The sequence below is a fragment of the Quercus lobata genome, chromosome 5 (assembly GCF_001633185.2).
Source record: "Quercus lobata isolate SW786 chromosome 5, ValleyOak3.0 Primary Assembly, whole genome shotgun sequence".
Classification (NCBI taxonomy): domain Eukaryota; kingdom Viridiplantae; phylum Streptophyta; class Magnoliopsida; order Fagales; family Fagaceae; genus Quercus; species Quercus lobata.
In genome coordinates this window covers 1176194-1237141 of record NC_044908.1, presented here as the reverse complement: position 1 = coordinate 1237141, position 60948 = coordinate 1176194, and the positions used below count along the sequence as shown (strand labels likewise).

The 60948-nt window shown below is 35.9% G+C and overlaps 4 protein-coding genes and 1 pseudogene across 4 annotated transcripts; all 5 read right to left on the bottom strand.

Moving 5' to 3' along the window:
* Positions 1–1530: 1530 nt before the first annotated feature.
* LOC115988985 (pectinesterase 3-like) lies at positions 1531–2223 on the bottom strand. Its single transcript, XM_031112628.1, has one exon. It carries the CDS (start codon positions 2221–2223, stop codon positions 1531–1533), a length of 693 nt encoding a protein of 230 aa, XP_030968488.1.
* A 1883-nt stretch (positions 2224–4106) lies between these two features.
* On the bottom strand, positions 4107–5263 carry LOC115988983. The gene is made up of 3 exons (XM_031112627.1): positions 4644–5263; positions 4464–4543; positions 4107–4336 (listed from the first exon to the last, which is right to left on the bottom strand). Exons 1-3 carry the CDS (start codon positions 5261–5263, stop codon positions 4107–4109), a joined length of 930 nt encoding a protein of 309 aa, XP_030968487.1.
* Positions 5264–15018: 9755 nt separating this feature from the next.
* Positions 15019–19597, bottom strand: LOC115992710 (pectinesterase 3-like). The gene is made up of 2 exons (XM_031116935.1): positions 18222–19597; positions 15019–15876 (listed from the first exon to the last, which is right to left on the bottom strand). The coding sequence occupies exons 1-2, from the start codon at positions 19303–19305 to the stop codon at positions 15197–15199; spliced, it is 1764 nt and encodes a 587-aa protein (XP_030972795.1). The 5' UTR covers positions 19306–19597; the 3' UTR covers positions 15019–15196.
* A 4672-nt stretch (positions 19598–24269) lies between these two features.
* LOC115992709 (pectinesterase-like) lies at positions 24270–31901 on the bottom strand. Its single transcript, XM_031116934.1, has 3 exons — positions 31114–31901; positions 30500–30944; positions 24270–25255 (listed from the first exon to the last, which is right to left on the bottom strand). Exons 1-3 carry the CDS (start codon positions 31741–31743, stop codon positions 24564–24566), a joined length of 1767 nt encoding a protein of 588 aa, XP_030972794.1. The 5' UTR covers positions 31744–31901; the 3' UTR covers positions 24270–24563.
* Positions 31902–42260: 10359 nt separating this feature from the next.
* On the bottom strand, positions 42261–43326 carry LOC115988982 (annotated as a pseudogene).
* Positions 43327–60948: the final 17622 nt, after the last annotated feature.

Here is a 60948-nt window from a genome sequence, read left to right as displayed (position 1 = left end):
ACGCTATGTTCATTTCGGTGATAATTTTTTTAAGAAAATGAATCATTTTCAAAAAAAAAAAAAAAAATTCTATAAAACTATCATATTTTTAATGTTTTGTAACAACCTTAAATGAGTTGAAAAATAATCTCCTAACTTCTCTTATTTAGCTTATTATGAGATATAATTGTTTTCTTAAAAAAAAATTAGCGAAAAACAATCTCTAAAAATAAGCTACATTTTTTGTGTTGACCAAAAATAGTTTTCTTTAATTCATTTTTTAGATATTATCAAATACTAGAAAACACGAAAACTATCTTTACACAAGATTTTCCATCAAAACAAATAGAACAAAAATCATAAAACCATCAACATGTACTTTAAGTCACATGATCAATTTTGAAAAATAAATAAATACAATTATGAATATTTTACTGAAACATGTCTCAATACATATGTACATGCGAATGAATTATGGATAAATATAACTTGTGCTTGATATTTACTTACAAGAATCTTTTGAAAAAATAGAATAATAATTAAAAAAATTAATCAAGTAGGAAAATACAAGAAGAAAATGTGATTCAATAGTAAATTTATTAAAATCTGCTCATCTAATAATAAGTTATTAAATAATGTAACATTAATTCAATAAATGAAACTTAATTTATCCTAAGATCAATAATGATAATTATAAATGCACACTAACTTGTGCCAGCACTAAATCCTTTTCATATTAAGGTTTGTGAATATTATTATTCACTCATATTCATCAAAAAAAGAATATTATTCACTCTTCTTTATCCATATTCTTCACGCTGATGACTTAGTTTCACCTTAAAAGAAAATGCATGAATTTAAAAAGTATCACACTTTATCAGATAAAACTTTACTTTTCTACAAGGCGCACACAGATAAGAAATAAGAATTAAGAATCACAGCCTAGCCCAAACCACTATGGTAATTATATGAGACTGTAAAATTTACTATGTTTCTGGGTATATAGTTAGCGTTGGATATTGAAGCCAACCTAGATTGAGATTCCCTCTTTGTCTGCAGGTTTGGAGATTTCAAAGCAACAGGTAATGATTTTTAATCCTTTTCTTTTACTTCAGTAAAAATAAATAAATTTTTAATTACCACTATTACACTAACAAAACAGGAGCATATTATTATCTTGCGACGTGGTTTACTGACTCATGATGCATTATCGTAAAAGACTGTCTCACTCCATTTTTTTAATAATTCAAACTATTATTATAATAAAAGCAGTCTTTGTTATTTCAGTCTTAATCATAATCGAGGACTTTCAACTATAATTTAAAAAAGAATGTTACAAAGAGATCATTCAAAGAAGATAAACTATAGAAAAAAATAATAATTAAAAATACAAACTCAGTATAAGACATCTGACTCATAGATAGTTACATGCTACCAACCCAATTTTTAATGCGTCAAAAAAGAAAAGTCTAATTCATTCTTTACTAAACAAACTGTAACCTTTCCAAATTTTAATATTGGAATTTGATGCAAGCTGACTCATTGTTCAGATCATAAGGATTCATCATATTTCACCTCGGTGTTTGGTAACCATTCACTGCCCTGTATAAAAGATTCCACAGTAAACTTGGTAGAATCATCTGCTGTTAGAGTGGGCTTATACCCAGCCCATTTAACCCTTTTGTCTACAGTTGATCCTGGGCCAGTGTTTTGGTACTCAGCATAGAAAATAGTGCTAGGTGGGTCAACATTGGTGACCCAAGATATCCAGCCCAATGGGTTTAAGAATGACCCAATTTCAGACTGCATTATAACTGTGGTGGAGTAGGCTTTCCAAGGCCTACCAAGGTATGTTGAGGCTGTGACATTATCAAATGGAGAGAGGGTACATTTTTGGATTGAAATGCCAGTGTTTTGATTTGGGTCTTTCTTGCCTTGGGCAGTGATGGTGTTGAATTGGTTAGCTAGAGGTTGCCTAGGCATAATATTGCAGCTTTGGAAGACCATAGCTGCGTTGCCAAAGATGAAGTCAGTGGCGCCTGTAATGTCACATTCACGGTAGAACTGACGGTTTGAGTGAGCATAGAGGGTGTCCAGAAAGGCATCAAATTTGCACCTGTAGAACACAGAAAGATCTAAGCCAGACCGCATTGCTACTGCTTGGTGCTTTGCTGCACCTGCATCGTTAAAGAACCCCATGTCTGTTGCAATGAGGCCTTTCCCTGCAACAGCTGCCCATTGCATACATATACATTTTTGTAGTTAGTACACAATACTTGCTCATTTCCTAGCAAAAACAAGTATTTTACTCAATAGTAATTTCATTCTTTAAGCCCAAATAAAGAAAAGATCAAATGCATATAGTATTATTATTATTGGTCATTTTTATGAAGAAATTTTGAGTTTGATATGAAAATGTTATATTGTTGTTTGGGAACAGGAACAACTGTTTGTGAGTGTAAATATAGGACATAAGGATAATGAACAAAATTTATTTACGATTAAGTGCTACATCTTAGTGTTTTTTCAATTAATTATATGACCACATTAACCACTATAACAAAATTATTTGGAGAAAGATAATCATATGATTGAATTTAATTGAAAATTTTAAGACATAAAAGCATATGAAATTGTAGCTATATTTTGAAACAAGTGTGATGATTCACATTATGCATCCAAAAGAAAATAAGGAAGTTTAATTAAGAATGATGACACCAACAAATTACTACATTGCTGCATTTTAAAGGAAGTGATTAAATTAAATTAGTTGCACACGTACTGTAGCCATTTCAACTAATTAATTAGTTTAGATGTCTGTGTCTGTATAAACATATGGAGTTATGAGTATGTGACACCTTTTCCTAAAGTAGGCAGATTCCTTTCCACCCAATCGTTCTTACTGTGATATCATACGTGACATTTACTTTTGTTGTGACATTTACTTTAGTTGAGATGAGCGCGGACAAAGCGCAACAAATGGTGGGGATGGGGGATCCATGTTCTACTGCCAATGTTGCGGGCCAACAAAGAACCCAATAGATCAGATCTATCTATCGGCCTAACTATTTGACACATCTCGATCTGCTACACCAAATCAAATGTCCATTTTGCAGGCCATAAATCTTATCAATTATCCTTTATATATAATAACAAATGGGACCCCACCCTATGGCCATACAATATGGATTATAAACCAGGCAAGGCAAGCACATGGTGGGGTATCCAAACACCCAATAGTACCCGCACAATACAGCGTCAAACTTTTTTTTTTTTTTTTGGATAGGAAACTGCAGAAAGTTTTTATAGCAAATTGAAAGCAAGTGATACATCATGGAGAAGCGCTTACTCAATAAAGCAAGAAATCTCTTCGATCCATACAAAGGAATCTTCAATGAGAAATCTCGGCAAACTCTCCTTTAGAGCATTTACCAAGGTCATGGAGTCTGATTACAATATAAAGTCTTGCATGAGTAAGTCTTTCGCAAATTGCAATGCAAGCTCAATAGCATTAGCTTCAGCCTCACCCTAATCACGCTTCCACTCGCGAATGAGGACCCCCACACCCGCTACTCTCTGAGCTGCGAAGACCGCCCCATCTACATTGGTTTTATACAAGTTTGTGGGGGGGGGGGGGGGGGGGGTGGTGGAGACCATATAGCAAGACCCTTCTCTTCTTGCCTCGTCGTAACAGCCACACAAGATTGGTATTCCCCCAAGTAGTCCAAGGCCCCTGTGATGATTGCCCTCTCATTTTTCCTCACTCCACCATTCCTGACCTCGTTCCTATATGTCCAAAGCTTCCAAGAGATCACAATTATTTTCTCAAGAGTCTCTTGATCCCATTTTGCCACCATCATCGAATGCCACAATAGGTCAATGAATGAGTGAAATTGGAGCTCCTTCTTTACAGGGAATAAATTTGACAATGCCTAAATCTCTAGTGCCCTTGGGCATTCCCAAAACAAGTGTCCCGAGGACTCCACATCCTCCTGACATTCCTCGCAATAGCTATCCAACACAATCTTGCATTTCATCAGATTGTCCTTTGTGGGCAAAATATTTCTACATGCTCTCTAAGTGAAATGACGAACTTTGTGTGGAACATTCACCTGTCAAATGTACTTTCAGAATTTCCTTGAATTGCTATCATCAAATACAGTCCCTAAGGCAGCCCCCAAGTGCATTTCCATTGCAATCTTGTATGCGCTTCTCATCGTGAACATCCCATTTGCTGTAGAAGCCCATACCAGCCTATCATCTAGCAGTTTGGAGCTCAGTGAAATTCCTTGTATTATGTCCACTTCATGGGGTAGAAATAAGTGTTGGATAAGCTCTGTTTTCCATGTCCCCTCCTCTGCATTTATTAGTGTATCTGCCGTAGCATTTGAAGGTAAGATTGAGGGCGAAGATGCTACCTTATAAGTAGATGGAGAAGGCAGCCATTTGTCTTTCCAAATCCTTATGCGTTAACCATTACCCACCTGCCATCTTACCCCCTTTTGCACCACTTCTTGCGCTGCCATCAAGCTTCTCCAAGCAAAGGAAGGATTGCACCCCATACCTGCATGAACGAAGTCATAATTTGGAAAGTATCTCACTTTGAAGACCCGTACAGTAGAGATTCTCGACTTGATTGCAACCTTCATCCTTGTTTGACCAACAATGCCAAGTTGAACTGTTTAAGTTGTATGAATCCCATACCACCACAAGCCTTTGGCACGCACAGTTTTTCCCAACTGATCCAAGCCGTCTTACACTCCTCTTTGCGTTTCCCCCACCAAAAGTTTTTGATTAGACTGGTCATCTCATCACAAAGGGAATCAAGGACCTTGAAGCAACTCATGGCATATGTAGATATAGCTTGTGTTGTTGCCTTAATCAACACTTCCTTCCTAGCTTTTGAGAGTAACTTTTCTTTCCATCCTGCCAACTTTCTTGACAACTTATCCTTTATTTCTCTGAAGGACTTCTTTTTATTTTGCCCTATTAAGGAGGGAAGGCCCAAGTACTTTTCGTGTTGTTTTATCTCTTGAGCCCCAAACCTAGACTTGATTTCATTTTTAGTACTTTTTGAAGTATTTGGGCTAAAGAACAATGAGGTCTTGGATTGGTTCAATTGTTGGCCCGATGAGTTCTCATACACATTCAGAATCTGTTGTAAGGCATCACATTCCTCAATGATCGCCTTGTAGAAAATGATACTATCGTCTGCGAAAAAGAGGTGGGAGACACTAGGACCCTCCCGACATATGGAAATGCCTTTCATTCTACCTAAATCCATAGTTTTTTTAATCATTGCCGATAAACCTTCAACACACAATAGAAAAAGATACGAAGAAAGGGGGTCACCTTAACGGAGGCTGCGGGTAAGGGTAATTTGACCACACTACTTGCCATTAATTCTAATAGAGTAGGTGACCATAGAAATACATTGTGACATAAGGCTTCGCCATCTCGGGTGAAAGCGCAATTTCTCCATGATCTTGTCCAAACACTTCCCTTCCACCCTGCCGTAAACTTTGCTCATATCGAGCTTTAAAGCCATCTCACCATCTCACAATAGTGATCCAGGGTTGTGCTTTCCATTGGGAGGGAGTGAGGATCTGTTTTATGACTACTTTAGAGTAGCCAATTCTGTTTGGGTCTTGAGAGCAAGGCATATGTGTTACCAGGATTGAGTCTGTATCAACTAAAATAAACTCATAAAATTTCTGTGTCTTTAAAGTTTCTGTCTTAGGGTGTTCCCATCCTGAGGGTATGAGCTATTTGACTAGAGAGAGGGTATCTATTATGTGCCAGTATTCTGGTTCAATCCATAGAATAAAATTCTAGGAATTTTTTGGAAGTTCAATATTGTGGTCTTCTTTTGGGGCTTGGGCTTCCTAAGAGTAAAGAATCTGTACTTTGGTTGGTTAGAGGGAGAGGCTAAAGGGAGAAAAGAGGATGCAACTATATTAAATGGTTTTTCTAAGAAAGGAGTTGAGGGCGAAGCATATGTCTGTTTGGTTGTTGGAGAGGGGCTTGGGGAGAGTGGGTCAAAATGGTTTGGACTGCATGTCAATGGGGATATTTCTTGAGGTCTATTTGAAGAGAAAGTAAGTGAGGTGAAAGAAGGGCAAGGGAGAAATCTACTAGGGGGAATCAGAGTAGCAACATAAGACTGTTTGGTTCTGGGTTTTAGGAAATTGCTCTTATTTGAAGGGAAACTCATCCTCCCTGTAGGAATTCAAGGGTTAGGAAATCAGGAATTGAATTAGTTTCTCCTTTAATATATTCAATATCAAAGTCAAAAATACTTAAAATAGCTTGCCATCTAGCAAAACTCTATTTAGAGACAAGATTTTGAACATCTTTCTGTAAGACTTCTTTAGCACTTTTACAATCAACTCGAATTAAAAACTTTTAATTAAAAAGATCATTTTGAAATTTTTGAAACACATAATATAATAGATAAAATTTCTTTCTTAATAGTGTTGTAATTCTGCTAGGTAACTGACCAGAAGCTAGAATGGAATCTAACAATTTGTTCTTTGGCATCATTTTTTGCTACCTGTTTTAGAATTCCACCATAACTTATGTCAGAAGCATCTATCTCAACAATTTTAAAAGTATTGGGGGAAGGAATAACAATAAAAGAGAGTTGCTTAACATATTTTTTTATTTGTCTGATTACCATAGTGTCCATGGAGGAGGATTCTTTTCTGGCATTTTATACAAGGGTTTGCATATCTTTCTTAATCCTTGAAAGTAATCCGAAACATAATTTAGGCTGCCAAGAAATCTCTGTAACTAGGTGCATTTTTTAAACTAAAAGGCATGACATTCCACTCATAATGACCAAAAGGAACTGTAAAGGCAGTTTTATATCTGTCTTTTTCATTTATCTGTATCTGCCAAAATCCACTTTTCATATCAAATTTGGAAAATATGGTTGCTTTATGAAGTCTTTCTAGTAAATCTTTCTTATTGGGAGTAAGATATCTTATCCATTGTAATGTTTTATTTAAAGGTTTATAATTTATAACTAATCTTGGAACTCCTCGTTCCAATTCTGCTTGCTTATTAACATAAAAAGCAATACAACTCCAAGGAGACTTGCTTTTTCTGATTAAACATTTAATTAAAAGATCTTTAAATTCTTTTTTACAGTGTTCTAATAATTCATTGTTCATTTGTATTGGTTTAACTTTAGTAGGTATCTGTCTTTCATTAAAGTCTTTTTCATAAGGTAATTGTACTATATGTCGGTGTCCATGCCAAAAAGAAGTAGGGAGATTAGAAAAAATTTATGTCTCAATCTGTTGTCTGAATACTTTTATTTTGTGATTTAATATAGGATCTGTCAATTGATCAGCAATTCTTTCATATATTATTTATGACTTTAAAGATAACAAATGTCTGTTTTTCTTGTAAATTCTTTCTTTATCAATTTCTTTGTATTATTTAGTGAATAGATTTCTTTCGGGATTGGTGGTAAAATGAATTTAAAAAGTATGTCTTTTCCTAACACATTAGTTTTAATTCCTTCGTCTGTTGTTAAGAAGGGATAAAGTAAGACCATAAAGATTAGAACAAATTTATGTCTCAATCTGTTGTCTGAATACTTTTATTTTGTGATTTAATATGGGATCTGTCAATTAATCAACAATTCTTTCATATATTATTTCTGACTTTAAAGATAACAAATGCTTGTTTTTCTTGTAAATTCTTTCTTTATCAATTTCTTTTATTATGGAAGTATTATTTAGTGAATAGATTTCTTTTGGGATTGGTGGTAAAATGAATTTAAAAAGTATGTCTTTTCCTAACACTTTAGTTTTAATTCCTTCGTCTGTTGTTAAGAAGGGATAAAGTAAGACCATAAAGGGATTTCCTAAAATAATTTTAGAAGAAAGGTCTTTAATTAAAACAAAAACAATTTCAAACATATTTCATCGTTACATATGTGAACATTAGGTATTTTGTAATTGATTATGAGCTTTTCTCTATTAGCCTGAGTTAATCTTTCAGATGATTTTTCATAATACTTTAAAGGTATTAGTCCTTCTTGTATACAATTCATATTAACACCTGAGTTTATTAAAGCAATTTTTGTTAAAGAAAACTCTTTATTAATTACTAGAGTGATTTATGTATGTCATTTTTGAAAAATTACTCGGTCAATTAAACTCAAGAAATTCTGTCTATTGTGAGCATCTTTTCCTAATGAAGGGTAGTCTATCATGGGTTTAGAAAATTCTTTCAAATTTATTATTTTTGCAATATTTTGTTCATCCATGTCTGTCAAATTATCTTCTTTAATTTCTTGTTTTACTATTTTTGCTTTTGTCATTAAATCTTGTAAGGTTACTGGTTTTATGTTTGTTCCATCTTGTTTCATTTTTGTCTTTTCTTTCTTATCTTTTTCTTTCTTAGCTTTTTCTCTTTTTCTACATTCTGTAACATGGTGTCCATATTTCCTACACTTAATATAAGTAATAGGTATGTCTATAGATTCTTTCAATTTTAGTAAATAGTCTTTTTTATCTTTTAGGGGTTTGGGTAGATTATCTATCAATTTCATTATTATTTCTTTTTGTTTCCTTTTTCTTTTATTGACTTTGAGTGGGTTGGTTGATTTTAGTTCTTCCTTTTTCTTTACTTGGTCTATCTCTTTCTATTTAACATCAAACATTTCCATTAATTCATTTATTACATCTTTCTCAAACTTTAATTTACTGGTTTGTTTAATAATTTTATTATGTCTATCACATTGTTTCTTAGTATGTCCAAATTGTTTACATTTATGACAAATAGTATTTCCAGTGTATCTATTATTTTTCTCATTATCTGATGACTCAGTAGTAGTTAAAACTATTATGTCTCTTTCTCTGTCTATATCCAAAGGTGAATTTAAAATTTCTATCTTTTTAGTTAATTCTGCTAAACTATTATTTTGGGTATATATCATGAATATTTCAATTGATTTTAGTCTTTCATCAATTTTCTCTTTTAAACTATCATTATTTCTAGGACTATTATTTGTCCATCCTTTGTTGACTAGTTCTACTAAAGTACTCATTTATCTTTCTTTTTCGATCTTTTTTATCATATCTAACTTCTTACGTATAGCTTCTATCTTTACATCATTTGGTCTTTCAATTTTTTCTAACATCTCTTTTACAATACCTTTTCTTATCATTCATTCTTTTTTTCTTTTTCTTTTATTCATTTATTTATTTATTTTTGTCTTTATCAATTATGTCTAGGTTCTTCTTTTGCATTATTTCTATAGTACTAGGATTCTTTCCTTTGGCTTCTATATGTGTTGTTCTTTCCATTATTATTATTCTCTTGTCTTCCTATGTCAGCTTCTTATTGCATTATTTCTATAGGACTTCTTTATTTCTCTACTTCTATTGTTCTTGATTTTTTTTGCACTATGTGACTATCTTGTTTACTATCTGTCAGAGTTGTTTTTAGTGTCTTTACGTCATTTCTTCTATCAATTGTCTCTATTAGGCTATCTTTTTTACTATTTTTAATATCTATCATGTTTATAGATATGTCAATACTTACTAAGTTATTCTTTTGCCTATTATGCCAATTATCTATCACAGTTTTTGCTAAAAGTGATCTATAATGAGGTTCAAATTCTCTTTCTTTTACTAATTCTGAATTTAAAGTTTTTATTCTTTCAAGTAGGTCCAAAAAACTATCATTTTTCCTTTCTATTTTAGTGTTCATTATGGATCTTTCCACAGTTTCTAAAGATTCTAATTTTTTATTAATCCTGTCTAACAAACTGTTATTGTGTCTATCAGTCTGTCGGTTGATTTTATCTCCTGTTATTGTATTCCAATTATTTGTGCTATTATTATAGTTATAATAATCTATATCACTGTCAGAATCATAATCTGTTTCATCATTATCCATGTTACTATTTAACCAATTATTGTTTATATCTCTTATGTTATAACCTTCATCATAATCTATATCATCATAGTCCATGTTTCTAATTAGTGTGTGCCTAGCCTAAGTGTGAGCCTAGCCTAAGTGTGAACAAGCAAACAAATGATGAACTGATAAACGTATTTATTCTATTTCCAAGCAATTAATAATTATTGGCGGAACTATTACTAATCACTGGTATCCTTGCTATCGGGACCACCTCCTTGGGAAACTCCATTGTGGGACCACCCAAACAACGCCTGTCCATTGGCTAACAAAAAACGAGCTGACCAACGTGAAATTATGGTTTGCCAATGAGTCTTGTGGTTGACCAACGCTATCAAAAAGCAAGTAGTGGCTATATTGTAATATCAGTCTCAAGTTCAAATTTAGAGGTCCAATTCCTAGGTTCAAAATCCAAAAAGAATATAGCCTTCTCCCTCTCTTAGAAAGACTCTTGTAATCCTTCCTATCTTGTAATCCTACAACCCTTCCCTTTAGACAGAGTCTTGTAGCCTTTTAGTTTCAAAGACAGATTTTACTTTGTAATCTTGTAACTCTTCAGATAGAATTTTATTTTCAAGCTTGTAACAAAGATAGAAGTTTGGTTTCAAGTTTTTTCAAAGACAAAAGTTTTTATTCAATTAAGATTTTACTAGTTTCTATTTTCATATTTCATATTCTGTTTTAACTTATTTTGAATATATCTATTTTGCTATTCTCTTCTTTATCATCTATTTTATCATTGTTTATGCTTCCGTTTCCATTTATATATATTATATTTAGATCCTCGGTTAGAATTTTAGTATATTATATTTGTCTTTATATGGTAGATGTGGGGTTGGAGAGTTTGTGGTCCTGGCCCACTTTATAATAGGGCCCAAGACCCAAGCCGAGGAGAATAATTTCCGAGGACACGAAGTAAAAGTCCAAAAAAGGCCTAAGTATATGGCTGAGGACGATCTTATGCTCGGCACCTCACAGAATGCCTGAAGAAAAGGACAAACTCAGTACAGGGGCAGGACAAGAGAGAAAGCTGCCAACACCGTAGTATAGAACCCTGCATCTGACAGGCCCATACTCCAGACCATGCTATTTAGCTTTTCCAACCACCCTCAACTACTCTAGGTATGGATTGATAGGACAGGTCTATACCCCAGAAAGTGAAACTTACATGTGGACACTGAAAGGGAAGTAAACACTAGTATAAAAGGGAAAGAGAGCCAAGGGGGAAAGGGATCCCCAGAAAAAAGAAATCCTACAAAAGGGAAAAGGGGAAGGGTACTACGCTCCTCGAACGTGGTCTGAGGACTTAAACCCTACAAGCCGCACCGACGGAAGGCTTAGCTAGTCAAGCCAAGTCCACCCTCATATAAGCTTCCATGAAAGCCACGATTAAACTGCTGTCCGGTAACCAAAGTCTAGCTTTTCAACCCCACGCTCTACAAATTTTATTGTTTGGACCCCTTACGTATGAGCCCACTATCATGTGTGGGTCATTACAAATTGTGTCCTTACAGTAGAATATATAATTCAATATACATACACAATCATAATAAACATTTAATGCTTTCTTAAAAAAATTTACATCGTCTCCAACTGCCGCTAGTAGTTTTGTGAGATGGCGTGTTCTGTTATAAAAAAAAATTAAAAAAAAAAAAAAAAAAACCCTTGGGTTTGTGTCCTACATCGGGTGCGTGAGTTTAGTTCTTCCTATATATATAGAGCTCCGCGTCTCCAACTGCCACTAGCAGTTTTGTGAGATGGTGTGTTCTGTTATCAAAAAAAAAAAAAAAAAAAAAATTACATTTAATGTTAGAATATAAAGTTCTAAATACAAATATAATTATAATAAATGTCTATTAATAACTACTATAATTATCATATTTTATATTTAGAAGAATATTAATAAAGAAAAAATTATATATTTGTTAAATGCATGTGTTATTGACTAGTTATTTAAAATTTATAACATTTTTTGGTTCTATGATGATTGTTCTCTATTATCTATAACTAGAAATATATTATCTTATTTTATGTAGACAAATCTCGAAACTTATTCCATTATTAAATAATAAGAGACTTTACAAGTTGAACTAACTAAAGCGTATTATATTTTACTTTCTCTTCGTTTTATTTTTAGTAATTGGAAAAAGTTTTTCTTCAAAAAAATTTCAAGGAAAATTCCTACTACTTGGCAATTGATTAACGCTTTGTTTGTTTCGGCGATAATATTTTTTAGCAAATGAGTCATTTTCCAAAAAATAATTTATATATAACTATCTTCTTATTCTTCTTCTTCTTCTTTTTTAAAAGATAGAATTTATACTCTAACCTAATCTAAGTGTATATGTGTATGAAGTTTTTTCCTGGAGACTTGAACCCCGGCCCTTGCCCCTCACACCCCACAATCTTATTTTCCTATGTTTTGTAACAACCTTAAATGAGTTGAGAAACAATCTCTTAACTTCCCTTATTCAGAGTGCTGTGAGATAAAATTGTTTTCCAAAAACAAAAAAAAATTAATGGAAAATAATTTCTAAAAATAAGCCACACTTTTTCTGTTGATCAAAGATAATTTTTCTTTAATTCATTTTTTCAGGTGCTACTAAATAGGGGTGTCAATGTTCGACCCAACCCGCGAACACGACACGAACCCAACACGGTTTTTTTGGGGTTAGGGTTGGGCCTTAATGGGTTTGGGTCATTAACGGGTCAACCCGAAAGCGACACGATAAGAAATGTGTCATAAGCGGGTCAACCCGCGTAACCCGCAATAGACACGTTTGACACGTCAATTTATTTGTGTCAAACCCGAAATGACCCACTTAACACAACCCGTTTAACTCGTATAACATATAAATAATTATTTTATTTTACATTTGTCAAATACCTTTTATATACATAATATATTTTAAATTAAAAAAGAAAAGTAAGTAATTACAAAAATTTACAAGGGATATAACTGAAAATTAAAACTTCACAAACCATAAATCTCTAAACCCTACAAACCCTAAACCTCTAAACCTTCTTATAAATATCTTTTTTTTTTTTTATTCCAACCGTATTATTCTTCTCACGCCAATTCTCAACAGTCAAACTCAAGTGTAAACTCTCAAGCCGGTTATCTCTCTCTCTCTCTCTCTCTAATATGTTTTTTTTTTTTTTTTTTTTTTTTTTTTTTTTTTTTTTTTTTTTCTGCATGATGCTTTTCAGCTTTTGTACAGTAAACTTTGAACCCATGCGCCTTGTGTTTTTCTTGATTGCATGATATGGTCCACTTGTTTTAGTTTCTTTGAATGATAATAAGACAACTTGATATTATATTATTATGCTTGTTGGCCATCTTATAAACATGTGTTAAGATGCAAAAGCTGAAAAGCAACAAAAAGTGTATTTCATATGTTGCGGATTATAGAATTCATAACCCTTGGATCCATAACATCCGTATATCCATCAGTGAAAAACAACAAAAATTCATAACCCTTGGATGTTATATTTAATATTATACAGGTTGAAATGGGTTGTGTTATATTCATGTCAACCCAATACGACTCGTTTATTAAACGTGTCAAATGGGTTGGGTTAGGTCAACCCGCCTTATTAACAGGTCGGGTTAGGGTTGAAGGATTCTGACACGATTATTAAATAGGTCGGGTTAGGGTTGAGCCATTTAGTCTAATACCCCTACCTCGACACGACACAAACCCGACACGCTAACCCGAATTGACACCCCTACTACTAAACACTGGAGAACATAAAAAAACTATCTTTACACTAAATTTTACACAAATAAAGCAAAAATCATAAAACCATCCACATGTACTTTAACTTACATGATCAATTTTGAAAAGTAAATAAATAAAATTATGGATATTTGACCGAACAGGTTTCAATACATATGTACATCGGAATGAATTATCGATAAATATAACTTGTGCTTTAGGATATTTACTTACAAGACTCTTTTGAAAATATAGAAAAAAAAATTAATCAAGTAGGAAAATACAAGGAAAAAATGTAATTCAATAATAAATTAATCAAAATATACTCATCTAATAAAAAATTATTAAGTAATGTAACATTAATTCAATGAACGTAACTTAATTTATTCTAAAATCAATAATGATAATTATAAATGCACACTAACTTGTGCCAGCACTAAAATCCTTTTCATATTAATGTTTGTGAATATTATTATTCACTCTTCTTTATCTATATTCTTCACACTGATGACTTAGTTTCACCTTAAAAGAAAATGCATGAATTTAAAAAGTATCACACTTTATCAGATAAAACTTTACTTTTCTACGAGGCGCACACAGATAAGAAATAAGAATTAAGAATCATACCCTAGCCGAAACCACTATGGTAAAATGAGACTGTAAAATTTACTACGTTTCTGGGTATATATAGTTAGCGTTAAATATTGAAGCCAACCTTAGATTGAGATTCCATCTTTGTCTGCTGGCTTGGAGATTTCAAAGCAACAGGTAATGGTTTTTAATCCTTTTCTTTTACTTCATTAAAAATAAATAAATTTTTAATTACCACTATTACACTAACAAAGCAGGAGCATATTATTATCTTGCGACGTGGTTTACTGATTCATGATGCATTATCGTAAAAGACTGTCTCACTCCATTTTTTTAATAATTCAAACTATTATTATAATAAAAGCGGTCTTTGTTATTTCAGTCTTAAGCTACATTTGGATTGGACTGATTGCGTCTGTGTCTGCGCTTTGTTTTTTTTTTTTTTTTTTTTTTTTTTTTTTTTTTTTTTTATGCGTTTTTGAGATTACGGTTACTGTTTATTTACTGTTCAATAAATAGTAGCCGCAAAATTTGACTTTTCAAATTTTTTGGGTCAATCAGTGCACATCATATACTGTTCACAGACCCACAAATTTCACTTTTTAACAATTTTTTCATTAAAAATAGATCTCACGGTACTATTTATACATTTAAAAATTATTTTACTACAGTATTTTTCAGTTTTCAGTTTTAATTTTCAGTTGTATCCAATCGAGGACTTTCAACTCTAATTTAAAAAAAGTTACAAAGAGATCATTCAAAGAAGAGAAACTTTAGAAAAAAATAATAATTAAAAATACAAACTCAGAATAACACATCTGACTCATACATAGTTACATACTTACATACTACAAACCCAATTTTTAATGTGTCAAAAATGAAAAATCTAATTCATTATTTACTAAACAAACTGTAACCTTGCCAAATTTTAATATTGGAATTTGATGCAAGCTGACTCATTGTTCAGATCATAAGGATTCATCATATTTCACATCAGTGTCTGGTAACCATTCACTGCCCTGTATAAAAGATTCCACTGTAAACTTGGTAGCATCATCTACTGTTAGAGTGGGCTTATACCCAGCCCATTTTACCCTTTTGTCTATGGTTGATCCTGGGCCAGTGTTTTGGTACTCAGCATAGAAAATAGTGCTAGGTGGGTCAACATTGGTGACCCAAGATATCCAGCCCAATGGGTTTAAGAATGACCCAATTTCAGACTGCATGAAAACTGTGGTGGAGTAGGCTTTCCAAGGCCTACCAAGGTATGTTGAGGCTGTGACATTATCAAATGGAGAGAGGGTACATTTTTGGATTGAAATGCCAGTATTTTGATTTGGGTCTTTCTTGCCTTGGGCAGTGATGGTGTTGAATTGGTTAGGAAGAGGCTGCCTAGGCATAATATTGCAGCTTTGGAAGACCACAGCTGCGTTGCCAAAGATGAAGTCAATGGTGCCTGTAATGTCACATTCACGGTAGAACTGACGGTTTGAGTGAGCATAGAGGGTGTCCTGAAATGCATCAAATTTGCACCTGTAGAACACAGAAAGATCTGAGCCAGACCGCATTGCTACTGCTTGGTGCTTTGCAGCACCTGCATCGTTAACGAACCCTATGTCTCTTGCAATGAAGCCTTTCCCTACAACAGCTGCTCATTGCATACATATTTTTGTAGTTAGTACACAATACTTGCTCATTTTCTAGCAGAAACAATTATTCTACTCAATAGTAATTTCATTCTTTAAGCCCAAATAAGGAAAAGACTAAATGCAATTATTTGAAAAAATATAATCATTTGAAAAATATAATCATATGATTGAATTTAATTTGAGAAATCTAAGACATAAAAAGCATATGAAATTGTAGCTATATTTTAATATAAGCGTGATGCTTTCACATTATTCATCCAAAAAAACAGAGAAGTTTAATTAAGAATGATGACACCAACAAAATACTACACCGCTGCATTTTGAAGGAAGTAAAAGTAAATTAAATTAGTTGCACACTGTAGCCATTTCAACTAATTATTTAATTATTTTGTTTAGATGTCTGTGTCTGTCCAAACATATGGAGTTATGAGTATGTGACACCTTTTCCCAAAGTAGGCAGATTCCTTTCCACCCAATCCTACTTATTGTGATCTGTGACATTTTTACTTTGTTGAGATGAGCGGACACGCGCAACCAATGGGGGGATCCATCATCCATGGTCTACTGCGAATGTTGTGGCCAACAAAGAACCCAATAGATCAGATCTATCTATTGGCCTAACTGTTTGATACATCTCGATCTGCTATTTGCATGCCTTAAATCCTATCAATCATCCTTTTATAAGGGGACCCCATACGTACATACAATATGATTATAAACCAGGCAAGCACATGGTGGGGTATCAAAACACCCAATAGTACCCGCACAACTCAACGTCAAACATTTTAATCCATATTTAAAGCATCATTGTCTTTGATTTTTAAGCCTGAGAAAAAAGAGGTGGGTATCGAATTTCTAGGTAAGAGTGGCGCAGGCAGCATCCAAATCCAATTCACATGGTGACACATAAACCATGTGCTTATCTTCACCATGTAGTCAGATTTAGAAACCCACTCTGCTATCTACACTACACTACTACGTGTCTAAGTTCCCTTTCTAAATTAATTACCTGAATAATCCACATGCCACGTGCACTTCCTATCAAATCTGTCTAGATCTACTTTCGTATCTAAATAAAATTTGATTTCTCATCCCAATATCGAACCCACTAGAAACTAAAACATTCAATGGCAGCTTTAACACTACGTACGCGGATGCCTTGTAGATGAAACTCAACCAGATGCTTCATTTCCATTTATTATAACCAACACTCACCCACCATAACAATGACACGCATGTAATTCTTTTATCCTAATCTTTTTTTAACTTGTTAATCAAGTTTTATAATTATTCTCTTGAAATATTACACTTTTCCTAAACTCTCATTGCATTTACAATATTCCCCCAAATTATTAATTGCTCGATTGTCCTCTTAGTTTTGAAAGAATTGTATCATTGTAGTCTCTATCATCTAAATTGAGTGTAATTACAAAATTACTCATATTAGTTGAGATGACCGAATGACAATATTTTATCTAATTTAACTTTCAATTTAGAGACCACTTGGTCAAATTGGGTCAATCAAACAAATTGACAATTTGGAGAACTGGTAAATGGGCAAAAGTTTAGGTTGAAAAAAATATAAGTTACTCTTAAATGTATCCTTACATATGTCAATTAATCTACAAATACAACATTTTTTTATATAATTTTTTAAGTTGGTGAGTTTCAATTAGGGAAATAAGTGAATTTTTTTTTTTTTTTTTTTTAAAACGTTAAAACCTTATTTTCTCTCATTTATGTTTGTGTGCATGTGCGTGTTTCTAAAAATTAAAAAAATAATAAAAATTAAAAGTTCTCAATGGTAAGTCACTACGTCTATTAAGTCAGATTTAAATCATTTCCAATTTAAGTAAAAAAATATCTAGTAAAGGGTCAATGATTTAAAATTGAGTAAATATAAAGATAGATTGTGACATCTTATTTAAAAATTTATAACTTTATTTTAGTTTAACTATAGTTAAATTTAACTGCAATTAAATTTTAAATAAGATGACACAATTTATACTCTAAATTTACTTCACTTTAATCATTACTCTTAAATTGAGACTCTCCATTTGATTAGAAACGGAAATGGCGCTTTTTTTCTTTTTTTTCTTTTTTCTTCTACTTCTAAATTTTATCAATAGTGGTTAAAAAAAAAAAAAAAAAACCACTTTTTGTAACTGTAGTGAGTAGCATATGAAGAAGATTCAAAGTTTGTAAGATCAATTAAGAAAAAGCATGAAAGTACTGAATAAGAAATGAACTAATGGATGAATTAATTAGTGAATTGGTGGACAAAAATCTAACTAAACCAAGAATGAATTAAGGGACAAATTAAGACTTGAGAGTTAAGACATACCGAAGGTGGCAGTGGAGAAGGTTGGAGTACCATCCACGAAGTTCAAGCTGCCGGAGACAATGGTCTTGTCCTTACCATCCCCATACATCATCACATTCCACTTGCTCTTGTCCATTACCACATTCTCCACATACTTCCCTTCCTTCACATGTATCACAAACCTCGTTTCACTCTTTTTAGGCACAGCCTCCACTGCCTTGCTGATACTCGTATAGTCCCCACTTCCATCCTTAGCCACAGTCACATGAGCAGTCACGTTAATCTCCTGGAGTAGCCTACGGTCTCTGTGGCTAACCCAAGTGGGAAATTCATCTGAACCTTCAGATTCTTCGAACCCAAGTAGCCTACGATGGATGGGAAGGTTAAAGTCAGCAAGTAAGCCCAGTATCTTTGCAACAATGGCTAAACTATTGCTTGTAAACTCAGTTGAGTTTTTCGTGGCTATCTTCATATAATCAAGAACCGTGGAATTGAGGTCTTGGAGAGAGTCCAAGCAGGTCTCTTGGTCAGTGATTGTAGTGCTTAGCCATGTCTTTATATCATTGATTTTAGCAGAGGACAACAGCTTATCATCTGATCCAACTTCCATGGAAGATATAGAGTCATTGAGTCTATCCACTGCGTCTTCGAAAAGGCCTTGGCAAATGATTAGAGCTTCTTTCACTTTGGGGTCATTGGTGATAGCAGTGAGCTTGGAGGGTATGTTGTTGGCGAGCTTGGAGAGCTCGTTGATGGCTACGTGTAAAGAGAGCTTGAAAAGGACTTTTGGGTCGGTGGTGTTTGCGGTTTCTAAGGAGGAGATGCTAGAGAAGCATGAGTTTGGGTACTGAGTCACACTGCACACGGCTTTGAGTGAAGCTGCTGGGGTTACTTCGGTTGCTGGGACTGGGTTAGATGAGGGTGATGATGAACTGTTTCGTTTGTGTATAATGGTTCCAGCAACTACACCAATGACAAGAGCTAATAGAACGATGGAGGAGATGATGACGATAATCAAACGCTTGCGTGTCTTTTTCTTGAATGCTTGCTCTTCAATCTCATCTACCTTGCCATAGCCCTTGAAGGACTTGATTGATGAGTCCATTTAGATCGATGATATAAGCTTCCTTTGTTTATTGAGAGCAGTATGAGAGTATCCCTTTTAGTTTTTGTAGCTGAGGATGTGTGTATTCTTTTGGTAAAGAAAGTGTGATTGAAAAAGAAAAGGATTGGGAGGATTGGGCCGGGTGGGTGTGTCTTTTTATACGAGTGAGTGAGAGGCAAAGAAAGAAATAGAATCCCTTTTCTTCGATGCTTCTTGTTTAAGAATTGGTATCATCATTAATCAAATCAACTAGTAAACGTCATCATTTTCGTCTAAATTAATCTCTCTCTCTTTTTCTGTTTTATTAACTTTGAATACCAAACATTTTCCCCCGTTACTATTTCATATAATTTTGTTGTTTATGCAATAATAAAATCTAGTTAAAATTTTTTTTTTTTTTTTTTTTCACAATTTCTAAGGTGTTAGGTTATAATTAGTATACAATATATAAAAACAATGTCAGTAGTATGGTTATATAAAAGGTATATAAAAAATAACTACAATATTCAATATGAAAAGCACATGCATTTCATTTTAACTTTTATGTCTGTCTTTATCAAATTATGCTACGTCAATTTTTGGTTTGGCTCCACACGATATTTCCTTCTTTCTCTTTCTCTCTTTTCCGCTAACAGGTTTTGATTTTCACATTCAAATTATTACCCACCTTAGACTAGTGAGTGTCGTGTCAATTATTGGTTTGGTTTCGATATTTTAATGTTCATTAATTAGCTAGCATAACGATATATTACAATAATGCGAGCTAATATACAGTTATAGACAGACCGCGCGCGGTTTCGTGGACTATTAAACTTATTTTATAATGGATCGAGCTGGATATTACTCCATAGCTTAGGCTTTAGAGTGATAAATTAGTATTTAAAGAAAAACTATAGGCGTCAGCCACCGCTATTTCGGCAATTTATTGATGGCGATGCCAGATTTTTGGAGAGGAAATGGGGCAGACACGGCTACTAATTTCTATAGGAAATGTTTCTCAAAAAAAAAAAAAAAATTTCTATAGGAAACACCAATGACACTGAACCACCATATGTCAAGTCCTCTATCCACATAATTTTTATGACCCACTTGTTAAATAAAAAAAAAAAAATTGGAACCTAGTTTTGCCCAACACACTTGCTGCCAGGGCCATAGAGGAACAAGTAAAACCTAAGCCTGGGATCCCATATGCTTGACCTTATAAAATAATATATATATATTTGTGTCCAGATCAATGTGGCCAATTTTTTTAATTAATTAGTATATCCCTATACACCGTTGCAGCTAGCATACACCAGCATATTTTATGGTCTTCCACAATCACTCCAATACCTTACATTCTTGAACTACGTTACCATGCTAACTGTCTTGCCCGTTTACTTTACTTCTCGAAGGATTTCATTCATCCCAAAAAATAAATTAGGACCGTAAAGCCTAACTGAATATAAAATGTTCATACTTATTAATTTAGTGAATTACATATTTACACGATTCAATTTCAAGTTTATATGTTTACCATTCTCAAAACAAAAAAAAAAGTTTATATGTTTACTCAAAAAAAAAAAAGAAAAAAAAAAGAAAGAATATAAATTATGATATCATATATAGTTAAATTGACCGATCATGTTTACAAATACATTATTATGTTTAAGATTGACACGTTTAATAATTAAGCCTAAACTTAGATTTGAGCTAGACTTATTTACTAAACAAATGAATATAAACAAGTATTTTTCGAGCCAAACTCAAGTTGTTTATAGAGAACTTAGTTCATTTATAACCCCAATAAGAGATAATTTTTTTTTTTTTTTTTGGGATGAAAAGACTAGTAACTTTATTAAGATGAAGATAAATTCAATACCTCGTGAGCCAAAGTTGACTCAATGAGAACTGGATTTTCTCCTACCCAAGTTATATAACTATCTAACCCTTTAACATATTAAGCTAAAATATGCATTGGTCTATTCCCTTCTCGTTTAACATGCGAAATCTGCTAAAAGCAAAAAACTTTCAAGCGATAACAAATCTCATAAATAATATTGCCAATAGAAACTTGGGGAATAGACAATCCTCTCATAACAAAAATTATCAATACAACCACAAATTGACAAAATTTCAATTGGTGACACATTATAAATAACGTAATAAATACTTTTTACCGATTTTTTTTAATGTATCTTGTATGTAAAAATTGAGATTAATAGGTCAAAAGTTTTGTAACTCAATTAAAACTATTTACTATTTCCAACGGAGATATCCAATATTCAAATCTCCCACACCCCAACTATAGATTTATAATAAATAATATTTTTTTTTAAAGAAAGGTTTAATGTAAATAAAGTTTGTAAGAGTAAGAGCACAATTTTTTAGGTACATCCGTACAGGAACTTGAAAAAAAAAATGTACATAAATTTTGTCTAATAATTTGTAGCTTTGTCCTATAACTATCTAGGGCATCAATATTTTTGTACCCCAAAACAAAAAGAAAAATCACCATTTTCGGTTAGGGATACCGATAATTTCATAACCCTTGACAATAGAAGCGCCAATCTTGTGAGAGATATTTCTCTTAATAATTTTTTTATATGAGTGATTGCCTGATTAGCTAATTGTGTCTCTACCATGCACTAGCAGCAACGATTATGGCACGAATTGCGAAAACTAATTATTTTAGTGGGAATTGGGAAACTTCTTTTTCCTCCCTTTCTTGACATGCTTGAGACTATAATTACATATGTTCAATCTTGCGCTATAACGTAATTGATTTTTCTCAAGAGTGGGAAAGTCTTTAACAAAATATTTATTTGAAATTGAAAAGGATTGAATTGAAAGATCCATGCATATATTAATATTAATATGGGTGGATTTGTTTGCACTTGATCGATAGAGAACGGTCAATACGCGGAACCGATAATTACGCCAATATATAATTTTAATGATTTTGCATTTTGATTCTTGAATTTTATTATTATTATTATTATTTTTAATGATTACTTCTCATTCTCAAATGAGGAAAAAAAAAAAACAATAGAAAGAGTTGGGTCCCACAGGTTTGGCAATTTCTTATTAGTGAAATATCTCTTTCTATACAGAAAGAATACAAGAAAGTAAAATGGGCAGGAAGCTGCAAACAAAGTACAACATATGTCAACATATATTATATCTCAAAATTCTGAATAGGAAAGGGGCAGTGGTTCTCTTTGGGTCGAAGCAAGGAAGGTGTAAGCTTTACTCGCTACAAACAAAGGAAACAAAACAAGTAGACAAAGACAACCAAATGGAAAACACATGCTATAGCCCATAGGCAACCCAAAGATCTTAGGCACCAACCGAAGTGCCAACAGACAAACAACTTAACTAACAATTAGGAAGAAATAATACCCCCAATCTTTGGGAGGAATTAGGAGAGGATTGGAGGGAGATGAGCGTCTATATTTTAAAAAAGAGAGAAAATTATTAGGTGCTTCCGGAGTATTATAAAAATAACAAAAATACATTAAATTGAATGAAGCAAGTATATATATCGTATAATATTGTACATGTTGTTGGGTGGGGTATTCACCTTTTAAGTGAAGTCTCACAATTTTATTTTATTTTTTAAGAATGGAGTGATCTCTCTCTCTCTCTCTCTCTTTCTTTATATATATATATTAGAAATTTAGAAGAGTGTGATGTCTCAAATTGATTATATTATTAATAATAAAAGTGAGTGGTTAGTATAGTATAAGTGGAGCCAAATTCAAATGCTTAAATTTTTAGTTAAGTGGTGTCTTTATATGTTATATAGATTACTTAATTAAAGTGTTTTCAAACTATTATATTCTGATATATTGAGTTCCTATCAAAATAGAAATTATAGAGGATTATAATAATTACTTCCAATTAAGTTGATTTGATGGTGATTAAACTTTAAAATCCAACTTTTATTTCTATGAATAGTTTTTTTTTTTTTTTAGTCTTTATAGTAAGAATACTCTAGCAACATGTAAAATTTGTTTATTCCCCTTTTATTCTCTCCATTTTCTTGATTGTCTCACTTTCTTTCTTTTATCAGCTACTTTAACTTTAAAGTAATATTATTTCAATAAATTCAATGGAATGTATTGTTAAATAAAAAAGTAGGATGTAGAGTGTGTTGTTAAAGTGATAATGTAAAATGATTATAGTTTTTTGGTAATGCAAAATACCTCTTCTTTTTTTTCTTTTTCTTTTGTGCATTTCTAGATAGGAATGCTCTCTTTATAAGCACTCTAGCAACATGCAATTTTTAATTTTAATTTTTTTTGCATTTAGCGCCCCAGATGTGTGTGTTTTTTGTGCAATTTTTATGAATAGTGTTATTTGTATTGCATTTTAATGGGTTATGCATAACCCAATGAGAATGGCCTCTAAAATTAATTGGGCTTGCTAACCAGATAGGTAAATACAATTTATGGAATAATTATCTGGCCCATTGAGCTTTAGTAATTGGTGTTTGTGAGCTGTTACTCCTCCGATCTGCAATTTTTTTTTTTCTCAACATAATTTTAGTTTGCTTTCTCTAGAAATTATTGGGACAAAGCAATTGGTAATTAGTTGTGTAGGAGGCGACTGACCGAGAACTAACCATAACTGATGATGTGGTACATTTATTTTAAGGACCCTCTCTTAGCTTTACAGGATACAGCCAATGAATTAATACGCGTGTGTGTATATATATATATATCATTGGAAACTCCATTGTTAAGGTAGCCAAACATCTTAGGATATGTTTTGATTTTTGAAATTCACATATCTTTGAGGAAATGTTATACTAGGCCTACTTAATTAAATACGATAATTCTACTTGCACTACATTGATTAATGCATACACAAGGCTAAATTTAACTAGAAAACTAAGCATTTAAGGAATTTTACCTAAATTTTGGGCATTCTCTTATAGTTGCAACTTGTTCGTCTTTATATTTTGCCTGATTGCAAGTTAATTTTATGTAAGTCGAAATAATTCATTCAATTAATAATAATTGAGACTGACATTCTATCTCATCCCACTCCCAGTCTTACAATAAAAAGAAAAATAGAAAGAGAATAGAAACTAGTCTACACACATAACTTGCGTTGAAGTTTTGAGATTCACTTTCTCTATGAAAACTCCCCAATTTTTTGTGCTGAAGATGACAATAATATTCATTTAAAAAACTCTTATTAATCAACTTCATTTCCAAGTGAGCAATGCCGCACTAGACTCTAGCTCAAGTCTTAACTAGTATGTGGAAGATTTATAAGCCAAGAGAGAATGGAAAACCAGTTGAACCTAACCAACTACTTCCAGCAATGAAGCTCCCAGCAGTGAAAGATTGAGCATCGGAAGCATTATCAATCACTTTGAAACCACCCCAATTCACCCTGCTAGAGGTTCCAGCACCATCCCCAGTGTTGAGATACTCTCCATAAAACAAAGTTTCGAGTGCAAACTCCCCATCCCAAATGTGCCATCCCTCAGGGTGAATCACATCACTTATAGATGTTTGCATGATAACAGTCCTAGAGTGTGCTTTCCATGGTCTACCAAGATATGTTGGGAAGCTACTTTGTACTGATTTCAAATCATTTGTGGATCCAATCCTGCATTTTTGGATTACAATTCCAGTGTTTTGATTTGGGTCAATTCGACCTTGGGCTGTGACCATGTTCTTTTGGCCTGCATTTGGACGTCTTGCATGGATGTCACAGTCTTGGAACACAGCTGCAGCATTGCCAAAGATGAAATCAACAGTACCTGCTATTAGGCAGTTCACGTAAAATTGACGGTTGGAGTGTACGTAAAGGGTGTCTTGGTGTGCAAGTATGTCACATTGGTAAAATGCTGAAAGGTCAGAACCTACACGGAGAGCTACAGCTTGGTGCTTTGAGGAACCTGCTGTGTTTTCAAAGGTTAAGTCCCGAGCTAGAAATCGTTCTCCAACCGCGGCTGCAAAACCAAATGGAAAAATTCATTTATGTCTACCAATCCATAATTTAAGTTATTGACACAAAATAACAATAATGTACACCTCCTATTGCTCTAATTGGTTTAGGAGATACAAAAGACAAATCCTTCATACCACTTTTTGTTCTCGATTTTATATTCTACCGATCATAATTTATCATGCATATTTTTTTCTTATAAAATTGCTGAAATTTAAAATGGGAAGAAAATCAAACCTTTATAAGTAATAAACAGGAATGTTATAATATAAACACACAAAATTTCACAACTATTTAAAGTGACAAATTATTATTAAAACAAAGTCATTATAATATTAGTTTATTATTAATACCATTTGTATAATGCATCAATCACAATGTAACGTCAAGACGTCATCCACAATTTATGGCTATGTGAAAGCCAGAAAAATTATATATATATATATATATTGTAGGGGCATTGGGCCCAGAAGTTCATTATCTATTAGTATATTGGGCCTGTGGCCCAAGCTGAGGACGAGGGCTTGTTTGAAGAGGAGGAATCTTTGTCAGACGAGATTGTGTTGATAAATAAAGAAGTCAATTTTGGTCATAATGGCTCAACAAGATAGTTCGAGGATAAATGCCTCTTCGATTAGCCAAAATCAAGGTCCGAAGAGGTAGTCGGTCAACCAAGGTAACGTTCCAAGAAGTTCTGTTGGTGCAGATAAATATTGCAGAGGCATCAGACAGGGAGGAGTCCTAAAATATCTAGAGAGAAAGCTGTTGTCTCTACATTAAATGCACCATAGTTAAACTCTCTAGCTGCATTAATGTCGAGATGATACCTGAACAGTAGATTTCAGCCTTACAGCTACTATGTAGAGACTTATGGGAGGTGTTGATGGGACAAGTATCAACACCAACTATCTGGCATGCATGTGGAACAAAAAGACAAAAGGGGAAGAGAGTATAAAAGAAGGGGAGGGCACTGAAAGAGGAGATTGAAGAAAAAAGGGAAAATTACTGTAGTATTAAGAACTAACTTTGTAATCAAATCTGAAAGAAATATATAAGAACAGGTCTCCTCGGGCTTTGCCAAGGACGATTTTCTTCATAATTGACCTGTCCATTTACATCTTCTTGTCATCTAAATCTACTTTTGCGTTTATCCGATTCATTAGATCCCAGTTTTCCAATCTATTTTCTACAAATTCATTGTTTTGGGCTTTCTGGGTCTCAATCCACCTATCTATTGGGCTGGGGATTCAAATCTGGTCCTACATATATATATATATATATATATTTATATCTTGTTGGGCCTCAGTCCACCTATCTATTGGGCTTGGGATTCAATATATATATATATATATATATATAAAGGGTAGGACCCTATGAAGCACGGGTGCGTTTCGGGACTCGGGTGCGGGACTCGGCAATTTTTGAAAAAGGTGGGTGCGAGTGCGGCAGGACTCGGCGATTAAAAAATTATTAAAAATATTTTTACAATATATGATTAATATATTGCTAAGTATACTTTTTCACATTATATAAACAAATACCAAATTTAAAAGCAATAGTAGATAATAATTAATAAGGGAGATGAGGGACGGAGTGACAGAGGCAGTTTGGGAGTTTTGGACGAAGTGTGAGGGTTTGAGAGGGTCTAGGTATTTAGGTTAAGTCAAACGGTGCATTTTGCACCTTTTTTTTTCTTTTTCTTTTTTTTTTGAATTTTGGCCTGACTCGGCCGTTTCAGCCGATACGGACCGAGTCGGCCCGATTTTGGCTGCGTCGGCGCCGATTTCAACCGCGTCGGCCCGATTCGAGAGCAGCCACGTGGCACGACGCGGCACGAACGCGCGGTCTGCGGCGTCCCTCCCGCATCGCCGCGTCCCGCCGCGTCGGACGCAGGTGCGCTGGGTTGAATGCCGCGTCCGTGCATCCCAGGTAGGACCTTTATGGCTATGGAGGTTTCCTACGAGGCTAGGACATCGAAAATCTATTAACTATATAAAAAGAGGCAATGCCTCTACAGTACCACTTTTGGTTTTGTGAATCCTTCTTTTTTGTCCGTTTGTGGAGGGCTAAACGGCAATTAAAGGGAGAGAGGCGAAAGGTTCTGGAACTCTCTCTGTATCTCTTCTCTCTCTCTTTTCTCTCTATCATATCAGGACCAGATCGGCTCACATCCGGTTGATGGAGGCTCAGGAGTTTGGAGAGATGATGGAGCACGTCGACGAGGTCAATTTCGCTCTCGATGGACTAAGGAAACCCCAGCCCGTACGGATCAGAAGGGCAAGCTTGTTGTCCTTGTTGTCCATATGTGCCATTGTACAACAGAGATGCCTTTTGCGGACTCAAGGGTATGTTCATTTCAAGGTTTTCTGTAATGGGTTTTCTTTAAAATTTCAATTTTGAATCTATGTAATGGTTTTTTTTTTTTTTTTCCTCGATTTGGTGTTTGGAAATGTGGATGTGATTTTTTGAATTTGAATGTGGGGTTTTGCTGATTTTGAATTTTGGGGTTAGAGAGTTTGTTGGGTTCTTGAATTTGAAGTTTGGGGTGCATGTGTTTTTGGGTAATTCTTGATGGAGTATGAGTTTACGGTGAATCTTGTAACGGGTTTTGAATTAAAATGTGAATTTTTGATATTATTTATATTGTTGGGGTATGGAATTTCCATGTGGGGTTTTGGTAATTTTAAATTTTGGGGTTAGGGAGTTTGTTGGGTTCTTGAATTCAAATCATGGGATGTGTGTGTTTTTGGGCAATGATGGAGCAAAGAGGGATTACCTGCTCAGTATTGCTCTTACATGTTCTTCCCTGAAATCCCTCGTCTCATTCTCTTATTTTCCTCCCTGAAATCCACTCCAGGCTCCACTCCCAAGAGAGGCAGCCCATGTCAGCTCTCTCTCTGTGTCTCCGGATACATAGTTTTAAAAGAATTTTTATGGGATTTATAGAGAAAAAAAAAAAAAAAAAAAAAAAAAAAAAAAAAAACGGCTACTACTTTCCTAATCTCAAAATGATAGTAGTCTTTAGCACAACTAAGGGTCCGTTTGGATACAGCTGAAAACTGAAAACTGAAACTGAAAACTGAAAAACACTGTAGCGAAATAATTTTTAAATGTGTGAATAGTATCGTGGGACCCATTTTTAACGAAAAAGTTACTGAAAAGTGAAATTTGTGGGTCCGTGAACAATACACGATGTGCTGTGATTGGTCCAAAAAAATTTGAAAAGTCAAAGTTTGCGGCTACTGTTCATTGAACAGTGCATGAACAGTAGCCGCAACACTCAAAACGCTCCAAAACGCGTGAAAAAAAAAAGTTTTGGAAAAACACAAACGCAGGATTGGGCAGAAAACACCCAATCCCAACGCAACCTAAGTGAGTTCATATATATATTTTTAATCCAAGCTTGTATATTTAATAAAATTGCATACAATAGAAATTGTATTTATTTTGTGAGCATTAAATTTTGAGCATAATATGAAGAATTTAAGATCTGTAAATTTGTGTGGTGCAGGCGTAGAAAGTAGGGTCTAGATCACTCTGTCCACTGCACTCATGCTGCTAATTGTTGCCACAGGTCAATTTCTCACTTTCTAAATTATTCATTACAATTAGGACTAGGATTCCTAGAAATGTGAAAACGATGAAGATTTCTCAAATCATGTCAAACATGCCATTTGCTAGCTCGTAACTTTAAAAATTGAAGAAAACAAATACTTACGTACACCGTAGTAAAAGGAATATATGGCCAAAAAAAAAAAAAATGATAAAAGGTAAAAACTAATAATTGAAGGAAACATCCAGGAAGGAAGCATCCTACTTTTTAGTTTTGGAACTGTGGAAGGGAACAAAATTTAAGGACACGTGAAGTAGTACGAAAAATCAAAGTGTATGTATGTATGTGCCAAATAATAATTTTTTTTATGAAATGCGTACCTAATAATAATAAAATGTGAAAAAGACCAATCACTAATGTCCAGCTGGAAACCAAACTTTTTGTATTTATCATATATATGATGAATAGAAGAGATAATAATAGTAGTATACTTCAGCAAGATTCGTTTATTTTGAATCGTATATTATAAAGTATAAAGTTGAGTTGAAGTAAATTCTTCAGAGGCATTAATAAATTTATTATTAATATTAGTAAGTAAATGAATTGAGTGTTTTTGTTTGTTTGTTTTCTCGTGCTACATACTTTTTCTTTTTCTTTTTTTTCGTGCTACATACTTTTTCGTTTGTTTCATACTACGACAGAGATGCATCATCTATGACTATGACCATGTGACTTTTCTTTTACCGTGCAAATTATTGTATTATGTTCCGCAATTAATGTGGTAAAGAACGAGAGGACATGACTCGGTAGGTCCCAACATCTATAAGTTGACTATTCCCTTGATTTTGTTACATGTTGACATTAAACATAATCCAGTTTGAAAAAATGACTAACTTTATTATAATAATCATATGCATGGTAATGAGTTTATACATATGTGGTCTCAAATTTCCAAATGAGAATTAATCATCCATCACGGAAAAGTCTATAAAGTAGCTAGAATCAGAATCATACTATATATATCTCAATCCTCATCCACTTCCCTTTGTCTACTTGATTGGTTTGGGTGGGTCTCCGCAACCTGCGATTCTCTGTACTAAACACAAGCATATATAGAGGAGAACAGCTAGCGGTAGGCTTTGAGCACTTGATCTAACTAAACGTTTTTTGTCGTTGTTGGAATTGTAAACACTACTCCAACTCCAGATCTAATTAATTAAGGGATCGAGCCTATATTAACTAACTACTAGTGCTAGGACATATTAATTAAAGGCATCTTTTAGTTTATCTTCAAAGCACAAGATATACGAATACATTTTTTTTTTTGGGAAAAAGTGCATACATATATTGTTTATCTATTCTGACAGTAGTTTTACTTTGGTCAGCCCAACAGATATGTTTATTTAACCTACCAAGTTTATACCTTGTTCTGGCATTAATGAACTTTTATTTCCTGGCACTGACCCAACTCCATTGTCAGCATAATAAACTTAACAAATTACCAATTTTTTTATAAATAATTTCCACCCGATATTAATAAAATGTGATAATCCCCTCAATATGCATGATATTTTAACAAATGAATATTTAAATTATCATTTCTGATTTATGATAAATCAGATTTATAATAACTAAAATTTATAGTATAATTAATAAGAGATATGGCTAAGCTAAAGAAAAGGAACATGGACTTACCAACTGTGGCAGATTTGAAGGTGGTGCTTCCATCAACTACATTCTTATTACCCGTAATGATGGTGTTAGATCTCCCATCTCCTAAAAACATGATGAACTTCTTCTTCTTTGTCACCTCCACATTTTCCCTATACACACCAGCTTTGATCTTGATTATGTATCTTGTTTCACCTTTATCTGGTGCAGCAGCCACTGCTTCCGACACAGTCTTGTAGTCACCACTGCCATCAGCAGCAACCACCACATTCGGTGTCAAAGAAGAAGATTGCAAAAGCCTCCTATCCCCAGCTGACAACCACTCTGGCCACTTAATACTTTCATCCACACTATCATCCTCCTCCTTCAGTTTCCGATTCTGCATTTTCATTCTCTGAATGGCTATATCAGTATCAGTCATGTTCTTGATCATGGCCAACGCATTACTACACATATGCTCCACATGCATCTGTCACGGTAACAGTTAAATGATTAAATTCATTATTTCCGAATAAGTTAAATTTCTATATAAAAAAAAATGATATCAAGAAATTATTTTGAGTTTGAATATTATTTATATTTGATCTCATATTTAAAAAGTTAAAAACTTCAGAGAGAATCAGTAAATTTATAGATACCTGCCCAGCTAGCAAGGCCTGGCGGACGTGTTTATCAGCACCATCGTGAGAGAAGCCGTCTAGGCAAGTTTCTTGGTTGGTAATTGCTGAGCTTATTAAGGTTTTGAGGTCATCAGCATGTTGGGACAAAGATTTCTTTGTTGGGTACAAGTGGAGATCTTTCACAGCATCGTGAAGCTCATCTAAGGTTTCATCAATGGTCTCAAGGCAATCATTGAGAGCAACCTTTTCACGCTTGGTGAGATGCTTTGTTTTTTTGAGCTTTTTAATGGCTTTGAAGTTTTGTTCGACAGCTTGGGTTGTGAGGTTCAAGGACTTTTCTATGACATCCTTTTTGCTGGCCAATTGAGCGGTGGCTCCAGGAACAGTGGCAATAGCTGAGTAACATAAATCAGGGTACAATGTGCTGCTACATGAGTTTTTGAGTATGGCATGGGCAGCAGCTGAGATCTCATTATGGGAGCTGTTGTTATGGGACTTGGTAACTCCGGCGACAATGCCAATAATTGCAGCAACAACCAACAGAGTGGCAAAAAGAGCCAAGATCAGCTTCTTCTTTTTCTTGGAGATGGAAATGTGCTTGGCAGTGGATTCAAATTTTGTGGCCAAGAATTCCTTCAGGTGGGTCATTTTAATTTGTTGGTGGGTAAATCAAAAGGGGGGTTAAAGAAAAAAGAATAGCATATATGCGAGTGTTGTCAGCTGAGTGTGAGTGGTGATATTTATAGACTTAGAGTCATAGCGCCAGGCTGCACATGCTCAGCTCAGGGGACAACATCAATTATCATCCACTGTACAAAAATTCATCCACCTCGTAATAAACCACAGTTCTTACCGCTACTGGTCATAGAATTACTTTGAACTATAATTTTGTTTTTTATTTTTTTTTTACTTTTTACTTTTTTGCTTTTTTTGTCCTTTCAATTTTCCTTTAACTTATTTTAATGCAGCAAATCATGAAAGCAGCCAAGCATGGGGCTCCCTTACTACCGTACGCTTTTTTCTATCCATTTTTTTATTATTAGTTTTTTCTATTATTAATATTTTAATGATCTGATTAATGTGCTCTTAGATATTCATTTTTTGAAATATTTTTTTAGAAATTGAAAAATCTGTTAATACTTTTTTAATTTAAGATAAATTTTTTTTTTTAAAAATAAAAATTATTGTCATTAGCAAAATTCATATTTTAAAAAAAACTTTATTTAATTTCTTAAATCTTAAGAAATATTTGGTAGAAGAATTTAAATAATATTATTTGGGTGTTTTTGATATATATATAGATAAAAAAAAATATAAATATATTTAAAATACTAAAAAAATATGCTTAAAATACCCTGCCATACGAGCTCTTAAACTTTGCAACTCAGCAAAATTTTAATGGAGAAAATGTGGGGACGTGATATCTGATATGTTGTCTTTTATCTACACGCAATTATCCTTATTCTGTAAATTACCATTATTCTCACATATGACCGATCACGTCACATGTTGCAATAAATTTAACTTTTTTTGTTCGTAATTAAATAAATAAAGTTAATTATAAATTATAAGAGTAATTTTTTTTTTAAATATTAAATATTTTAAACACATACGAAAAAAAAGAGAGAAAGTTTTTTAAAGAAATTTATAGTGGTGTATATGTAAGGACCTTTATAAAAGTACTGTTATTAGAATGTAACTGTAAGGACACGATTCGTGGCGGACCGTAACAGTGTCGGGTTCGCACGTGAAAAGGCCCTAACAATATCATTTGTAGAGCGTGGGTTTGGAAGGCTAGGCCTTGATCGACAAGCGGTAGGTTTTTCGTGGTGTTCGTACAAGGTTAAGTTTTCCTTCACCCCTGGAGTCTTTCTCCTGGAGGTGGGCTGGGAGGCTCTGGTTTTTGGCCATTTTTCCCAACCCCCTCTCTAGGTTCCTTATTTTTCCTTTTATACTCGTCTGCGTCCACTATCCTTCATCCACGTATAGGGTCAACTTTTCCAAGGCTGATACTTGTCCCATCAGTCCATACCCAAAGTCGTTGGGGGTGGTTGTAAAAGCCAAAGAATGCGGCTCTGTCAGGTTCAGAGCATTAAATGGCAGTAACAGCAGCTTTCCCTGGATATTTTAGATCTTTCTTCCAAGTTTCAGTCCTATACCGTTTTTACCCTTCTTTCTGGGGGTACTTTAGGTCTGCCGAGGACTGAACTGCCCTCGGCGGTATCCAAAGGCTATCTTGTCGAGTTTGGGCCATAGCCCTCCTCAGTTTGGGCCTTTGGATTCTCCCCGGGTAGATGGGCCTGGCCCATAAATCATTTGGGCCCCACAATAGTCCCTCAAAACCTGGCTGTCCAACCTCTTGGTTGGAAAGGGGGGTTTTGGTGATGCCGAACCTCTTCCTACGGCCCAATCAATTCGGCCTATTAATAATGCTGGCGGCTCTTCATCTGCCCAAGAAATGCACCGGTCTACGAGACAGTTTTTTGATTTCGCGCTTGATGCGTTCTTATCGTTTGGGTATCCAAAACGCGCTTTTAATGGCCACTATTTACGAGACTACTTTAATTCGGCGGTTTGTTTTGATGGGGTGGAGAAACGGAACCGGCATGTTTGTGTTTGCAGATTCTTTTGGAGATCTGAACCTATTAAATGTCTCCCGCTCCACCCTCTGTATAAGAAGGAAGGGAAGAGGTTATTATTTTTTGTAAAGAATCCATTTTCATCCTTCTGAGATTTGAAATACTTGGCCTCCCCTAGGGTTCATTTTACCCACTGGTTCATACTCTAAATCGTGATACACTTTACCATAACAACGAGTGATGCAGGAGCCAAACCCCTCCCATAAACGTCACGTTCCAATAAAGCTCATTATGGCTCGATCGGGACAGGGATGGCGAAGACTCAAAATCAATCTCACCCTTCTTTCAGTCAAAATCCGAAGCAGAGACTTGTCACGTCAAACTTTCGGCGTGACTGAGTCGAGAACACCCATCATCAGTACCAACCGCTCTCCTATGAGCATACCTAGTATGGCTCCAGTGTGTTGGGAGTCAGGATCGAGGCAGGGACTAAATGTCTCTACTTCTTCCTCTCTTCCTTCACTGGTGCTATCCTCCGTCTCCCTTTCTTAGTCTTCCCAGCACCAGATCCATCCTGGTGCTTTCACTTCTCCCTCTTTTGCTCATTTTTCTTTCTTTTCATCTCTTCTCTCTTCTTCTCCTCCTTCTTTACTCATGTCCTCCATCTTCTTCATTCATCTCCTCCATCTTCTTCATTGATTTCTTCCTTACTATTTCCTTCTCCTTCATTTTTTCCCAAAGAAGGTTCTTATCGTAATATGAGCAGTATTGAGGCAGAGATTGGAGAGACTTTGAAGACGAGTGTAAATGACGCCTGACAGTTTACTTATCTGTACTACGGATGTAATCGTTGCTTAGGCAGTTCACATTTTGTATAGGCTCATTTGAGCCCCTCTTTGTACGTTGTAATAATTTTTCGTATTAATAAAAATTGTTGTTATTTTATTTCGCATGTTTTGTCTCTATGCCCTTTTTTTTTTTTAAACTTACAAACGCTGCTCGGCACAATAATATAGCATCTAAATCAATGACGACTAAGACCAAAATACTTGATAATAAAAAGATGTCGCCGTAACTTTAATAGAAATGCTTGGCACAATAAGGACGACCAGTGAAAAGTAATACTTACCCCATGCTAGCCGAGGAGAAAAACGAAGGTTTGATGCCGTGTGAGGAATAACCATTTGAAGATATATCACCCACCAAATGAACAGCCTTCTTATACGACTGAATGCTGGGGCGTTCCACCACCTTCCTTACACCTTTATTGGCCTTAACCTTTTATGGTGTTTAAACCGTGGATGAAGTGACCTGACGTTTTTATCAAGTAGCCCATCTTACGAAATTCAAACCTTTTCTTATCGAAGTATTTGGTTTCCCCATTGGCTTGGGTCCGAGGACCATACAAGGCCTTGGTTCTGTCCAAAACTTGTAATAATTATAATCTTTTGTACTTGGTTTTCCCATAGGCTTGAGTCCGAGGACCATGCAAGGCCTTGGTTCTGTCCAAAACTTATGATCTTTTTATGTACTTGGTTTCCCCATAGGCTTGAGTCCAAGGACCATGCAAGGCCTTGGTTCTGTCCCTGGGCTCTTATGCTGAACGGGCCTGGGCCACGAATTTACTAGGCCCGCAAATTAAGAGGTATTTCCGTAGTCTTTGATCACGCGGTACTTTTTGGCTTCCCAATGTTCGAGGTGCGCCTTCTTGAGACTCCTTTAGCCTCAGGGTTGCAGACGACGTTGGAAATCGAGCCAGAGACATTTTGTTTGTAGCGTTCCTTGGGACGCCGCGTGAGTTAAATGCCTCCACCTTATCTCTTAAATAAATAGGAGAGAAAGTTGCTTTACTTTCGCACAAATCCTTCAATCTTCTCTCCTAGTACATCATGTTCGAAGCGAGAGTTGGGGCAAAAGAGCTCTCTCCGCCACAAAGGCGCCGTGTCCTCCTGAGACTCCAGATAGTGAGGCACGGGCAAAGGAGGCACAAATTCAAGAGAATATTCCAGTTTGACAGAGGGGAAAGGGTGTTTCTCCCTCTTTTAGTCAAAATCCGAAGCAGGTTCTGTTCATGCCAAATTTTTGGTGTGTCAGAAGAAAGATTTTCCGCCCCCAGTGCCTCTGCCTTGTTGCAGGCAAATTTTTGGTGAAGACTCCTCAGCTTCCGGCTCCCTGCATCTTTCCCTCAGCGATGTGAGGCTTAAGTCGGGTTCTTTTGCTGCCTGAGTTATGGGCGTGCAAAAGCATTGAGGAGGAATAAGGTCTCGAGGCAGTAGCCAACTTCTCCTCTGTGCTACCTCCTCGGCTTTATCTTCACTCTCTTATATTTTTCGTTACTTACGTAGTTAGCTTCAATGTAAGCTTTGTTTCAGCTTTTCATTGTACACTGTACTGTTCCTTTGTCTTAATAAAATATGTGTCTATTTCTCTATACATACCTTTCTTCTCCGTAACAACTACTTTATGCATGAATATTAAATGTAAGCTTGCCCTTAATGATATTCCAGGCAGAAAAATGCCTTAACCTAGATTCCTACTAGTTTAAACTTACAAATATTATCAAGCATAACAAGGTTAATCCTCAATAAATTAAACTCTTGGAACTAACCGGGATAATCGCTGAGTGCTGCGCGATGCAAGCTAGAGCGATGTCCGAGAACGATAAACTCTAAATAATTCGTCCGAGAGGGTAGCCGAGTAGCGAGGGACTTTGGTTGTGCTTTTGGGTAATATGTTGCACCGTATCGCATCAACCCCTTTGATACTGGGGATCCGAGGGTAGACCGAGGAATCCGCGCAATCAAGGTATTAACCCATCTGTTAACGCGGAGTTCTCTTCGGATGGATTTTGAGGTTTATGTGCCATAGTTTTTTTTTTTTTTTTTTTTTTTTTTTTTTTTTTAAATAGTTGGTTCCTTATCCAAGTAGTTGGTTTCCCCATAGGTTTGAGTCCGAGGACCATGCAATGCCCTGGTTCTGTCCAAAACCTAGTTTTCCTCATCCAGGTAGTTGGTTTCCCCATAGGCTTGAGTCCGAGGACTATGCAATGCCTTGGTTCTGTCCAAAACCTAGTTTTTCTTCATCCAGGTAGTTGGTTTCCCCATAGGCTTGGGTCCGAGGACTATGCAATGCCTTGGTTCTGTCCAAAACCTAGTTTTCCTCATCCAGGTAGTTGGTTTCCCCATAGGCTTGAGTCCGAGGACCATGCAATGCCTTGGTTCTGTCCAAAACCTAGTTTTCCTCATCCAGTAGTTGGTTTCCATAAACTATGCAATGCCTTGGTTCTGTTTCCTCATCCAGGTAGTTGGTTTCCCCATAGGCTTGAGTCCGAGGACCATGCAATGCCTTGGTTCTGTCCAAAACCTAGTTTTCCTCATCCAGGTAGTTGGTTTCCCCATAGGCTTGAGTCCGTGGACTATGCAATGCCTTGGTTCTGTCCAAAACCTAGTTTTCCTCATCCAGGTAGTTGGTTTCCCCATAGGCTTGAGTCCGAGGACTATGCAATGCCTTGGTTCTGTCCAAAACCTAGTTTTCCTCATCCAGTAGTTGGTTTCCCCATAGGCTTGAGTCCGTGGACCATGCAATGCCTTGGTTCTGTCCAAAACCTAGTTTTCCTTATCCAGGTAGTTGGTTTCCCCATAGGCTTGAGTCCGTGGACCATGGCTTGAGTCCGTGGACCATGCAATGTCTTGGTTCTGTCCAAAACCTAGTTTTCCTCATCCAGGTAGTTGGTTTCCCCATAGGCTTGAGTCCGTGGACCATGCAATGCCCTGGTTCTGTCCAAAACCTAGTTTTCTTTGGCACTGGAACTTGGTTTTACGGGAGTTAGCTCCTCGGCCAAGCCCCTAGAATTATTCGCGCGATTAACGCTGACAAACGTAGCCCCTAATCAAGAAGCATAGCCCCTAACGGAACTTTACGCTGAAACTCTATAACCAATTGTTAGAAATAAAAAAGGAACTATTTCGACCTACCACCTATGCCAACACACAAGCCTTTCCCACAGACGGCGCCAATTGTAAGGACACGATTCGTGGCGGACCGTAACAGTGTCGGGTTCGCACGTGAAAAGGCCCTAACAATATCATTTGTAGAGCGTGGGTTTGGAAGGCTAGGCCTTGATCAACAGGCGGTGGGTTTTTCGTGGTGTTCGTACAAGGTTAAGTTTTCCTTCACCCCTGGAGTCTTTCTCTTGGAGGTGGGCTGGGAGGCTCTGGTTTTTGGCCATTTTTCGCAACCCCCTCTCTAGGTTCCTTATTTTTCCTTTTATACTCGCCTGCGTCCACTATCCTTCATCCACGTATAGGGTCAACCTTTCCAAGACTGATACTTGTCCCATCAGTCCATACCCAAAGTCGTTGGGGGTGGTTGTAAAAGCCAAAGAATGCGGCTTTGTCAGGTTCAGAGCATTAAATGGCAGTAACAGCAGCTTTCCCTGGATATTTTAGATCTTTCTTCCAAGTTTCAGTCCTATACCGTTTTTACCCTTCTTTCTGGGGGTACTTTGGGTCTGCCAAGGACTGAACTGCCCTCGGCGGTATCCAAAGGCTATCTTGTCGAGTTTGGGCCATAGCCCTCCTCGGCTTGGGCCTTTGGATTCTCCCCAGGTAGATGGGCCTGGCCCATAAATCACTTGGGCCCCACAGTAACTTTTATGTTTCTCATCTAAGCTCGTTATTTACATCACTTTTTTACTTACTAATAATAATTACTCACAATTGACTATAAAATAATTTATAAATCTAATATTTTTCAAATTATAATAACTCTTAATTTTTAATATACTCTGACATCCTCGTGAGTCGTGGCCACTTGTAAAGTCACAAGTTGCTGAATAAGAGCTTCCTTTTTATTTTTTTGCTGGGTAATTGTGGGAATAGAACTCCCAAGCTAACAGTTACATACGGAACCGAGTATCACTAGGCTACAAGGCCCGATGGTGCTGAATAAGATCTTATAATACTAAACTATCAATCTTATATTAAGATTTTAAAAAAAGGTATACCTCACGCGATTTTAATGTTCCCTATTCAAGTACTTTTATTATCTCATTCCCAAAAAAAAAAAAAAAAAAGTACTTTAATTATCCCAATGAACTCAGTACCATGTGAAATAGTAAAATACTGTTATTAAAGGGAAAAAATTAGCCAAATATCATGTTTTGGTAAAATTTGTGTCAAACTAGCACTATTTTGAAAATATGTCGGAATGCAGCATTTTTTTAGTACTTGAGTTCAATGAACTCGAGTTCCTAAGTGAGTCGACAGCATAGCACTGTTGATTTGGAATTTGATCAATTAAAAAAGCAGTATGGTACTCTATATTGTGAAATTTAAGTATTTTTTAAGGTACTCGAGCTTAAAAAAGTCGAGTACCTTGTCTTTTTTTTTTTTTTTTTTCCCACCTTTTGCCAGGAAAACCCTTTTATCCAAAGCATTCATGAAGAACTACAGCATCTCTCGAGGGTCTTCAAACAAACATGATATACAGTGAGCGTTTGGGGAGTGCTTATTCTTGCGTTTTCAGTTCCACGTTTGCCTTTTTTTTTTTTCTCCATTTGAACAGTAACCTCACATGGGTTCACTGTTCACGTACTGTTCATGTACTGTTCACGCATTAAAAATATTAAAAATGGGTCTCACGATACTATTCACACATTTAAAAATTATTTTGCTACAGTGCTTTCAATTTTCAGTTTTCAGTTTTCAGTTTCAGCAACAATAAGCTTAATCCAGACGGACCCATACAAACGGTTCACTAGATGATCACAACCATTCATCTGGAAATGGTGGATCCCATTACCTGTCCTTCTATGATCATAACAATAAGCTCATTATTTACATCACTTTTTTACTTACTAATAATAATTACTCATAATTGATTATAAAATAATATATAAATCTAATATTTTCCAAATTATAATAACTCTTAATTTTTAATATACTCTGACATCCTCGTGAGTCGTGGCCACTTGTAAAGTCGCAAGTTGCTGAATAAGAGCTTCTTTTTTATTTTTTTGCTGGGTAATTGCGGGAATAGAACTCTCAAGCTAACAGTTACATACGGAACCGAGTATCACTAGGCTACAAGGCCCAATGGTGCTGAATAAGAGCTTGTAATACTAAACTATCAATCTTATATTAAGATTTTAAAAAAAAGGTATACCTCACACGATTTTAATGTTCCCTATTCAAGTACTTTTATTATCTCATTCTCAAAAAAAAAAAAAAAAAAAGTACTTTAATTATCCTAATGAACTCAGTACCATGTGAAATAGTAAAATACTGCTATTAAAGGGAAAAATTAGCCAAATATCACGTTTTGATAAAATTTGTGTCAAACTAACACTATTTTGAAAATATGTCGGAATGTAACATTTTTTTAGTACTTGAGTTTAATGAACTCGAGTTCCTAAGCGAGTCGACAGCGTAGCACTATTGACTTGGAATATGATGAATTAAAAAAGCACTGTGGTACTTAGAACTTAAAAAAGTTGAGTACCTTGTCTTGGTCTTTTTTTTTTTTTTTTTTTTTTTCCTACCTTTTGCCAGGAAATCCCTTTTATCCAAAGCATTCATGAAGAACTACAGCATCTCTCGAGGGTCTTCAAACAAACATAGTATATACAAACAGTTCACTAGATGATCACAACCATTCATCTGGAGATGGTGGATCCCATCACCTGTCCTTCTATGGTCCGGGTGTTAAGTTCCATCCTCTTCCTTTCCTTGCTTACACCACAATAACACAGTTCCCTAAGCTTTATACTAACTAGAAGTTACAACATTTGACTGAAATAAAAGAAAAGAAACCAAACCAAACCAAAGAGTTCAAATTTTAAAAGTAAAAAACTGGCTGACTGACTGACGCATAATGAGCAACGACAACTGACAAGCAAAGATAAAACTTTGTTACATTTTCCCACCATGCTTTGAGAAGATAAGATAATGATGGTAGCGTGAGGTACACTAAAAAAGTTTTGACTTTTTACCCAAATAATAATTACTCCTTCTGTCTTACTTTATTTGTCCTTTATTCTATTTTGGGATGTCCCAAAATATTGTCCTGTTTCTAAAAATAAAAATTATTAATTTACTAATGTTCCTATTATACCCCTATTTTATTAATAATTCAAATTTTTGATAAATTTATTTAAAGGTAACTTTGAAAATTTATACATTTTTAAAATGTAGACAAGACAATAAATGATGTTCCCTTAAAAAATTTGACTTTTCAAATAGGACAAACAAAGTGGGACAGAGGGAATAGTTCTATACTTTCATCCACACTGCCATCAGCAGCAACCACCACATTCGGTGTCAAAGAAGATGACTGTAAAAGCCTCCTATCCCCAGCTGACAACCACTCTGGCCACTTAATACATTCATGATTCATCCACACTATCATCCTCCTCCTTCAGTTTCCGATTCTGCATTTTCATTCTCTGAATGGCTATATCAGTATCGGTCATGTTTTTGATCATGGCCTACGCATTACTACACATATGCTCCACATGCATCTGTCACCGTAACAGTTAAATGATTAAATTCATCATTTCCGAATGAATTAAATTTTCTATATAAAAAAACATGATATCAAGAGATAATTTTGAGTTTGAATATTATTTACATTTGATCTCATATTAAAAAAGTTATAAAAAACTTTAGAGAGAATTAGTAAATTTATAGATACCTGCCCAGCTAGCAAGGCCTGGCGGATGTGTTTATCAGCATCATCGTGAGAGAAGCCGTCTAGGCAAGTTTCTTGGTTGGTAATTGCTGAGCTTATTAAGGTTTTGAGGTCATCAGCATGTTGGGACAAAGATTTCTTTGTTGGGTACAAGTGGAGATCTTTCACAGCATCGCGAAGCTCATCTAAGGTTTCATCAATGGTCTCAAGGCAATCATTGAGATCAACCTTTTCACGCTTGGTGAGATGCTTTGTTTTTTTGAGCTTCTTAATGGCTTTGAAGTTTTGTTCGACAGCTTGGGTTGTGAGGTTCAGGGACTTTTCTATGACATCCTTTTTGCTGGCCAATTGAGCGGTGGCTCCAGGAACAGTGGCAATAGCTGAGTAACATAAATCAGGGTACAATGTGCTGCTACGTGAGTTTTTGAGTATGGCATGGGCAGCAGCTGAGATCTCATTATGGGAGCTGTTGTTGTGGGACTTGGTAACTCCGGCAACAATGCCAATAATTGCAGCAACAACCAACAGAGAGTGGCAAAAAGAGCCAAGAACAGCTTCTTCTTTTTCTTGGAGATGGAAATGTATTTGGTAGTGGATTCAAATTTTGTGGCCAAGAATTCCTTCAGGTGGGTCATTTTAATTTGTTGGTGGGTAAATCAACAAAGGGTTTCAGAAAAAAAACTAGCATATATGTGAGTGTTGTCGGCTAAGTGTGAGTGGTGATATTTATAGACTTACAGTCATAGTGCCAGGCTGCTCTTGCTCAGCTCAGGGGACAACATCAATTGTCATCAACTGTACAAACATTCTTCCACCCCGTAATTTACCGCAATTGGACATAGTAGTAGAAATAATAGAAAAAGCGATGGCTTTACGATGAAAATAATTAATTTACTGTTAATTATAGTCTACCATACCATATAAGGTTGGAGTACCGTCCACGAAGTTCAAGCTGCCGGAGACAATGGTCTTGTCCTTACCATCCCCATACATCAACACATTCCACTTGCTCTTGTCCATTACTACATTCTCCACATACTTCCCTTCCTTCACATATATTACAAACCTCGTTTCACTCTTTTAAGGAACAACATCCACTGCCTTGCTGATACTCGTATAGTCCCCAATTCCATCCTTAGCCACAGTCACATGAGCAGTCACGTTAATCTCCTGGAGTAGCCTACGGTCTATGTGGCTAACCCAAGTGGGAAATTCATCTGAACCTTCAGATTCTTTGAACCCAAGTAGCCGACGGTGGATGGGAAGGTTAAAGTCAGCAAGTAAGCCCAGTATCTTTGCAACAATGGCTAAACTATTGCTTGTAAACTCAGTTGAGTTTTTCGTGGCTATCTTCATATAATCAACAACCGTGGAATTGAGGTCTTGGAGAGAGTCCAAGCATGTCTCTTGGTCAATGATTGTAGTGCTTAGCCATGTCTTTATATCATTGATTTTAGCCGAGGACAACAGCTTATCATCTGATCCAACTTCCATGGAAGATATAGAGTCATTGAGTCCATCCACCGCGTCTTCGAAAAGGCCTTCGCAAACGGTTAGAGCCGCTTTCACTTTGGGGTCATTGGTGATAGCAGTGAGCTTGGAGGGTATGTCGTTGGAGAGCTTGTTGATGGCTACGTGTAAAGACTAAAGAGAGCTTGAAAAGGACTTTTGGGTCGGTGGTGTTTGCGGTTTCTAAGGATGAGATGCTAGAGAAGCACGAGTTTGGGTACTGAGTCACACTGCACACGGCTTTGAGTGAAGCTGCTGGGGTTACTTCGGTTGCTTGGACTGAGTTAGATGAGGATGACGAACTGTTTTGTTTGTGTATAATGGTTTAATAGGACAATGCAAGAGATGATGAAGATGATCAAACGCTTGCGTGTCTTTTTCTTGAATGCTTGCTCTTCAGTCTCATCTTCCTTGCCATAGCCCTTGAAGGACTTGACTGATGAGTCCATTTCGATCGATGACATAAGCTTCTTTTGTTTATCGAGAGCAGTATGAGAGTATCTCTTTTAGTTTTTGTTGCTGAGGATGTGTGTATTCTTTTGCTAAAAAAGAGTGTGATTGAAAAAGAGAAGGAATGGGAGGGTTGGATGGGGTGGGTGTCCTTTTTATATGGGTGGGTGTGTCTTTTTATTAGTTTGGATACAACTTATTTTTAAAATTAAAATTAAAAACTGAAAACATTATAGTAAAATAATTTTTAAATATACAAATAGTACCATATAACCTATTTTATTTTTAATGTTTTTAAATACATAAACGGTGCATATATAGTATGTGAACAGTATATATACTGTTTATAAACAGTGATTTTTGTCTTTGAAAGTCAATAACTATAGCTAAAAAAATAAAAATAAATAAAGAAGGAAAAATGCGCGTTTGAAAAACACATATGTGTATCCAATCAAATAGTAAACATCATCATTTTGGTATCGTCATTAATCCCTTTTCTTCAATGCTTTTAAGAATTGGTATCGTCATTAATCAAATCAACTAGTAAACATCATCATTTTCCTCTAAATTAATCTCTCTCTCTCTCTCTCTCTTTCTGATTTATTAACTTTGAATACCAAACAGTTTCCCCCGTTACTATTTCATATAATTTTGTTGTTTATGCAATAATAAAATCTAGTTAGACAAATAATTTTATAATTTTTTATTCAAAATTTCTAAGGTGTTAGGTTATAATTAGTATACAATATATAAAAACAATGTCAGTAGTATAGTTATATAAAAGGTATATAAAAAATATTCAATGTGAAAAGCACATGCATTTCATTTTCACTTTTATGTCTGTCTGTATCAAATTATGCTACGACAACTTTTGGTCTGGCTTCACACGATATTTCCTTCTTAGTTCTTTCTCTTTCTCTTTTTTCCGCTAACAGGTTTTGGTTTTCACATTCAAATTATTATCCACCTTAGACTAGTGAGTCTGTGAGTGTCCTGTCAAAAATTGGTTTGGTTTCGATATTTTAATGTTCATTAATTAGCTAGCATAACAATGTATTACAATAATGCGTGCTAATATTTAGTTATAGACAGACCGCGCGCGGTTTCGTGGACTATAAACTTACTTTATAATGGATCGAGCTGTATATTTTTTTTTTTTTTGAGAAACAGCTGTATATTACATAGCTTAGGCTTTAGAGTGATAAATTAGTATTTAAAGAAAAACTATAGGCGTCAGCCACCGCTATTTGGGCAATTTATTGATGGCGATGCCAGATTTTTGGAGAGGAAATGGGGCAGACGCGGCTTCTAATTTCTATAGGAAACACCAATGACACTGACCCGCTTGTTAAAAAAAAAAATTGTAACCTGGTTTTGCTCAACACTTGCTGCCAAGGCCATGGAAGTACAAGTAAAACCTAAAGCCTGGGATCCCATATGCTTGATCTTATAAAATAATATTTATATGTATATATATATATATGTATATTTGTGTCCAGATCAATGTGGCCAATTTTTTTTTAATTAATTAGTATATCCCTATACACCGTTGCTGCTAGCATACATCAACATATTTTATGGTCTTCCACAATCACCCCAGTACCTTACATTCTTGAAGTACGTACGTTACCATGCTAGCTGGCTTGGCCGTGTACTTCTCGAAGGATTTCATTCATCCCAAAAAAATAAATTAGGACCGTAAATGAATTGAGCCTAACTGAATATAAAATGTTCATACTTATTAATTTAGTGAATTACAGATTTATACGATTCAATTTCAAGTTTATATGTTTACTCAAAAAAAAAATTTTCAAGTTTATATAAGTGTATATATATATATATATATTTTACAAGTATACATATAAAAAGTATGATACCATATATAGTTAAATTGACTAATCATGTTTACAAATACATTATTATGTATGAGCTTAACTCGTTTAATAATTAAGCTTAAACTTAGATTTGAGCTTGGCTTATTTACTAAACAAACGAATATAAACAAGTGTTTTTCGAGCCAAACTGAAGTTGTTTATAGACAACTTAGTTCATTTATAACCCCACCAATAGCTAAATTTTTTTTTTTTTTTTTTTCGGATGAAAAGACTAATAATTTTATTAAGATGAAGATAAATTCAATACATCATGAGCCAAAGTCAACTCAATGAGAACTGGATTTTTTCCTACCCAAGTTATATAACTATCTAACCCCTTAACATATTATGCTAAAATACGTGCTGGTGTATTCCCTTCTTGTTTAACATGCGAAATATACACAAAGCGAAAAACTTTCAAGGGATGACAAATCCCATAAATAATATTGTTGATAGAAACTTGTGGAATAGACAGTCCTCTCATAACAAAAATTATCAATACAACCACAAATTGACATAATTTCAATTGGTGCCACATTATAAATAACACATTAAATATTTTTTACCGATTTTTTTTAATGTCCCTTGTATGTAAAAATTGAGGTTAATAGGTCAAGAATTTTGTAACTCAATTAAAGCTATTTACTATTTTCAACGGAGATATCTAATGTTCAAATCTCCTACACTCCAACTATAGACTTATAATAAATATATATATATTTTTTTTTAAGAAAAGCTTAATGTAAATAAAGTTTTTTAAGAGTAGGAGTCACAAATTTTTAGGTACATCCGTACAGGAACTTGAAAAAAAAAATGTACATAAAATTTGTCTAATAATTTGTAGCTTTGTCCTATAACTATCTACGGCATCAATATTTTTGTACCCCAAAAAAAAAAAAAAAAATTACCATTTTCGGTTAGAGATACCGATAATTTCATAACCCTTGACAATAGAGGCGCCAATCATGTGAGAGATATTTCTCTTAATATATATATATATATATATATATATATATATATTTTTTTTTTTTTATAAGCGATTGGCTAATTGTGTCTAGGGGTGTCCACGGGTCGGGTCGGGTCGGTTTTGGACCCAACCCGGACCCGACCCGCCGGAGTCGGGTGGAAGGCGGAGGGACCCGAAACCGACCGCCGGCGTCACTCGGTCGGGTCGGTTTTGGGTTCGGGTGGTGTTCGGGTGGGTCGGTCGGTGTTGAGAGTCGCCGGATCCTGCAAACGTCGCCGGAATCTGCTCGAATGTCGCCGGAATCTGCAAAAACCCAGTAGATCTGCACCAAAAATCGCCGAAATCAGCCTGGATCTCCTCGAATCTCGCCAGATCTCACCAAATATGGTCCAAATCTCGCTTGGATCTCCTCAAATGTCGCCGGATCTCACCAAATCTCGCTTGAATTCGCCGGATCTCACCCAATCTCGCTTGAATGTCGCCGGATATTGCCAGATTTATATATAACGTCGGTCGAGTCGGGTGGCTCGGGTTTTGGAGAAGAAAACCCGCCACTCGACCCGCCGGCGTCGGGTCTTGGGGTCAGAAACCCGTCACCGACCGTCGGAATGGTCGGGTCGGACGGTTGCCGGTTTGGGTTCGGGCGGGTTGCTCGGGTTGGTCGGGTTACGGGTTGGGTTGGACACCCCTAATTGTGTCTCTACAAAGCACTAGCAGCAACGATTATGGCACGAATTGCGAAAACTAATTATTTTAGTGTGAAACTTCTTTTTCCTCCCTTTCTAGACATGCTCCAGAGTATAATTACATATGTTCAATCTTGCGCTATAACGTAATTGAATTTTCTCGAGAGTGGGAAAGTCTTTAACAAAATATTTATTTGAAATTGAAAAGGATTGAATTGAAAGATCCATGCATATATTAATATGGGTGGATTTGTTTGCACTTGATCGATAGAGAAAGGTCAATACGCGGAGCCGACAATTACGCCAATATATAATTTTAATGATTTTGCATCTTGATTCTTGAATTTTATTATTATTTATTTATTTATTTTAATAATTACTTCTTATTCTCAAGCGATAAAAATAAAATAATACAATAGAAAGAGCTGGGTCCCACAGGTTTGGCAATTTTTTATTAGTTTTTTTTTTATTTTTTATTTTTTTATATTGATGAACAATTTCTTATTAGAGCATCTACAGCAGTGGAGCTAAAAATTTAGCTATTTAACTACACCAAAAGTTACTTTATCTATTTTACCTACATACATGCTACAGCAGTGGATCTATTTTAGTTTTCAACACAATAAAATAATATAAATATTACAATAAAATAACATATTCACTACAATAAACAACAATCACAACCACCTGCAACTGCTACTGTTGCCACTATTGCCACCGCCACTGTTGCCGCCACCGACTCTTTCACCGCCACCGCAATCGCTAACGTTGCCACAATTGCCGCCAACGCCACCGCCACTGCGATTGACTCTTCCGCTGTCGCCGCCGCTACATGATAGCAAATAATCGTCTAGTTTAAACAAGTGAGTTTTTAAACCCCAAATTATACTTATACATTTTTTTTTTTTTTACTAAAACAATTTCTCAATTATCATGATAGCAAGTAAATATTCATGTAGTGTAACAATAATATTTTGTTTTAACCCCAAATTATATATGGTTTCAAAAAAAAAAAAAAAAAAAAAAAAAAAAAAAAAAAAAAAACCCAAATTTTATATATACAATTTGATCCCACCCACACGTGCCAAGTCCCTTTACTCTTTCTCATTCACACATGCTGCCTTTCTTCCTTTTCGTTTCTGGTTCACCTTTTCTTTTCTGGTTCAGATTCAACACGCCGCCTAGCTCCCTTGCCTTCTTCTCCCATGTTGCTCTCCTTCCCTCAACCAAGCCGTCATCGCTCCAAGATCCTTTTCCCTTTGATTGAACCCAAAAACCCATGCCGCCAAATCCATGCTTTGCACTTCTTCCCTTGCCGAACCCAAAAAGTTTGAAGAAGTCAAAGCCGTTGCCATCGATATCTAGCAAAGACGCCGACGATGTCAAAGTCAAAAACTGCCAAATCTTTCATCTTTCTCTTCCGATTTGCCGCCGTGGGTTTTGGTGATGTTTTGGCCGTGGGTTTTGCCGATGTTTGCTTCTTTTTTTTTCTTTTTTTTTTCCCTGATAGTGGTGGGTTTAATGAGTGTAGGTGTGGTTGGATTTGTGACTAATGTGGTGGTGGTGGTGGTGGGGGTTGCCGTGGTGGAGGTGGTGATTGATATTGGTGGTAGTGGGTTTGATAAGTGTGGGTATGGTTAGATTTGTGACTGATGTGGTGGTGGAGGTGGTGGTGGTAGGGGTTGCCATGGTCGGAGCTGCTGGGTCTGTGACGGCATGGGTCGGCAGCGTGGATCAGGGGGGCGGTGGCGTGAGAGGTCTGAAAGTTGAGAGAGAGAGACGAAGTGAGAGAGAGAGCAAGTGGCATTATTTTAATCAGGAAGTAGTATAAAATAATATTTTTTTTTTTAGCTCTAATGAATAGTGCACATCAATCTATAGATGTGCACTGTAGCAATGGAGTTAAATTTTTTAGATTTAGCTCCACTGTTAGAGCACAATTTTAGTGTTGGAGGAGCTAAATTTTAGCAATATAGCAATATGCCTCCAGCTGTGAATGCTCTTAGTTATATATCTCTTTCTATACAGAAAGAATACCTACAAGAAAGTAAAATGGGTAGGAAGCTACAAATAAAGTACAACATGTCAACTTTTCTCACGTAAAGAACCCCATGTAGTTCCTAGCTATCAATTGCACATGCCAAATCTTCTGTCCCACTTTTTCTGTTCTATCTTATAATCTACCAATAAAAACTTGTCACATATTCACCTAATTAATTAATTACTACCATTAATTAATAATGATAGTATTAATAAGTCAATAATGGTATTATTTAATTAGTTAGGTGAACATGTAGTAAGTTTTTGTTGGTGGAGTATAGAATGGAGCAGAAAAAATAAGATAGAAATTTGGACTCCCAATAATGGTTCTAAAAGGGGAATGGCTGATCTTGCCTTTCGTCCACCAACTGCAATATCAATTGCTCATTATAATAATAACAAAAATTACATTAAATTGAATGAAGCGAGTATATATATATCATGTAATATTGTGCATGTTGTTGGGTGGAGTATACACCTTTAAGTGAAGTCTCACAATTTTATTTTATTTTTTGAGAATGGAGTGATCTCTCTCTCTCTCTCTCTAGAAATTTAGATGGGTGTGAAGTCTCACATTGATTAATAATAATATGAATAAGCGGTTAGTATAATATAAGTAGAGCCAAATTCATATGCTTAAATTTTTAGTTCGGTGGTGTCTATAAATGTTATATAGATTACTTAATTGAAGACTTTTCAAACTGTTATATCCCGATATATTGAGTTCCTATCAAAATAAAAAGGGTAAATAACAAATTCGGTCCCTAACTTTTACACTGAATACCCATTTGGATAGAACTTCTTTGCGTCTGCATTTTTTTTTTTTTTTTGGAGAAGTGCAGTTCTATGGGTCCTGTGCACTGTTTACAAGACCCACAAACCTTAGCAAAACTTTCATTAAAAATGGGTTCCACGGCACTATTCACATATTTAAAAATTATTTTACTATAGTATTTTCAGTTTTCAGCAAAATAAACTGTATCCAAACACACCCTGAATATCAATTTAGTCTATAACCTTTTAAATGTGTGAGTTTAGTTTCTAATATTTGAATATTGTGTCAAAATAGTCTGCCATTAAGTAACGGTCAAAATAAAAAAATTATTTTTATGCCACATCAAAATGACACAAATACTGCCACATGAAATAAAGAAATTAAAGAATTTGTTGAACTATCAACAATAATTCATTTGAGAGAGAGAGAGAGAGAGAGAGAGGAAAAAGAACAAGATCTGATAAAGAGAATAGGCGAATTGAACGGCCCAAGCTATTTTGAGTATTGGATGCTCAAGAGTCAAAAGACAGAAGTTAAGGGCTTTCTAAAGGAATCTGAATGATGAACTTGAGGCTAACCAAATCTACTTTGTGCTTCCTGTGTCTAAGCTTCAACAGCGCTTAACCATGTCGGATATGGCCACTTTGGCTATCAAAGTCGGCGTGGCTCTTCAAAGTGCGTCGAGCAAGGATAGTCATCGCTGCAAGAAGGCTCATATTCTTGGGGTTTAATAAATCGGTTTCTTAAGAAAATAATAACAAGATTAATAATGGGTTTGAGTATAATAATTATGGGTATATGGACCTAATGATACAAACAAGTCCTTTGTTTTTGAATCCAAGCCATCAAGTGTAGTTGGTGCTGGTGGATTATCTCGAGCTGGTGCCTGGGTCAATCAAGAAGTTGCAGAGATTTACTTCTAGAAGAGCTAAGATGGCGGTTTGTTCCTTTAGGCACAGACTGAGCACAATTTATGAAGGCACAACTCTTCGGAATTTTTTTTCATTAGTCTGTATTCCATTTTGTAACATACTCTCCATGTAAACAAAAATGGAAGTCGGATTGAGTGTGTGATTCTTGTAATTTTGTTTTTTATTTTGATTTATCACTGTTGAAGTGGGCTCATGTGGCTTGAATTGCTACAAGCCCAAGTTGACCGAATTCAACTAGGAATTTAATTCCTAGTGTAGCCGACTTTAATATATATATATATATATATATATATATTAGGTTTTGACAAGTTGTGTAGCCGTGAGATTAAAAAAAAGGAGAGATTCAAGAAAAATTCCAATTAACCTAGTGAGCAAGCCGCATGAGAGAAAATAGAGAAAAGAGAGGCAGTCAGCTTCTATTCTTATTTTTTATGTGAGAGAGTGCTAGGGTGTAATTGGGATTTGGGTTTCTTGAGAGTGTTCTTGTGCACTATTGTATTTTTCCCTGATAATAGTGAAATCCCTGCAACTCCGTGGACGTAGGCAAATTGCCGAACCATGTAAATATTGTCTTGTGCGTGTGATTATTTTTCTTTGACGTGTGTTTTCTCTATTTGTTTTGTTTCTCACAGGTTAGGAATTTTTGGTTAAATTCCCTACAATTGGTATCAGAGCCTAGGATTAGGTTTGAGTGGGAGCAATGGCAGAGGAAGCAGGAAAGGCGTCTGGAATAGAAAAGTTTGATGGCACAGACTTCGCATATTGGAGGATGCAGATTGAAGATTATCTTTATGGGAGGAAATTGCATCTGCCTCTTTTGGGGACAAAACCTGAAGCTATGAAGGCTGAGGAATGGGCTCTTCTTGACAGACAGGTACTAGGAGTCATCAGGTTAACTCTGTCTAGGTTTGTTGCACACAATGTTGTAAAGGAAAAGACCACAGCAGATCTGATGAAGGCTTTGTCTGGTATGTATGAAAAGCCGTCAGCAAACAATAAGGTGCACTTGATGAAGAAACTATTCAATCTGAAAATGGCAGAGAATGCATCAGTAGCACAACATCTGAATGAATTTAATACTATCACAAATCAATTGTCGTCTGTAGAAATTGATTTTGATGATGAGATTCGTTCTCTGATCGTCTTGGCTTCTTTGCCAAACAGTTGGGAGGCAATGAGGATGGCAGTAAGCAATTCTACAGGAAAAGAAAAACTCAAGTACAATGATATACGAGATTTAATTCTGGCTGAGGAGATTCGCAGAAGAGATGCAGGTGAATCCTCAGGATCTGGTTCTGCCCTAAACCTTGAGACAAGAGGCAGAGGTAATAACAGAAATTCAAATCGGGGCAGATCAAAATCCAGAAATTCTAATCGGAACAGAAGTAAATCTAGATTAGGTCAACAAGTACAATGCTGGAATTGTGGGAAAACAGGTCACTTTAGGAATCAATGCAAAAGTCCTAAGAAGAAGAATGAAGATGATTCTGCTAATGCTGTAACAGAAGAGGTACAGGATGCATTACTTCTTGCAGTAGACAGTCCACTTGATGATTGGGTCTTGGATTCAGGAGCTTCGTTTCATACCACTCCACACCGAGAAATCATACAGAATTATGTTGCAGGTGATTTTGGTAAGGTGTATTTGGCTGATGGTTCAGCCTTGGATGTTGTGGGTATGGGAGATGTTCGAATATTGTTGCCCAATGGGTCTGTTTGGTTACTGGAGAAGATTCGACATATTCCTGACCTGAGGAGGAATCTGATTTCTGTTGGACAACTTAATGATGAAGGACATGCAATACTATTTGTTGGTGGTACTTGGAAGGTTACAAAGGGAGCTAGGGTATTGGCTCGTGGAAAGAAGACCGGTACTCTGTACATGACCTCAAGTCCAAGAGACACAATTGCAGTTGCTGATGCAAGTATTGATACAAGCCTATGGCACCGCAGACTTGGTCATATGAGTGAGAAAGGGATGAAGATGCTGCTGTCAAAAGGAAAACTACCAGAATTGAAGTCCATTGATTTTGACATGTGTGAAAGTTGCATCTTAGGAAAGTAGAAAAATGTGAGCTTCTTGAAAACTGGCAGGACACCGAAGGCTGAAAAATTGGAGTTAGTACACATTGATTTGTGGGGGCCTTCTCCGATTGCATCTCTTGGAGGTTCAAGGTACTACATCACTTTCATTGATGACTCAAGTAGAAAGGTATGGGTTTATTTTCTAAAAAAAATAAATCAGATGTATTTGAAACCTTTAAGAAGTGGAAGGCCATGGTTGAGACAGAAACAGGAATGAAAGTAAAATGTTTGAGGTCAGATAATGGAGGAGAGTACATAGATGGATGGTTCAGTGAGTATTGTGCTGCACAGGGAATTAGGATGGAGAAGACCATTCCTGGGACACCACAGCAGAATGGTATGGCTGAGCGCATGAATAGAACTCTCAATGAGCGTGCTAGGAGTATGAGGTTGCATGCTAGACTACCAAAAACTTTTTGGGCTAATGCTGTTAGCACTGCAGCTTACCTGATAAACCGAGGACCTTCAGTTCCCATGGAGTTCAGACTTCCTGAGGAGGTTTGGAGCGGTAAAGAGGTAAAGTTTTCACACTTAAAAGTTTTTGGTTGTGTTTCTTATGTTCATATTGATTCTGATGCTCGTAGTAAACTTGATGCAAAGTCTAAAATATGTTTTTTCATTGGCTATGGTGATGAGAAATTTGGCTATAGGTTTTGGGATGAACAAAACAGGAAAATCATCAGAAGTAGAAATGTGATATTTAATGAACATGTTATGTATAAAGACAGGTCAACTGTAGTGTCAGATATTACAGGGATAGATCAAAAGAAATCTGAGTTTGTCAACTTAGATGAATTGACTGAAGGTACTGTCCAGAAAAGGGGTGAAGAAGATAAGGAGAATGTAAATTCACAGGTAGATCTGAGTACACCTGTAGCTGAAGTCCGCAGATCTTCCAGGAACATTAGACCTCCACAGCGTTATTCACCCACTTTAAATTATCTCCTGTTGACTGATGGTGGTGAGCCAGAGTGTTATAATGAAGTCTTGCAAGATGAGAATTCAAGCAAGTGGGAGTTAGCCATGAAGGATGAGATGGATTCCTTGTTGGGGAATCAGACATGGGAACTGACTGAATTGCCAGTAGGAAAGAAGGCTTTGCACAACAAGTGGGTATACAGAATAAAGAATGAGTATGATGGTAGCAAACGTTACAAGGCCAGATTAGTTGTTAAAGGGTTCCAGCAGAAGGAAGGCATTGACTACACAGAGATATTTTCTCCAGTTGTGAAGATGTCAACAATCAGACTAGTACTGGGAATGGTGGCTGCAGAAAACTTACATCTTGAGCAGTTAGATGTGAAGACAACATTCCTTCATGGTGACTTGGAGGAAGACCTTTACATGATTCAGCCAGAAGGGTTCATTGCTTAAGGACAAGAGAATTTAGTTTGCAAACTGAGAAAGAGCTTGTATGGCCTAAAACAAGCTCCTAGACAATGGTACAAGAAATTTGACAGTTTTATGCATAGAATTGGGTTCAAGAGATGTGAAGCTGATCACTGTTGCTATATTAAGTTTTTTGACAATTCTTACATCATATTACTGTTGTATGTGGATGATATGCTTATTGCAGGGTCTAGCATTGAGGAAATTAATAATCTGAAGAAGCAATTGTCTAAACAGTTTGCAATGAAGGATTTGGGGGCTGCAAAGCAAATCCTTGGTATGAGAATCATTAGAGACAAGGCTAATGGTACATTGAAACTTTCACAGTCAGAGTATGTGAAGAAAGTTCTCAGCAGGTTCAACATGAATGAAGCTAAACCAGTGAGCACACCCTTGGGTAGTCATTTCAAACTAAGCAAAGAACAATCACCGAAGACAAAAGAAGAAAGGGACCACATGAGCAAGGTGCCCTATGCCTCAACTATTGGCAGCTTGATGTATGCTATGGTGTGTACAAGGCCAGACATTGCACATGCAATGGGAGTTGTGAGCAGATTCATGAGTAGGCCTGGAAAGCAGCATTGGGAGGCAGTCAAGTGGATTCTGAGATATCTGAAGGGTTCATCAGATACATGTCTTTGCTTCACAGGTGCAAGTTTGAAACTGCAGGGTTATGTAGATGCTGATTTTGCTGGTGATATTGATAGTAGAAAGAGTACTACAGGGTTTGTTTTCACTCTGGGTGGTACAGCTATATCATGGGTTTCAAATCTACAGAAGATTGTTACTTTGTCTACTACAGAAGCTGAGTATGTTGCAGCAACTGAAGCTGGAAAGGAGATGATTTGGCTACATGGTTTCTTAGATGAATTGGGTAAGAAGCAGGAGATGGGCATTCTACACAGTGACAGTCAGAGTGCAATCTTTCTTGCCAAAAATTCGGCTTTTCATTCAAAGTCGAAGCACATACAGACAAAATACCACTTTATCCGTTACCTTGTTGAAGATAAGCTGGTAATGCTTGAGAAGATTTGTGGATCTAAGAACCCGGCAGACATGTTGACTAAGGGTGTCACTATTGAGAAGTTGAAGCTGTGTGCAGCTTCAATTGGTCTTCTAGCTTGAGAACAGGAGGATGAGTTGCAGGGATGAGGGACTATGTTATGGAGGATTGTGGTTAATGTTTGCAGTTTGTGAGCCCTTAAGGGCTAAGGTGGAGCTGATGGAGGAGTTTGCTAGTGTAGCTTGATCAATTCAAGTCAAGGTGGAGATTTGTTGAAGTGGGCTCATGTGGCTTGAATTGCTACAAGCCCAAGTTGACCGAATTCAACTACGAATTTAATTCCTAGTGTAGCCGACTTTAATATATATATATATATATATATATATATATTAGGTTTTGACAAGTTGTGTAGCCGTGAGATTAAAAAAGGAGAGATTCAAGAAAAATTCCAATTAACCTAGTGAGCAAGCCGCATGAGAGAAAATAGAGAAAAGAGAGGCAGTCAGCTTCTATTCTTATTTTTTATGTGAAAGAGTGCTAGGGTGTAATTGGGATTTAGGTTTTTTGAGAGCGTTCTTGTGCACTATTGTATTTTTCCCTGATAATAGTGAAATCCCTGCAACTCTGTGGACGTAGGCAAATTGCCGAACCACGTAAATATTGTCTTGTGCGTGTGATTATTTTTCTTTGACGTGTGTTTTCTCTATTTGTTTTGTTTCTCACAGGTTAGGAATTTTTGGTTAAATTCCCTACAACAATCACATCATTTAATTCTTCATATTTGAATCCAGATATTTCTTTCACAGATCCAACGAGAGAGAGAGAGAGAGAGTTAGGGATTTTAAAATTTAGTTTTTCCCAAGTTTGATCTAAGGTGTGAATATAAATTTTTTTTCTTTTTTTTAAATAATTTGATGTGACGGTACAGTTGGCAGTTGATATGCTTATTCCATTTGATATATTAGATTTTTCCATCCAAAAGATAATGATAATGACCAAATTGATACAATATTGAAAATGTTAAGGACCAAATTAACACAATTGAAAGGTTAAGGACCAAATTGACATATAATGTAAAGGACAATGACTAACTTTATAGTTTACCCAAATAAAAATTATAGAGGATTATAATAATTGCTTCCACTTAAGTTGATCTGATGGTGATTATACTTTAAAATCCAACTTTTATTTATATGAATAGTTTTTGTTTGAGTTTTTATAGTAAGAATACTCTAGCAACATGTAAAATTTGTTTATTCCCCTTTTATTCTCTCCCTTTTCTTGATTGTCTCAATTTCTTTCTTTTATGGGCTACTTTAACATTAAAGTAATATTATTTTAACGTGATGTATTGTTAAATAAAAAAGTAGGATGTAGAGTATACTGCTAAAGCGATAATGTAAAATGATTATAGTTTTTTGGTAATGCAAAATACCTCTTCTTTTTTTTCTTTTTCTTTTGTGCATTTCCGGATTGGAATACTCTCTTTATAAGCACTCTAGCAACATGCAATTTTTATTTATTTATTTGCATATATCTCCCCGGATGTGTGTTTTTTGTGCAATTTGCATGAATAGTGTTATTTATATTGCATTTTAATGGGTTATGCATAACCCAATGAGAATGGCCTCCAAAATTAATTGGGCTTGCTAATTAGACAGGTAAATACAATACATGGCATAATTATCTGGCCCATTGGGCTTTAGTAATTGGTGTTTGGGAGCTGTTACTCCTCCGATCTGCAATTTTTTTTTTTTCTCAGCATAATTTTAGTTTGCTTTCTCTAGAAATTGTTGGGACAAAGCAATTGGAAATTAGTCACTAGTGCATTGTCCTCTAGCCACAATAGTCATCTTTTGGCCCCCATCCATCATTAATTAATAGTTGTCATTTACTATGATCTTGGGCATTTCAATTCATGTTAAGCTCAATCCATTCTACATCTGATTTGGTCATTTATGGCCCGTGGTTAATTTCTTTCTGCAAAAACTTTCATTCCAAACTCATGATATCTTCAAACTTTCATCTTGAATTTGAGAGGGGATATTCGAATGTATTAGGATGTTATTATAATTATGTAGACTGTAGCTTTGTAGAATCCTATGAGCTATTAGGGTTATCATTCTAGATTCAGGACAATTGAGTTCAAAACCAACACACACCCGTTCATTAATAAATAAAAAAGCACACAACCTATTGTTTGTGAGATTAAAGTGTGAACCCATCTCCTATGAGATTACACCAGGTAAGATTAAAGTGTAGTTGAGCTATTAAAGCGTAGTTGAGTTTAATTTACAAATCAAAAAAAAAAAAAAAAAAGCAAACAACCTGATGAGATTAATGCAACTAATACTTGTTTGTAATGGGTTCTTGTTGAAAAAACAACATTCATGATCATGAGAAAAGATTTGGATTATTCATGTTGATGAGGCAAGGAGAATGGTGGTCAAATTGGGGAATTAAGAGAAAGGCAATGAAATTGATTTGGAGAAAATCAACGGAGGAGAAAGAGAGAGTAGAGAAAAATGTGATTGTGGAGGAGAGAGAGAGAGAGAGAGAGAAACATAGACTCTTTTCCTTGAATGATAGAGAAGGTGGCGAGGTGAAACTTAATGAGAATGAAAGCTCAAAGAATGTCACCATTGCAGCAAAATTTCTGACCAAACGAGCTCTGAATACAGAGTCCGTAGTACGAACCTTTAATCCAATCTGGAGGTCAAAGAATGGATTCAAGGTGCGTAATGTGGGAAATCACACCATCTTATTCATTTTCGACAATGAGGAGGAGGTGAAGAAAATTATGGAGGGAGAGCCGTGGAGTTTCGATAAGCACTTGGTGATGATTAAACGGTACGATTACAGCATACCAATCAAGGATCTAGTCTTTGATCAAGTCTCCCTATGGGTACAAGTTCATGATATTCCAATAAAATACTTAAGTAGAGAAGTTGCAGAAAAGCTCTGCGAGGCAGTGGGGGAAGTTAATAAAGAATCCAGTTTACTGGAGGTGGACCGTGGTAATGTTATGAGAATTAGAGTAAAGGTAAACACAACCCTTCCACTCTGCAGAGGACGAATTTTTACACTTGAGAATGGATCGAAGGGATGGGTATCATTCAAATACGAACGGCTTCCAAATGTATGTTACTGGTGCGGACGGTTGAATCACTTTGACAGGGATTGTGAACGCTGGTTAGAAAGCAGCGGGACACTAACTCAGAAAGATCAAGAGTACGGCCCCTGGCTTCGAGCATCTCCGCTACCCGCGTCCACTAATTCAATGATAATAGTACCAGGATTTTACGAGGCAAAGAAGAAGGAACTTAACAGTGAGCGAGAACGGAGACAGAAAGCAAACTTCTCGGCTCATGGAAGCTCAGACACGGCGGCTCAGGAGGGGGCTCAGGGAGGCAGTCCGTTGGATGACAGATCAAGTGGAATTAATGCCCCAATAATGGAGGATGACGTTATGGACGTTACACAGAAAAGGGTTGCAACGGGTGGAAATTCTGGAGTTATGAAGCTGGATAAGGAAACCGAAAATAAAGGGGACTATTTTGAGAAGAAAATTAAGGAGATTGACACGGAATTAATGAGATTTGAATTGCAGAAGGAGTCTAGCTGTGGACGGGTATCAAATAAGGAAACAGATTGTGAATTAAATGGTGTAACCGATTTGGGTGGAGTTTTGTCAAACCAAGCAAAGCATGGATTGGCTGCATGTGAAGCGCCAAACAGGGAGATACTAAATCACGTGCTTGATGATGAAGGAAACCCTACAGCCCAAGTGAATCACGTGCCAGAAAAAAGTCAGGCAGCAGCGGCAAACCTCACCTCTACGTGGAAAAGAATAGTGAGAAAAGAAGTTAACACCATTAGTCTAACTCCTCCTCTGACAGCACAAAAACGTTCAAGGGCTGAAGTCTTTGATGCTGAGTTACCCAGGAAGAAGAAACAGGTTTCTCAGGATGATCAAAACAAGAAAATTGAATTGGCGGTGGCTGACAATCAGCACCGCCAGGGGCAATGAATATCTTATGTTGGAACTGTCGTGGGCTTGGGAACCCACAGACAGAGCAGGAGCTTGGGGATTTGATCCGGGCACAAGATCCCTTAGTCGTGTTCTTAGCCGAAACATGGCTTGACAAAGCTAGGCTGGAAGAAATTAAGGTTAGGTATAAATTTGGAGGTTTGATTGAAGTATCAAGATTAAGCAAAGGAGGAGGGGTAGCTATTCTTTGGAAGAAGGAGTGTGATTTTTCTGTAGATACATACTCCCCCAACCATATTGATGCTATAGTGAATAAGGGGAAAGAAGGTGAATGGAGATTTACTGGTTTTTATGGTGAGCCGGATACAAGGTTTCGACATGAATCTTGGGCAAAATTGAGGAAATTAAAAGAAAAGTTCAATCTTCCGTGGTTGTGTGCAGGAGACTTTAATGAAATTATGAAGGCAGATGAAAAATTGGGAGGTAGGTTCAGACCAAGGAGACAAATGGAAGCCTTTCGGGATGTACTTGATGACTGTGAGTTCAAAGATTTGGGCTTTGTGGGAGGAAAATACACTTGGTATAGGGGGATAGGTGGAGGCAACACCATTTGGGAGAGATTAGATCGTGCTGTTGCAACTACTGATTGGATAGATATGTTCCCTGCTACAAAGGTTGTGCACCTAGAATGTGGGTCATCAGATCATAAGCCCCTAATTATCCGGTTAAAAGGGATTCAAATCAAGCAACGAAAACCATGGAGATTTGAGCAGATGTGGCTTGAGGATGTTGGATGTAGTGAAGTCGTTGATCTAGCCTGGAGACGAAATTTTTCAGGCAACCCGATGATGCAAGTGGAAGGTAAAATAATGGAGTGCCAAACAAAATTAAAACAATGGAGCCGTGTTTCATTTGGGAGTATTACCCGTGCCTTGAAAGAAAAAAAACAACAATTGAAGCAAGCAGAATTAAGGGCAATTAGGGGGGGCACAATGGAAGCAGTAAACCAATTAAAATGGGAGATAAATGGACTATTGATCAAGGAGGAAAAGATGTGGAAGCAGAGATCAAGGACTTTGTGGCTGAAGGAAGGGGACCAGAATTCAAAATTCTTCCATAATCGAGCATCCCACAGATACAAAAGAAATAGAATTGAGGAGTTGAAGAATGAAGCAGGAATACTTTGCACCGATGAAGGGGAGATCTCAAATATCTTGATTGACTATTATCAACATCTTTTCACTTCAGCCCCACCATCCCATGTGGAGGAGGTTTTAATGGCAGTTCCTACTATGATTACTGAGGAGCAAAATGCCATGTTAGCTGCAGAGTTTGTTAAGGCCGAGGTTGATGAAGCACTAGGGCAAATGGAACCGCTGAAGGCACCAGGCCCCGATGGGCTACCTCCATTGTTTTACCAAAAATTCTGGCCATCTATTGGGGAAGATGTTTCAAGTGCAATCCTAAGTTGCCTAAATTCAGGTTCTATTCCTCCCTCAATTAATCGTACTTTTATTACTTTAATCCCCAAAGTAAAAAGCCCTAATGTAGTCTCTGATTTTCGCCCTATAGCTCTTTGTAATGTCATATATAAAATTGCATCAAAGGTTGTTGCTAATAGGCTCAAAAAAGTTTTGCCAAGTATTATTTCTGAGTCACAAAGTGCTTTTCAGTCTAACAAAGCTATTTCAGATAATATCTTGGTGGCCTTTGAACTTTTACATCACATGAAGACTCAAAAATCAAAGAAAGCAAACTTTATGACCCTAAAGCTAGACATGAGCAAGGCGTATGACCGAGTTGAGTGGCAATTTTTGATTGAAATTATGAAAAAAATGGGATTTTGTGATACTTGGTTGGCCCTCATTCATAGTTGCATCAGCA

What these genes read in the sequence shown, in the direction of transcription:
- LOC115992709 (XM_031116934.1), bottom strand. Translation starts at nt 31,743, where the DNA reads ATGACCCACCTGAAGGAATTCTTGGCCACAAAATTTGAATCCACTGCC. An exon ending in AGGCCTTGCTAGCTGGGCAG is followed by an intron (nt 30,945 to 31,113) that starts GTATCTATAAAT and finishes TTACCGTGACAG; the next exon opens with ATGCATGTGGAGCATATGTG. An exon ending in CTTCAAATCTGCCACAGTTG is followed by an intron (nt 25,256 to 30,499) that starts GTAAGTCCATGT and finishes TTGGTTTTGCAG; the next exon opens with CCGCGGTTGGAGAACGATTT.
- LOC115988983 (XM_031112627.1), bottom strand. Translation starts at nt 5,263, where the DNA reads ATGGATTTAGGTAGAATGAAAGGCATTTCCATATGTCGGGAGGGTCCT. An exon ending in AAACAGTTCAACTTGGCATT is followed by an intron (nt 4,544 to 4,643) that starts GTTGGTCAAACA and finishes TCGTTCATGCAG; the next exon opens with GTATGGGGTGCAATCCTTCC. An exon ending in AAAAGGGGGTAAGATGGCAG is followed by an intron (nt 4,337 to 4,463) that starts GTGGGTAATGGT and finishes TAATAAATGCAG; the next exon opens with AGGAGGGGACATGGAAAACA.
- LOC115992710 (XM_031116935.1), bottom strand. Translation starts at nt 19,305, where the DNA reads ATGGACTCATCAATCAAGTCCTTCAAGGGCTATGGCAAGGTAGATGAG. An exon ending in CTTCTCCACTGCCACCTTCG is followed by an intron (nt 15,877 to 18,221) that starts GTATGTCTTAAC and finishes TGCAATGAGCAG; the next exon opens with CTGTTGTAGGGAAAGGCTTC.
- LOC115988985 (XM_031112628.1), bottom strand. Translation starts at nt 2,223, where the DNA reads ATGCAATGGGCAGCTGTTGCAGGGAAAGGCCTCATTGCAACAGACATG.